This window comes from Pinus tabuliformis, chromosome 4_2 (assembly GCF_031772625.1).
Source record: "Pinus tabuliformis cultivar Carrire ecotype Pingquan chromosome 4_2, CPIR1, whole genome shotgun sequence".
In the NCBI taxonomy this organism is placed as follows: domain Eukaryota; kingdom Viridiplantae; phylum Streptophyta; class Pinopsida; order Pinales; family Pinaceae; genus Pinus; species Pinus tabuliformis.
This window is the reverse complement of record NC_142304.1, coordinates 919,084,277-919,156,365: the sequence shown is the minus strand read 5'-3', so window position 1 is coordinate 919,156,365 and position 72,089 is coordinate 919,084,277.

Here is a 72,089-nt window from a genome sequence, read left to right as displayed (position 1 = left end):
TTGTCAATCTCAGGAAAATATGATCAATAAAGCTTGAGATAACTGATGTAAAGACTAATTTTAGGCTAGATATATGCTCAGAGGAGTTTGATTGAATTTAATTTTGGTTTGTTGGCAATGTGAAAGACAGATTTGGGTTCGGGGAATGGACACAGTCTTGCAGAGGTTTCTGTGGGGTGAGGTAGGCAAATAGTTTAGTATTTTGAAATAAGTGAGATGGAGAGTCTTAGGACTGGTGAGGAGTTGGAGAGGGCATGAAAGTCTCAGGGATCCTCTTCAAACTGCTGAAAACATAGAAAATGAAACAAACCCTAGGTAGAGCACTGCAACATCAATGAATTCTACCTTTAACCTTGATTCATTTAGTTAAGCTGAACATAAAGAGATGATGGCATACATAAACACATGTGAACTTGCATTATAAAAGGAAAAAAAAATACCAAATCAAGTTGCCACAAGAATTGCACAAAATGCTGCAAACCCTAGTCTATTCCTTTGCCAAACTGCAAAGATGAATATACAATAATGCTCAAAGCATTCACAAGAGTCCAACCTTTACAAATGAATAAAAAACTAATAGATATAGGCAACAAACAACTCATGCTAGGATTTAGGGGTCGAATTTATGAGTTTAGGAGTTGTTTCAACAAGATCTAAACTAAGAATTGAAAAGTAGGCAGTGGAACAGCTTGCCTCTAAAACCTAGGAAACTGATTCATTCAGTTCAAAACTACCTTTTCATGATGTATCTACCTCCATGAGTGAATTTTTTACATTTTTACATCAAATTCCATCCATTTACATCAAATTACAACAAGATTTTGACCATGAGAGAGAGAAAAGTCAAATTGAGAAAACTAAGCGAAAAACAGATTTTTTTGGCAAAAATGACAATTTTCCATCCTATGCACCGCACCACTATCCCTGTGCGTAGTGCATTTTTGCAACGGATTTTGGAGGCCTTCCCATGCACAAAATTTGCTCCAAGTGGGCTTGTTGGAAAATCTTGTCTGTCTACTTTCCAGAACAAGTGGAATTTCTGAATTTGGTGTCCATTTTCCCCTCCAAAAGTGAGTTCTCCCAACACTGCTTCCTGTGTGGCCAAAAAGGGGCGGAAAGGGCATTTTTGAGGTGTTTTTGACGCTTTTGGAAGCTCAAAACTTGACAAAACTTTTTGGCCATTTTTGGGCATTCATAATTTGCATGAGGAATCTAAAAATGTTGATTTTTCCTCCAGAGGAGGTCCCTAGCAAAAGCGAGCGCCAGGTGGTGCTACGCACCAGGCAGAAAACTCTATGTTTTGCTCCAAAAATTCAAAATTGACAAAAAGTGTGCCAATTTTTTTGAAATTTGGGCTGAGTAACCTGCATCAAGTGCTATGTTGGGCTAAGGAAGCCTCAGCCAAAATCTTGAGCTTGTCTTTCTCTTTCCTCTTCCTCAAAGCTTTCCTCAACTTGGCCTTCAAAGTCATAATTCTTGCTTTGCAAACTTTCTTTCTTGCCAAATAGTGATAGGCCATGTGCCTCAACATATTTTTCTCTTTTTTGGCCTTCTCCAACATCTTCTCCAAATGCATGTTTGACCTTTCAAGCCAAGATTCACAATCATCTTCAATCTCTTGCTCTAGTGGTGTCAACTTGATTTTCTTCCTCTTGGTTGCTTGCCAATTTTCTCTTATGTTTTGGAGCTCCATGATAGTTTGTTGGTCCTCTAACTGTTTGTTCCTTTGCTCAAGATAGTTTATTACCCACTTGGCTCTTTCCAGGTTGAGAGACAAGTCATGAATGTCAACTTGCTGTTCTTGGATGATCTCCTTGAGCTTTGAGCTTTGGGTGCCCAAATTAGTGTCATCATCGTGAATGAGAATGAAATCTCTCTCTTGACCTTCTGAAGGCCCCTCATCATGCAATGGCTGCTTACCTTTGTCCTGTACCTGCTTTTCTGTTGAAGGAAACGAGACCCCTTCCACCCTGGGTGGAGATAGTACTCGTTTTTCTGCTGCAAACAACCTCCTTGTGCCCTTTTGGTAAGTGACAAACACTGGCACACTGGTGGTTTGAGTTTCATGCACCTCTTGCTGATGTGAAGGCTCTCCTGCCTCATGAAAAACTGATGGGGGCACTTGAGGGCTTGTGAAGACCTCATGTGAAATGAAATCATCCCATGAAACATTCAGTAAACTAAGTTGATGCAAAACCACAATCTTGATCAATGCAAAGTGATAGATGTTGTTATACTGCTGATGAGGAGGTTTCCTTTGCACCAATGTGGTCATTTTCTCAATATTCTGGCATATGAAATAGGGGATGTTCATCATCCTCACTCTAGTAAAATGCATCAATAATCTGACATGATAGGTGTATAGGCGAGAAAATCTGCCTTCACAGCTGAAATATTTGATTATGAGTTTCATAAGGGGAGCATATGTGTCCTGTAGGTATCTGAAAGGGAAGACCCTACTGATATGCCTCTGAAAGCCAGCCTTGATATAAGGCTCATAATGCTCTTTTTCCACCAGCTGTCCCTTGTTCCACTGTTCACCCACATTCGGAATACCTGTTGCTTCAACTATAGTCTCAAGTGTCAAAGTGAATGTCACACCTGCCAAATTGACCTGGCCATTGTGAAGATGGAGCACAAAAAGTCTGGCAAGCTCATGGTGGTATTTGACTCTTTCCACCATCTCACAAAACTGGTAGCAAGACTGATGTTTGAAACATGCTACAGCAAGAGGACAAGCCAATAGCTCAGTAAGTGTAGTGGGCTCCTCTCGGATGTGTTTTCCTCCCTTGTGAGGTTTCCTTGGTGCATGAATTTCTTGGGAGGAATCACTTACTGTTTCCTCATTTTTGTCATAAGATGAATCTGTCTCCATGTTTGCCATTGTTTGATGTTCTTTGATGAGTATGAAGATATTTTATAGGAAAAATAGGTTTTTGTTGTTCAATGAAAGGGATTGATGGTGGGGGATAGTGAATGTGGGAGTTTGTTGCTGACTATAGGGTTTTTTGGGAGTGGTAGGTTTTGGGGAATGAGGATTAGGGTTTAGAGATGCCAATTAGGGTTTGGGAGTAGTGGGATTAGAGATTAGGGTTTTTAGTTTTGAGGATAAGGGAATGGATGAGTGTGAATGAGAGAGGGGAGGGAAAATGAAATGAGGGGAGTGTAGTGAAGGGGGTGTGAAAATGGAAAAAGGGGACTAAGACAGCAAAAAAAATGCAACTTTGTAAATCCTAGGTAGATTTTCAATATGACTATGCAAGGAACTAGGGTTTTGTTTTTTTACCTATTGAAACACCATGAAAATGGGCTAAAACCCTTGCAATGGCAATATGAGATGCTTGACTTACTTGGAAGGAGGAAGTTTACAAGTTTGGAGCTTGGAGGAGGCGATTTGAGTGAAGTTTGGGCTCAGAAGACCGGTGCGCCGTGCCCACTAACAGGTGCGCTACGCCTCTCTAGTGCGTCGCACCCGTTACAATTCCAGTGTTAAACCTGCACTACATGCGCCGCGCCTCGACCCAGGTGCGCCGCACCTCAAGAATTTTCACAGTTTGCTGCAAATTCACTCCTTCGGCTCAAAAACGACTTGGCTCTTGTTCTCTTTCACTCTTTGGACACAAATGAACTTCTTCAACATGAAAAAGACTTTATATACAAAGGATTTTAATTTTTCACTTATAAAAACCCACTTTCTAATGTTTGCCTTTCACTTGTCTTTTAAAACTTTGTTTTGGCAATTTGACTTGTTTTTTGCCTTTGATGGACTAAATGCTTTGAATTTTTGACTCTTTTGTAGGAGTTGGAGTGCAGGAGCTTGGCAAGGTGACCAGGGCTGCATCTCGGAATTATTACATATAGGAAAAATGAAATTACATGAAATTTTGTACATAAAATATAGAAAACTCTGTTTTTCCTCAAAACAGGGTTTTGAGGAAAAATCAATCACTGAGCATGTGATTATTGAAATTTTTGTTGTTGAGACTTTATTTGACCTCCTCATGTGCCTGCTGACCATTATTAAGCTTTTACAAGACTTTATTGAAAAAACCTAGACCTAATGAGACCTAAAACCCTAAAATGACTTTTGCAAATGTAAAGACAAAAAATGACTGTAAATGACCTGAATGTATGAAAATGGGCTAGCAGGTAAAGACCATGAGGGAAAATTGATAATATTCCACTACTATCAGATGATCCATGATCCTAATGGAATGCAACTGATCGGATGAGATACCTAAAATTTAATGCAACAAGAGAATTTTGGTCACTGATGGAGGGATGAAGATACCGACACTAACATTGGTTCCAATGGGGATGGTAGATCCTTGGAGGTGCCAAGAACTAAAGATCTCTAGAATGCAGATAGTGCCTTCTTCCATTGGGCTATGGATTCAATAACTTCGACAAACCAAAACCAATCTCTTGACTCATGACTGACTCAATTTCAGGACTGAAATCTGACTCAAAACTGACTCAATTTCAAGACTGAAATTGACTGAAAACTGACTCAAACAATCCACACCAAAACTGAAATCAAACCTTCAATTTTATAGCCTTCACTTTGGGCCCCAAACTGAATGAATGATAACAGTACACACTTGCAATGAAGGAAATAAAACGGTATGTACAGTGATACATATGACAACAGAAAACATTTCAAAGATGGTACCATTTCAGCAGCCAACCATTGACCGGCCCACCTGGAAAATCTTCTCCATCCATTTCTTTTAGCAGGAAAGCATTTTGACCCCGATATGTAGCAATCTTGAATGGTCCTTTCCACAGATTCTCGAACTTGCCATGCTTGCCTTTGTCTTCGTTTCGAGCATCCCATTTCAGCACTATGTCTTCAATCTGAAACTTGTCCGCCTTTGCCTTTCGATCATATATTTTCTTGATTCTCTCTTGTAGCTTGAAGGTATTCTGAAAAACCTCCTCTCTCGTCTACTGTAAATGGATCATTTGGTTGATTCTTCGTTGTAAATGATCTTCCTCGCTGCCAGCTTCCTGCAGAAGTTTAACAACCGGGACTGCGAGAGATGTAGGGAACACCGTGTCAACACCATACACGATCTCGAAAGGGGACATGCCTATTGATTTTTTCTGACTTACTCTATCTGCCCATAGTGCATTGACCAATTTCTTGTGCCAGCTCTTCTTGTTTGTTTCCAGCAGCTTTTTGATAATGTTGACCAATGATTTATTTGAGGATTCCGCCAATCCATTACCTTGTGGATAGTATGCAGTTGAGTGCCCCAAGGTAATTTGATATTTATTACAAAAATCAATCATCTTTTTAGATTTAAAAGCTGCTGCATTATCTGTAATCAGCTTGTTAGGACAGCCAAAACGTGACAAAATGTTGTTTTCAAGAAACTGAATTATTACCGAATCAGTGGCCTACCGAGTGGGAATCGCCTCAATCCATTTAGTGAAATAGTTTGTCGCTATGAGGATCCACTTGTGCTGTGCTAAAGAAGTAGGATGGATCTCGCCAATGAGATATAAACCCCACTGTTGAATCGAAGCACTTACTTCCACTGGCTTGAGTGGAAAAGGCTGTAATTTTCTCTTACCTTGAAAATTTTGGCATTCGTGGCAGCTTGTAAAAGTTTTGTACACATCAGCAAAGAGGGTTGGCCAATAATATCCCGCTCTCAAAATTTTATTGGTTTTTGTCTTCCAAAATAGGTGACCTCCACAATCTCCCTTGTGAAAATCATCCATGACCTATTTTGCCTCTTCCTCAACCAAACAATTCAGCAAGACACCGACAGGATCTTTCCAATAGAGTGCATTATTCATTATACAAAACTTGGCAGCCTTTAATTTCATAGTCCTACTTTTGTTACTAGCCATTCCAGGTGGTAGTGAAAGATTTTGGAGCACATAGACAATATCTGAATACCAAGGAGAAAGAAGAAACACTTCAGATACCTGAACAAGAAAACTTTCTTCATCTTCTTTGGACATAGTAGTAATCAGATTTATGTCCAAGGCATATAAATTAGACTCCGCCATCAGTTTTGCCAGCCCCTGACCCTTGATGAGCTTTGTTGGTTTGATCTCCACATAATATTCTAACAAAGCTACGATCCATTTGCCTTGTCTCCCTTCCGATCTGTTTGCACTAAGACATATTTAATGACAGCGTTAGGGACATAAGCAATAATATGAGAATGCAGAATATAGACTCGAAAATCTTTCGATGCTTTTACCAAGGCGATAACTTGCTTTTCAATAATATTGTACTTTAAGGCTACATCTCTTATTGTTCTGCTGAAAAAAGCAATTGGCTTCTCAAGCTGGTTTCTTTTCTGCATTAAGATCACTGCCATAGTATGATCAGAAGCAAATGAAAACAAAATAAAATCTTGGGAATAATCCGGGATGATCAAAATTGGAGCTGACGAAAGGGCCAACTTTACCAAATTGAAATACTTGATTGCTTCCTCGGTCCACTTCACTACACTATCTTTCTTTAACATGTTTGTGATTTCCCTCAAATGTTTTGCTATATTTGGCACAAAATGACGTAAGAAATTCATCTTACCGTTGAATACTTGGATCTCCTTTTTACTTCGTGGAAAATCAATTTTCTGAATGGATTCCACTCGATCTGGATCGATGTGGATGCCTTCCTTGGATATGATATGACTGAGAAGCTTGCCTTCATCCATGGAAAACAAGCTTTTCTTTGGATTGAGAGATATGCCATACTTTCTACACCGCTGAAAAACAATCTTCAAATGATCAAGGTGCTCTTCATCTGAATTAGAAAAAACTGTTAGATAATCAATATAAACAACTAAAAATACATCTTTCTCATTTGCAAATGCGATATCCATAGCCCGCTGAAAGCTCGCACCAACATTCTTCAATCCGAATGGCATCTTGGCATAGTGGAAAGTTCCCCACAGAGTGGTGAATGTTGTTTTGTCCCTGTCATCCTCATGGACCAGAATTTGGTTATAACCGAAATACCCATCGAGTAGCGATATACGAGATGCTCCAACTACTCTTTGAATTATGTGATCCATCTTGGGCAATGGATAGTTATCTTTCAAAGACACCTTATTCAGATTTCTGAAATCAATACATAATCGAATCTCACCTGTTTTCTTGCGCACGGGCACCAAATTAGAAATCCAATCTGAAAATCTTATGGGAACGATTATACCAGCTTTGTACAATCGATTCACTTCCTTCTCTATTGAGGGCAGCAGCTTTTAATTTATCCTTCTTAGCTTCTATTGGAATGGCTTTTGATTTGGCTTGATCGGAATGATGTGCTGAATTATACTCTTATCATATGCCTTCAAATCTGAATGGTGCCATGCAAATACATTAGTAAATGAAGATAATAAACTAATGTATTTTGCCTTTACCTGTGAAGGCAACGCCTTTGAGAACTTTACCATTTTAGGATTTTCTGCTGATCCAATGTTTATATCCTCAACTCCTTTCTCAGTTGGCACCAAGCTCAGTTTCTGGGCTACATCATCTTGATTAAACAACTCCTCTAAAGGTATTAGACCTTTAGGAATGACATTTTCCTTCAGTTGCAAAACTTCCATCTAATTTACCTCCATGTCCGCTTCACCATCATCATTCTCTCCATCAATAGAAGTATCTTTGTACTTGCCTTCATTTTGCAGAAATTCTTTGATCTCTTTATCATCTTGAAACACCTACCAATATCTTTGATTATCAGGGATAGTAGGGCAATGTTTCACATGAATTTCAAACTTATTATTTGAATTCATCGGAATTTTCAAATTACTTGTAGCTATTGCAAGGGAATCTGCAATAGCATTTTGTACATGAGGGACACATGTCAAAGTGTAATCTGGAAACAATCTCAAAATATCTAATACCGCATTACGGTAAGCCCGCATTCGAGGATTCTTAGCTTGGTATTCGCCTTTCACTTACTTGATAACTAACTCAGAGTCGCCATATACTGAAATTATTTTAGCATTTAACTTCTTAAGGATTTTCAAACCAACAATTAAAGCCTCATATTCAGCTTCATTATTTGAACAATCAAAAGCCGATTTATATGAACAAACCCGTACATTACTTGGAACTTTGTTTGGAAGAAATGCAGGGCTGCGTATCCAAATTCCAATTCCAGCACCTTCCTTACCTATTGTGCCATCAAAATCCATGCTCCACAAACTGGCTTCGTCCTCCAAATGCTGAAATTATGTTTGCTCTTCTACTTTTGCTTGCTGTCCATCAATTTTCTGTTGTTGTCAGAAGGTTGATTATTCAGTAGTACTATCAAGCTTTTGTCTTTCTTGATCTAGTACAGCTCTGAAATTTTCAGTGATCTCTGGAATATCTTCTACTTCAACTACTTGACTATTTACATCATTAAAACTATTAGAATATAGAACAAATGATTCTAAATCAGTATGTACATAATTGATTGGATGATTTAGAGGTTTCTCCTTGCTAGTGATCATGTACTTCATCTTTGTCTTCCAGTATAATTTCCTCAACTGACCAAACACAGGAATAGTAGCATAGGAGAAATCAAGCTGCAATGTCCCTTTGAGTTTTTCTCCCCAAGATCTGGAAATAAGCACGCCAAATCTAGGAGGAATATCAGCCACAACTACATCCATCAAAAGATTTTTCGCCGGAATCTGATCTAAAGTGACAACCGAATATTTAATAAGCCCAATGCATCTGACCCTACCAGAATCAAAGGAATATAGATCATGGTACTTGCGAGTGATATCTAAACCCAACTTTTCCATGATTGCTTTTGGCATGAGATTATGAGAGGCTCTTGAATCAAACATGGCGTTGTGCAATACATAATCATGCAATCTAAGGCTGATGTAAAAAGGAGCTACATCACTATCCTCAGATTGACCTTCTAATGTTGGACCAAAGATAATTTCGAGCTGGTCATCCTCCACATTTACCATATCAAATAACGGATCCAAATTCAAAATCTTAGACACATGACCTTTATAGCTGCTATTCTTCATTAATTCAGTCAAAGGAATTGACACTTTTAACTTAGAAATTTCATTTTCTAAGCTAAAGGCTGATTTTTTTTCTACCTCTTTGACTGGAGCATCCTTCTTTTCAATCTTCTCCTTTGATACAATTGGCTGATTTGATATTTCATTTTCTGATTGTGTTTTGCTATTGGTAGGATCAGCTGCTTCCTTTCCCTTTTTCTGCACTATTGGAGGATCGTTCTTTGGCAATGTCACTTCCTTCCTCTTCTGAATTGGATTGATGGGTACCTCTCTACTCCTGAGTGAATATTGTCGCTGCTGGGCTGTCAAAGCATTCATGTATCCCCTCTGATATTCATCAGACTCTTCTTCAAGAATTGTTTCGTTTGCCAAGATGAAATCTTCATCCTTTTGTACAGCTGGGCTTTCTGAATACTCTTCATCTTCCGTGATATAAATAGGCAAATCATCAGGTGTAAAGAAATGATTCTCCTCACCTATTATGTTCTCATCATCATCTGATTCCAGACCATGTACAAAATTCTGTTGTAAGGGTGTCTTTACTTGCTGCTGTGCTGCTTGGTCTTGCGCTCTTTGTTCTCGTTGCTTGATTCTGAATTGTGGTTGCTGCTGACCACGGAAGTTTGGATTTCTGACTTGTGTTTCAGGCTTATCAGCAATTGTGAGTCTATCAAACATCTTCTCGATCTTGCGAAGCAAATGATCTGAGGAAGAAGCTTCCTCCTTTATGGTCACCTTCTTTTCGGCCTTTGCTCTAGCTCTCTTGGCAAGCAGATTTGCCTCAACGCTGACTGCAATTTTTTGCATGTCCTCCAATGTGGCCAGATCTCTTTCTCTCAATTGATATGCCATATCAAGATCAAAGCCATTAGGAAATTTAAACAAATCCAGCCCCATAGGTTGCTTTATATCAGCAGGAATTGCATTGTAAATAGTATTGAATCTAACATAATAATCTTGGACACTCTCACCAACATTCCTCTTGATGTTTTCATATTCAGAAAGAATTTGAAGAGGATTTTTCTTTACCTCCCAGCAATCCAAGAATTGTCTCTGAAGAACAGCCAATGTAGTGATACTTGCAGCCGGCAAAGCTCTAAACCACTTCCGCACTTCACCTCCAAAAGTTTGCACAAATAGTCTCATAGTCACATTTTCTTCATCAATCTCATGAAGGTCAAAGAAATCAGTCATCTTATCCACATGCTACTAAGCTGTGATACTTTGGGGGGTGCCATCAAACAATGGAATTTTTCTTTGGTAATCAGCGGGCATGGCATCCAAGTTTTGAGGCAACACAAGAGGTGCATATCGAGCAACCATTGCTCTAGGTGGATTTGAAACTGGCCTTGGGGATGTAGGAGGAGTCGGAACAACGATAGCAGCTGATGATGTAATTGGTGTATGAGGTGTCGAAGGAGGGGAGGAAATATGAGATGTTTGAGGTGTTGAAGGAGTTGATGGGGGAGAAGAGATAGGAGGTCTCTGATCAGATATGGTGGGCTGCACGGGAATGGTGGGAATGAAAGGAGGTTCGGTAGGAATTTCTAAACCAGATGCAATAGCGGATGAACCAAGGGTTGTAGAGGCGGATTCTAAGAACTCGGGAACGTTTGTAGCCACAATGGAAGTTTGAAGATTCAAGATGTAATCGTCAATTGATCTATTGGCCTTTTCAGTTTCAAGATCTTTGACAAACTTCAGATTTAGGACAGTAGAACCAACAAAACTTTCAGATTTAGTCTCAAACAATGACAGATCAAAATGTTCATCAAACTCAAGATCTTCAAGATATTCAAAAACAACTGGGCATGAATGAGATCTGAACACAGGAATCATAGAACTTTCTTGTCAGAGAATTCTTGGGATGAGATTTGGGTTTTCATACACGGGAGGAGGATCAGGATCAGGATTGGCCCTGGTGTATCGTCTAGAAGCTAGTGTGTTGAATTATTCCCAAAAATCAAATGGACATTATCAACTTATTCAGCCTATCAAATTCTAAACTCATCATCCAAAGTCTAGAATTGCTTTATGATATTGGGGTAATCGTTTAGATCAAATGTTCAGTTTATAAACTAGACCAGAGATTGACTAAAGCAGCATTCATCTACTTTTGCTAATGCAAAGCAAGAGCATTTCGAAGGCTACTTGGCTAACTTCAGGCTCCGTTTGTAGTCTACAAAGCAAAACAATGATAATAAACTTTTCTTCCCCAGTACGGTCACCAATATGTTATGGCCTAAATCTACCTCAGGCTGAGAAAGGCAGGATCTAGGGTAACATCAAACCATGCTTAACCTGGTAGCTAGCCCTACCAGGTCGGGAGAGGGCTCTCTCCTTGTCAATCTCAGGAAAATATGATCAATAAAGCTTGAGATGACTGATGTAAAGACTAATTTTAGGCTAGGTATATGCTCAGAGGAGTTTGATTGAATTTAATTTTGGTTTGCTGGCTCAAATGTGAAAGGTAGATTTGGGTCCGGGGAATGGACACAGTCTTGCAGAGGTTTTTGTGGGGCGAGGTAGGAAAATGGTTTAGTACTTTGAAATAAGTGAGATGGAGAGTCTTAAGACTGGTGAGGAGTTGGAGAGCGCATGAAAGTCTCAGGGATCCTCTTCAAACTGCTAAAAACATAGAAAACTAAACAAACCCTAGGTAGAGCACTGCAACATCAATGAATTCTACCTTTATCCTTGATTCATTTAGTTAAGTTGAACATAAAGAGATGATGGCATACATAAACACATGTGAACTTGCATTACAGAAGGAAAAACAATACCAAATCAAGTTGTCACAAGAATCCCACAAAATGCTGCAAACCCTTGTCTATTCCTTTGCCAAACTGCAGAGATGAATATACAATAATGCTCAAAGCATTCACAAGAGTCCAACCTTTACAAATGACTGAAAAAATACTAGATATAGGCAACAAAAAACTCATGCTAGGTTCTAGGGGTCGAATTCATGAGTTTAGGAGCTGTTTCAACAAGATCTAAACTAAGAATTGAAAAGTAGGCAATGGAACAACTTGCCTCTAAAACCTAGGAAACTGATTCATTCAGTTCAAAACTACCTTTTCATGATGTATCTGCATCCATGACTAAATTTTTAACATTTTTACATGAAATTCCATCCATTTACATCAAATTACAACAAGATTTTGACCATGAGAGAGAGAAAATTCAAACTGAGAAAAAACTAGGTGAAAAACAGAGTTTTTTGGCAAAAATGACAATTTTCCATCCTGTGCGCCGTGCCACTGTCCCTGTGCATAGCGCCTTTTTGCAGCTGATTTTGGAGGCCTTCCCATGCACAAAATTTGCTCCAAGTGGGCTTGTTGGAAAGGTCTATCTGTATACTTTCCAGAACAGGTAGAATTTCTGAATTTGGTGTCCATTTTCCCCTCCAAAAGTGAGTTCTCCCAACACTGCTTCCTGTGTGGCCAAAAAGGGGCAGAAAGGGCATTTTTGAGGTGTTTTTAACCCTTTTGGAAGCTCAAAACTTGACAAAACTTTTTGGCCATTTCTGGGCATTCATAATTTTGCATGAGGAATCCAAAAATGTTGAGTTTTCCTCCAGAGGAGGTCCCTAGCAAAAGCGAGCACCAGGTGGCACTACACACCAAGTAGAAAAATATGTGTTTTGCTCCAAAAATCCAAAATTGACAAAAAGTGTGCCAAATTTCTTGAAATTTGGGCTGAGTAACCTGCATCAAGTGCTATTTTGGGCTAAGGAAGCCTCAGCCAAAATATTGAGCTTGTCTTGCTCTTTCCTCTTCCTCAAAGCTTTCCTCAACTTAGCCTTCAAAGTCCTAATTCTTGCTTTGCAAACTTTATTTCTTGCCAAATAGTGATAGGCCGTGTGCCTCAAAATCTTTTGATCTTTGTTTTCCTTCTCCAGCATCTTCTCCAAATGCATGTTTGACCTTTCAATCCAAGATTCACGATCAACTTCAATCTCTTGCTCTAGTGGTGTCAACTTGATTTTCTTCCTCTTGGCTGCTTGCTGGTTTTCTTTTATGTTTTGGAGCTCCATGATAGTCTTCTGGTCCTCTAACTGTTCGTTTCTTTGCTCAAGATAGTTTATTACCCACTTGGCTCTTTCCAGGTTGAGAGATAGGTCATGAATGTCAGCTTGCTGTTCTTGGATGATCTCCTTGATCTTTGAGCTTTGGGAGCCCAAATCAATGTCATTATCCTGAATGAGAATGAAATCTCTCTCTTGACCTTCTGAAGGCCCCTCATCATGCAATGGCTGCTTACCTTTGTCCTGTACCTACTTTGTTGTTGAAGGAAACGAGATCCCTTCCACCTTGGGTGGAGATAGTACTCGTTTTGCTGCTGCAAACAACCTCCTTGTGCCCTTTTGGTAAGTGACAAACACTAGCACACTGGTGGTTTGAGTTTCATGCACCTCTTGCTGATGTGAAGGCTCTCCTGCCTCATGAAAAACTGATGGGGGCACTTGAGGGCTTGTGAAGACCTCATGTGAAATGAAATCATCCCATGAAACATTCAGTAAACTAAGCTGATGCAAAACCACAATCTTGATCAATGCAAAGTGATAGATGTTGTTATACTGTTGATGAGGAGGTTTCCTTTGCACCAATGTGGTCATTTTCTCAATATTCCGGCATATGAAATAGGGGATGTTCATCATCCTCACTCTAGTAAAATGCATCAATAATCTGACATGATAGGTGTATAGGCGAGAAAATCTACCTTCACAGCTGAAATATTTGATTATGAGTTTCATAAGGGGAGCATATGTGTCCTGTAGGTATCTGAAAGGGAAGACCCTACTGATATGCCTCTAAAAGCCAGCCTTGATATAAGGCTCATAATGATCTCTATCCACCAGTTGTCCCTTGTTCCATTGTTCACCCACATTCAGAATACCTGTTGCTTCAGTTATAGTCTCAGGTGTCAAAGTGAATGTCACACCTGCCAAATTGACCTGGCCATTGTGAAGATGGAGCACAAAAAGCCTGGCAAGCTCATGGTGGTATTTGACTCTTTCCACCATCTCACAAAAATGGTAGCAAGAAATATGTTTGAAACATGCTACAGCAAGAGGACAAGCCAATAGCTCAGTAAGTGTAGTGGGCTCTTCCCAGATGTGTTTTCCTCCCTTGTGAGGTTTCCTTGGTGCATGAATTTCTTGGGAGGAATCACTTACTGTTTCCTCATTTCTGTCATAAGATGAATCTGTCTTCATGTTTGCCATTGTTTGATGTTCTTTAATGAGTATGAAGAGATTTTATAGGAACAATAGGTGTTTTCTGTTCAATGAAAGGGATTGATGGTGGGGGACAGTGAATGTAGGAGTCTGCTGCTGACTGTAGGGTTTTTTGGGAGTGGTAGGTTTTGGGGAATGAGGATTAGGGTTTAGAGATGCCAATTAGGGTTTGGGAGTAGTGGGATTAGGGATTAGGGTTTTTAGTTTTGGGGATAAGGGAATGGATGAGTGTGAATGAGAGAGGGGAGGGAAAATGAAATGAGGGGAGTGTAGTGAAGGGGGTGTGAAAATGGAAAAAGGGGACTAAGACAGCAAAAAAAATGCAACTTTGCAAACCCTAGGTAGATTTTCAATATGACTGTGCAAGGAACTAGGGTTTTGTTTTTTTACCTATTGAAATACCATGAAAACTGGCTAAAACCCTTGCAATGGTAATATGAGATGCTTGACTTAATTGGAAGGAGGAAGTTTACAAGTTTGGAGCTTGGAGGAGGCGATTTTAGTGAAGTTTGGGCTCAGAAGACCGGTGCGCCGCGCCTCTCTGGTGTGTCGCGCTCGTTACAATTCCAGTGTTAAACCTGCGTTGTGTGTGCCGCGCTGACCAGGTGCGCTGCGCCTTGACCCAGGTGCGCCGCGCCTCAAGAACTTTCAAAATTTTCTGCAAATTCACTCCTTCGGCTTAAAAATGACTTGGCTCTTGTTCTCTTTCACTCTTTGGACACAAATGTACTTTTTCAACATGAAAAAGACTTTATATACAAAGGATTTTAACTTTCCACTTATAAAAACTCACTTTCTAATGTTTGCCTTTCACTTGTGATTATTGAAATTTTTGTTGTTGAGACTTTATTTGACCTCCTCATGTGCCGGTTGACCATTATTAAGCTTTTACAAGACTTTATTGACAAAACCCTAGACCTAATGAAACCTAAAACCCTAAAAATGACTTTTGCAAATGTAAAGACAAAAAATGACTTTAAATGACTTGAATGTATGAAAATGGGCTAGCAGGTAAAGACCATGAGGGAAAATTGATAATATGCCGCTACCATCAGATGATCCATGATCCTAATGGAATGCAGCTAAATGGATGAGGCACCTAAAATGCAATGCAACAAGAGAATTTTGATCATTGATGGAGGGATGAAGATACCAATACTAACACACATCACTAATCTGTGGCGAGGGAGATACCACTTACATATAAGGACCATTTAGGGAAACTGGTTGATTAGGAGTCAAATTAGGACCGAATAAAAGTTGGTCAATGGTCAAAACTCTTCCTTCATGTGGGAAACACATCACAAAAGAGTGTGAAGAGACAAGAGCTCCCATGTTGTAAACATAGTCACACCCAAGGAGTAAATTAAAATCCAAAGGGTCTTGGACTACCATCACATCTTTATAGACAACATTTCCTCGCAAAATAATAGGAAACTGAGGAAGGATCCCTAACGGTTGACTGGTTCCTCTGTTAAAAGCCAATAAATTATGGGTAAGGGGCACAAGTTGTAGAGAACCTAAATCTTGCCAAGAAGTTAAGGACATAATAGTAACATATGTGCCTTCGTCTATGACTGTGAAAGGTATGGGCACATTATAAGCCTACACTGTGATTTGGAAAGACATGTAAGGAGGAAGACGATATCCTGTTAGTCAACTCCAATCATAGGAAGTGACCATACTACTTAGAGGGGGTGTCGTGGGAACGGGAGAATCCCCCCCTTGTGTTATTGGAACGGGAGAACTACTCTCCAGTGTTGTGGGAACAAAAGGATTTCACCCCTATTATGTGGGAATGGGAGAACTATCCTCGAGTTCATTGGAACTCGAAGAAACAAGAAGAACTTGAGCGGTATGAATTTCACTCTATACGGGAAAGGTATGATCAACTGAAGGTGGAATCGATTCAACCATTTTCTTAACCAAAGGTTGGTTGGGAACAAACTCATGGGATTCACTTTTATAGAGAGTGGGATTGAATGAATATGGATTTTGATCAATCACTTCATCAACTAGTGGAGGATTGGGAGAAAGCTTTCGATAACCCGCTGAAAGATGAGGCTAAGAATATGTAAAGTTTTCCAACACTTTTAAGGCTTCATCCATACAAGGAAAAAGGTGAATAGGATGATTCCTTTCAAATAAACTACAGGGAAACTTAACTTTCCCCTTCTTCCCATGGGCTTTACTATCACTAGTTGATGGTTTTTCACTGGCATGATCTCCAGAGGCTGATGACCAGGGATACTGTGAGCTTGTGGACCACACTTCCAATACCTTGGGAATACCAGGATAATCTCTAAGATGGTGGTCGCCCTTACAAAGCTTGCAAGGGAATTTAAGTTTGAAGGGTTGATTGGAAGGTTCCTCCATACTAGTTGCATCTGTAGCAATGGCTTTTATTGGTTCCCCCTACTTATTTTTCTTCTTCTTCTTCTTAGCTTCCTAGTTACTAGAATCAAGACTTTCACCAGGCGAGGAGGAAGAAAGGGATGAAGAAAAAACAGGTGAAGAAGGAAAAGGGTTAACTTTAGGATCAAATTGAGGTTGATACTGTTCAGGTGGAGGAGAACTTGGTTGAGGAGTAGTTTGGACATTCAGAACCATAGGGGTCAAAAACAACCAAACTGGAAAACCAATGGTAAATTTGGGAAGGGACAATGTTGCCATATAAGGAGTACCAATATTTCCAAAAAAAAAAGGACTAGGATTTTTGTCAGAGGAATTTCCTTGATTGGTAGAATCAAGAACTGCTTCCATTAGTCTTAACTTAAGATATACTAAGGAGTTGTTCCGGAGGGAGGATGTTATTCTTCGATCAATTAATTGATTTTAGAAATTAAAAACACAAAATAAAACAAAGGGGTAAACTGGGAAATAGGGTTTACCAAGCAACTGTGAACTGCAATATAAAACCTTAAAGAACCAAGGATTTACGTACGAGCACACAATCTGCCTGAATGTTGTGTTTGGTGTATCACAATGTATAAGGCGACCGATTCTGTTACCTATGGTGAGGATAACCGCCTATGGTGGAATTCCAAAATATATTCAACGACACGTGGAAGCACAGTCTGTAGTAGTGTTGTCTAATGTGTAACTGTTTGATGAGAGTGTTCCCATATACTTATCATGCATGGAGTGTCATCCAATATACCCAAAGGTACGTGAAGTACAGTCTGATACACTTACATACATGGAACGAAATATCACCCCCAGGATACAACGTTGGAAAACAATGACATATCCTACATTTAACGACGTTGAAGCACGTCTCTAGCCTAGACCTCTAAATGTTTGTTTTAATGTTACCAATTCTCCTTAGGTTGATTCAGTAAGTTTTAATGTTTGTATTCAATTAAGTTTCAGTATTGGGGCTCACCACGAGTTTCACCTGAATTCCCAAAAATGCAGGCTAGCATGAAGAAATAAAATCTTTCACTTTCAATGAAAAGTCATCTAAAGGAGGGAAGAGACAAAGGGTATGCAACATACAAAATGCAACAAACAATACGCTAAGTATAATTCCCTTTTTAATGCAATTGTTCGAATATTGATGCACACACAAAACTCTATATTCCAACACAAAGATATTTTTATTTTCAATTCCACTTAATTTTCAAATATGATGAAAACTAATATGCACATCTAATCACTGATAAAAGAAAATTTTTCAGAACGATGACTAAAACACCAATTCATTCAAGCATTCAATGATAAAGAAAAATTAATTTTCAAACGACCTAATGATAAGAAAAAATAAAATCTAAACAAATCCTCATCAAAGGTACTCAAAACCAAAAGAAAGCCAAATGGAGGCTTCTTAGAGACCACAAGATACTCAGGGAATTAAGGAAGAGCAGCTGGAACAAAGTTGAATAGAGAGAAAATTAGACAAGGGAAAAGGACAACGAAACCACCAAGGGAATGCACCAATCCCTAGTGGTGTTTCCAATTTGTTATACAGAATCTATGACTGCAGACATAAATGTCTTCGCTAGGTGTGGTGGATTGACCTAGAACAACAAAAAGCAAGTACTATAATGTCTTCCTTAAAGTAAATGGAAAATGGGATGAAGCCTACCTAGAATTCGTTGCAAGCTTCATTTCTCTCTTAGTTTGTATGTTGCAATCCTAGATTTGATCGCTATAATTAGAACCTGCACAATCAGACAACACAAGCGAAAGATCTATGACATTTATGTAGCATAATCTAATCACTTCATTCATTATATCAACATGGTATTGAAATCATAGCATGACATATTGGAAAACAATGTACTCCTTGTATTAATGGAAATGGAGAGAGTTACAACCAAATATAGAGTTGATCTTGTAGAAGAGCTCCTCCAAGTTTATTTTTCCTTCCTTGTCACAAAGTGTTTCTCTATGTCACCCTAATGCATAGAATAATGACTCTCACAACAGCAACATGAGGGTAGTATCTATGTCCAAAATCTAACCCCTAGGTCGTGGATAGCAGTAAATATGTAGAAGAGGATGGTAGGTTAGGAATTATTATCCATTTACCAATCTATGCTTGAGATCCACTCTTGATGGGAGGATAAGTTTAAGGGATAAGGTGTGAAATCTCTAAGGTATGATAGGATAGGATTCAAGAATTTCATCTAAGGTAAATGGTTATAAAAACTCTTGGAAGCTTCTGGAAGAGGAAGCTTCGGGATTCTTTTTATTTTTCCTGAATTTCTAGAATCAACACACCCCCAGCAAGGGGCAACCTATTGGTGATCAATGCAAGTCCAGAGAATTTCAACTTGCTGGAAAATGCAGTCTCCTAAAGGGCTAGGGTGTGTTTGACCTTAAAATCACTAAAATGAAGTAGTTAAAGGCAAAAAATTTGGTATTAGGGAGATTCATGCTTAGGGATTTGTTCAATGATGATGACAATAGGTAAAATGATGTTGATTGATCTAGTTAACATTCTTATTAACCATATGTGACAAAATGGCCTATAACACTTGTCTTATAATCTCTTGGAACATGGTGGTCTTCAAATCTCCTCAGGTTAATGCTACAAATTTGGGTTCGCAGGGATTTTGCAGTCTACTACAAGACTATCTATTTTCATGTAGCAACCACATAAGCTCCTCAAGGTCATTATGTCCTTTAGTTGTGGCCTTCAAAAATTCTGATAATTCAAGAGGAGTCTTCTTGTGGTGGGGGAGAGGCATTCTTTGTTGGTGATAAGTGAAAAATAGGTGGAAGGGTGGATTGTTATTGGTGGTTAGTGGAACAATGATGGGGAAATTGAAGGATGATAGAATGTGGAGGTGCTAGGGGCTTCTATAAACTTCCTTCCTTTCCCATAGATGGAAATCTTGTTAGAAACCTTGAACACTACTGAGAGGAGGAGGGGGTGAATAAATAATGTACTGAATACCAATTATTTAAACTTTTTTCCCCTTTTTAAATAGTTACTGAATATATATCATTTAACCATCAACTCAATGCACATTTTCAGATCATAACACAAGGATATAAAACATGTGAGAAACATGCACAACTAATAAGTAGCATATAACCATTAAAATATCACCACAAAAAGGATCAACATATGAGACACAAGATATAAGGTGGAGACCCAAAGGGTAAAGACCATTGCCAGAAATAGTCTTTAGCTTCGTATTTTTATTAATATCAAATCTTATTTTACATCTGAATCACTAGACACCATTAGTGTACAAGCCTCTACTCGCAAATAAATGTGAGTCACCACTCACTTGGAAGACACCACTCCCATAAACCATGTAGGCCACCACCTTCACTAGTTTTTCATCCACCACTGGAAGGAAGCCTCTACTCCTTAAGAAAGTTTTCCAACCTCTATTGGAAGGAAGCAATTATTCCCTTAGCAAGCCACAACTCACCTACAAGCCTCTACCTACAACACTGAAGGCCCCAACCTTCAAATCCTTATGGAGCCCATTACATATATTTTCAAACAATGGCCCATATTCTCTACATACAATAAACATGGACATATTTTCATGAATTTCCAAATTGGACTCACAAATCCAATATGCACATATAACACTTTATCTGCCCCAACTAATCATCTCATAATACAACTAGAATCATACATAAAAATCCTGCAATACCATGACAAATATGATATACAAAGTACTACACATCAAATCTCCTGCATACACACTCTCAATACAACTCCATCAGTAGGATAACAAATATGAATACAATAACTCATCCATGTCTCAATAATAGCAACTAAAAAAGAGGAAATTGCAAAGCTACATCCATATAAAAGTTCCACAGTACAACCATGATCTCCTTCATACACAATGTTAGCAACACAACAATTCCATAGAAATCATGCTAACATATAATTTCCAAGATAGAAGTAATCTCCTTGATCCAAATTGGATCCATAGACGATAGTGACAGAACCATGACTATATTGGGATGAAACAAATCCTTGAAGAATCCAAAACAACAATCGAAAACAGCCTGAACCAGTGGCCATGGCAGCCGGTGCGGAACGATGAGGACCTCGGTCAAAGAGCGCTGACCGAGGCCCATGGAGACTGCGCAGGAGGTCAAAATAGCCCCTGGGAGCCCCGGATCGGGAAAAGGAGCTGATTTTCGATGCACGTTAGTGCTTAGCACTAACGCGCATCGCTGGGCAAACAGGGCCGAAAAGGAGGAGCCTTAAGCACTCGGTCACATTGGGAGCCAGAGGACCATGGGTGGAGAAACGAAAAGCGCCATCGTACAAAGGTGGGACCCACAACCTGGAAATCGGTGGTTTGATTGGGGCGCCCTTGAACGGTAAGAGGTTTTGGAGAAAACAGAGTGAGCACCCTCAGCGATCGACGCGTGGCAGCGGAGGTGAGAGAAAAACTGCCGTGATCACGCGTTATCAGTCGAGCAAGTTAACTGCGCTCGGCGTGTGAATGACATTGGATCTGGAGGAGCCCAGATCGGACGACTGAGATTGCGTCCGATAGACAGAGCGGAATTGACAAGGGATTAAGCCACGATTTAAGAGGATTTGGAATCTGTTGACTGCCATGGTGGAGAAAGAAACGAGTCGATGAACAAGTTGGCGCTATTCCAGTGAGGAAACGTGTCTACTTCTCGAGCGTTCGTGCTGACGCCGAACAGGGAATTCCAAGCACATAGGCGATAGGTGAATCGACGCAGGTGGGAGAGGAACCGAACAGGCGTGGAGGTCAAATGGATAGAGCCATGAACAGAGATAGTGAACAGAGATTCAGAGGAAGAGAGATTCTCAACAAAGAGTCCAAGCGACCAAGAGAGACAGTGAACAGTGAACCCTGAGAGGAGGACTGAGCACAGAGAGCAGTAAATCCAAGCAGAGGAGACAGAGGGTCGAGCTGACCATAGGCAGCATCGAGTACCAGAGAGCTTGAAGAATAAAGCCTTCCCATAGAGGAATCTGTCTGGATTGAGCATCACAGTTGACTCTTTCCACTGTAGACCGAGGGTCACAGAGCTGGTAGGAAGAACAAGAGTCTGTGTACTCCAAGTGGCTTGGGGAATCCAAGAACCACCCTGCCAAGCAAAATCTGCTTCAGGAGAACTCATATTGAGTCCCTGCATTGTAATTTCTCTGCTGAAAGACACAATAAAACAAGGCCACCACTGAAGCTGGACCAGAGACGTAGCCCTGGAGAATAGGGTGAACTCCTTATTAAAAATTGCTTGTGTCTTTGTGTTGCTTACTATATTTCTCTGTTGTCTTTCCATTTACTTTCTGTGTATTGGAATTCTGATCAATCCATTGTTTCAATAACACAGAACACACATCCACACCAGCACATGGGTATGTAATACCTTTTGTTTAATAAATCTTCACTGAGGTCACTCATAGGGTGATTATCAGATCAAGTGGTATCAAAGCTCTAGGCTGTAAGGTTAGACAAGCTTGTGTTGGTTTAGCTGTGAATGATCACTAGATCAAAGATCAAATTAGGAGAAGGAGAATTGGTGGAAACTAATCCTGAAATTGGGAGAGTCTATTCTCGAAAGACAATGGCAGAAGAAGGTTCTGTAGGGCCAGACTCACAATTCATAGAAAGTTTCCTAGCTATAAAGTCAATGGTGGAAGAAATGTATAGGGACTTTAGAAAGAATAAGGGTGAAGATTCATCAGGCTCTAAGCAAGATAAAGAAGAAGATGAATCTCATTCCGATGACCACTCCAAAGGAAAGGAGAAAGAAGAAAGCTTCCCTACACCTCCTAGTAGCCCTGTGCATAATAAGAAAGCATCTTTGATTAAGTTAGATGTTAAATTTGATTTTGCCTATATATGATGGAGAGCTAAATGCTGAAAAGTTGGACAATTGGATAAGACAGATTGATGTGTATTGCAGAGTACAAAATATAGACTCAGAAAAGAGCAAGATTCAGCTGGCAAGCCTTCACCTAGGGGGCACTACCTTGGTTTGGTGAGAAGGTGGAACCCAAGTTGATATGAGGAAGCATGGTAAGACCATCTCTGTCTGGAGTGACTTTGTTTCTGCCATCAAGAAGTAGTTCAATCCATTGGCCTACATGCAACAAGCCATGATGAGTTGGCAAACTCTTCGGCAGTTGAAAGGGAAAAGTGTACAAGGGTATACTCAAGAATTCAGAAAGAGAGCATTGATGTTGGGTATTTCATTAGACTCACCAGAAACTCTTTTGAAGCACATTGGTGGTCTACACAACTACATGAGGCATACCATCCTCATGTTTAATCCCACTAGGATAGATGAGGTATCTGTAGAAGCTACTCATCTAGAAGCTAGAGGAAAGAATTGAAATCTAGAAGTTGGGGGACCATCCCAACCCACTGTGAGCAAGAGCAAGGAGAAAAGAAAGCAGAAGTGGAAAGCAAGGAAGGCTAACACTGCACAAAAAGGCAAAGCCTCATGCACCCACTGTAAAAAGGAGGGGTCTGATGATGAGCATTGTTGGATTCTGTATCCAGAGATGAGACATAAGAAGTCTGAGGGCAAGAAGAATAAGACTGTTGCAGCTATTCAGAAGGATTTGGGGTTAGACTCGAGAGATGAAACAATGATTGGAGCGACAGGTATAAAAGGTAAGAATTCTGAAGCATCTACTAGTAATTCTGCTCAATCTGTTATTGATGAAGAACATGAGAGAAAAAGGCGTGAGCTTTTCCATATTAGAGTTGTTTCCAAATATCAAAATATTGATACTTTTTTTGATAGTGGCTCACAAGTAAATTTGATTTCTAAAGCAATTGTAAAGAAATTGGGATTAGCAACTACACCTCATAAGAAACCATACCCATTAGGATGGTTGAATGATAAAGCACAACTACAAGTGACTAGACAATGCAAACTCAAGTTTTCTTTTGGGTTAGCATTTGTAGATGAGGTTGAGTTAGATGTAATTCCTTTGGATATATGTGGAATTGTTTTAGGAAGTCCTTACTTGTATGATAGAAAAGCTATTTTCTATAGAGCTAAGAACAAGTATCTACTTGTTAAAGATAGAATCGAATACTTTGTAAGAGCTCATAAGCTCAAGAATAATTATACTCTCATAAACTCAGGACAGATGAAAAGAATGATAAATTCATGCAAACAGTTCTTACTAATGGTTGTAAAGGAAAAGAAAACTGATAAAACCAATGTATTTGAGGGTTGTAATTCTGATCAGCAAGCTGATATAGAAAAGGTTTTTTCAGAGTATGATGTCTTTTTTCAAGAACCTCAAGGTTTGCCACCCAAAAAGGGAATAGTACATGATATTATTTTGCAGCAAGATGTTCCTTTGCCTAACATTGGGATGTACAGGTTATCTGCTTTAGAGAATGCTGAAATCAAGAAGCAGGTGCAGGAGTTGCTCGAGAAAGGGTTCATCAGGCCTAGCACATCACCATGTGGGTCACTAATCGTTTTGGTGAGAAAGAAAGATGGCTCGTGGAGAATGTGCATTGATTATCAAGCACTGAATAAAATAACGATCAAAAATCGTTATCCCCTTCCTCGCATATATGATCTTTTAGATCAATTGAAGGAAGCTGTTTATTTCACCAAGTTGGATTTGCACAATGGATACCATCAGGTCAGAGTTGCAGAGCAGGATGCATGGAAGACTGCTTTCAAAACAAAGCAGGGATTGTATGAATGGCTGGTTATGCCTTTTGGCTTGACCAATGCCCCTGCTACTTTCATGAGATTAATGAATGATGTACTCAGACCTTTTCTTGATGACTTTGTTATTGTGTATCTGGATGACATTCTGATTTTTAGTAAAACGTGGGAAGAACATTTAAAGCATGTTAAGCAGACATTAGATGTTTTGAAAAGAGAAAAACTTTATGTTAAACTCTCCAAATGTGAATTTGGAAAAACCTCTCTAAATTATTTGGGTCATATAGTAGGGGGAGGTGAATTGAAAATTGATCCCTCTAAAGTGGCAGTCGTTGTAAACTGGCCTAAACCCAAGTCTGCTACAGAAGTGAGAAGCTTCTTAGGAGCAACAAAATATTGGAGGAAGTTCATTTCAAACTTTTCCTCAATTGTAGCTCCCTTACATGCTTTGACAGGATTGAACAAGGTGTTTCAGTGGGGAGGCAAACTGCAGAAAGCCTTCGACACCTTGAAAGAAAAAATTAGTATAGCACCTATACTAGCACTGCCAGATCTACAAAGACCCTTTGAGATCCAAACTGATGCCAGTGACTATGCCATGGGAGCAGTGTTGACACAGCACGGTAAACCCATATGTTATCATTCTGAGACTTTTAATCTTGCAGTAGTTAACTATCCTACCTATGATAAGGAATTGTATGCATTAGTTTAGAGTGTGAAAAAGTGGAAACATTATTTAATGGGCAAAGAAACAGTAATACATACTGATCATCAGCCACTTCAATATCTACACTCCCAAACTAAGTTGCAACAATCAAGACATTACAGATGGATGGGTTTTCTACTACAATTTCATTTAGTCATCAGATATAAAAAGGGCATACATAACAAGGTTGCAAACATGTTATCTAGACCCATTATAAATGCATATGCCATACTTAAGCATAATTCTGTGCTACATGAAAGCTGCATAGAACAGTATGCTCAGGATATGGACTTTGAAGGTGTATATGCAACTTTGAGTCAAGGCAAAAGAGTAGAAGAATTGGACTATCATGTGAAGGACCGACTCTTATATCATTGTGGGAAACTCTGCATTCCACAAACCGAGAGAGCAAAGATAATTAGGGAAGCACACAATTCTTTGATATCAGGTCACTTTGGGGTACTAAGTAAAATAGTTGCACAGCTGCAAAGGTTCTGTTATTGGCCAAGAATGAGTGAGACAATTTCTAGATATGTAAAGGGGTGTGCTATGTGTGCTAAAAGCAAGCCCAGCAACAGAAAACTAGGCTTGTACACTCCATTGCGAGTTCCTTCTCATCCTTGGGAGAGCATTTCCATGGATTTTGTTGGAGGACTGCCTAAATCTAGGAAAGGTCATGATAATGTATATGTTGTTGTGGATAGGTTCAGCAAAATGTGTATTTTGATACCCTGTAGTAAACAAATTACAGCTGAACAAACTGCAAAATTATTCTTTGAACATGTATGGGTTCATTTTGGATTACCCACTTCTATTATATCTGATCGAGACACCCGATTTGTGGAAAGTTTTGGTCCAGTCTATGGGAACTAATGGACACCAAATTAAAGAAAAGAACAGCTTTTCATCCACAAACAGATGGCCAGATAGAAGTAGTTAACAGGACAGTGATCCAATTACTGAGAGGATATTGTAGCAAACACCCTAAGCTTTGGGATGAACACTTGTGTTATGTGCAACATCCTTACAATAGATCCAAACACTCTTCTACCCAGAGATCTCCTTTTGAGACCTGCTTTGGTTTCATACCAAGGTCTCCCTTGGATTTTGTCTTTGGTAAAGATACCATGGTTGATGGACACAGTGATGTGGACAAAGCAAATAGGTTCATTGAACAGATCCAGGAGATCCACCAGGTAGTACAAGAACTGCTGGAAAAGAGCCAGGCCAAGTAGAAGGCTAGGCATGATAAGCATCGGATGGAGCATAGTTTTCAAGTTGGAGACCAAGTCTGGTTGTATATCAGTAAGGAAAGGATGCAAGGTGAAGGTAAGAAGCTAAAACCTATCAGGTATGGACCCTTCAAGATACTTGAGAAGATTGGTGAAAATGCTTTTCACCTTGATCTGCCAGCTTACATGCACATCTACTTAGTCGTGAACCCAGATTGCTTGAGGTTGTTTGAACCTTCAATGATTGAGGACCCTGAAGAGTAGAGTCAATTACCTTCTGTTGATGACCTACTACCTGAATATCTTAATGAGTTGCAGGAAGATATAGTGTTGGACAGGAAGGTAAGGACGATGCGCAGTGGACAGGTGGAATACCTCAGAATTGGGCTTAAAGGTTTGAAGCCGAGCAGTGCAAAGTGGATTGAGATTGGACAAGTGAGACAACAGTTTCCTCACTTAGTCGATGCTTTGAAGAAAACCAACTTTTGGTGGTCCAAAAGCTTTTCAGTTGGGAGGCCGTGATCCAAATTGGATCCATAGACGACAGTCACAGAACCATGACTATATCAAGATGAAACAAATCCTTGAAGAATCCAAAACAGTAATCGAAAACACCCTGAACCAGTGGCCATGGCAGCCGGTGTGGAATTACGAGGACCTCGGTCAAAGCACGTTGACCGAGGCCCATGGAGACTGCGCAGGAGGTCAAAATAGCCCCTAGGAGCCCTGGATCGGGAAAAGGAGCTGATTTTCGATGCGCGTTACAGGGCCGAAAAGGAGGAGCCTTAAGCACTTGGTCATGTTGGGAGCCAGAGGACCGTGGGCGGAGAAACGAAAAGCGCCATCGTACGAAGGTGGGACCCACAACCTGGAAACCAATAGTTTGATCGGGGCGCCCTTCAACGGTAAGTGGTTTTGGAGAAAACGAAGCGAGCACCCTCAATGATCGACGCGTGGCAGCAGAGGTGAGAGAAAAACCATCGTGATCGCGCGTTATCGGTCGAGCAAGTCAACCGCGCTCGGCGTGCGAATGACGTTGGATCTGGAGGAGCCCAGATCGGACAGCTGAGATTGCGTCCGATAGACAGAGCGCAATTGACAGGGGATTAAGCCGTGATTTAAGAGGATTTGGAATCCGTTGACCACCACGGTTGAGAAAGAAACGAATCGACGAACAGGCTGGCACTATTCTAGTGAGGACACATGGCTACTTCTTGAGCGTTCATGCTGACGCCGAACAGGGAATTCCAAGCAGATAGGTGATAGGCAAATCGACGTAGGTGGGAGAGGAACTGAAAAGGCGTGGAGGTCGAATGGCTAAAGCCATGAACAGAGACAGTGAACATAGATTCAGAGGAAGAGATATTCTGAACAAAGAGTCCAAGCGACTAAGAGAGACAGTGAACAGTGAACCCTGAGAGGAGGACTGAGCACAGAGAGCAGTAAAGCCAAGCAGAGGAGACAGAGGGTCGAGCTGACCATAGGCAGCATCGAGCACCAGAGAGATTGAAGAATCAAGCCTTCCTATAGAGGAATCTATTTGGATTGAGCATCACAGTTGGCTCTTTCCACTGTAGACCGAGGGTCACAGAGCTGGTAGGAAGAACAAGAGTCTATGTACTCCAAGTGGCTTGGGGAATCCAAGAACCACCCTGCCACGCAAAATCTGCTTCAGGAGAACTCATATTGAGTCCCTGCATTGTTATTTCTCTGCTGAAAGACACAATAAAACAAGGCCACCACTAAAGCTGGACCGAAGACACAGCCCTGGAGAATAGGGTGAACTCCTTATTAAAAATTGCTTGTGTCTTTGTGTTGCTTACTGTATTTCTCTGTTGTCTTTCCATTTACTTTCTGTGTATTGGCAATCTAATTGATCCGTTGTTTCAATAACACAAAACACACACCCACACTAGCACATGGGTCTGTAATACCTTTTGTTTAATAAATCTTCACTGAGGTCACTCATAGGGTGATTATCAGATCCCATCATATGTCTTCACAACCTGGATAAAACTTTTGTTGAAGAATACATATAAAACTTTGCAATTGAACCGATCTTCTTTAGCAATCTGCTACTCCTATGTCTCTCTTTTCATCACTAGTTCTCCATGCTCTCCAACACTTCACTCTCACAAATGAACCAACCATTCCAATATGAAGTTTCCTCCTATAAATAAAACCTCTGAAATGATCAAACAATAATGATTTAGAGATATGAAGAGACAAACACTCTTGTTCATACTCTGATATCTTGCACCTTGACTCAATCCTCTCATCTACATTCAATAAGAGACTTATTTTCAACTTTAACTATCTTCTAGATGAAGGCCAACTCTAATTGGCTTTAATCATCAAATACCATGTGCAAATACCATGGATAATTTCCTTGAAACTGACTTGAGTGCACACACAATGCGAGATAATACACCTACAGACTATAACACTCCCTTTTCTTTTAAGAATTGCATTATAACACCCTACAGAAGCAAAACCTCAGTTATAATGCACCCTACATAACTAATTACATGTATTGCCTTGACTTAGCCTTTATTCTTTTAACCTTCTTCAACCAAACTTCCAGTGTAGCTTTAGAACTTAACAAGCAACCATGAGACATTGTGACACTCATAGAAAACCACACATTGGATAATACAAGGTATGGAAATAATCATTACAAGGCTAAACACTGGTTGACATCAATGTCAACATTACACTTCCAACAAAACCTTAGTTCTGCACCCTCTTTCTATGCTTGGAATTTTCCCGTAGAAACACAGGAACTTCCATGTAGCATTTCAATATAGTGGTTAAAATATATAGAATGGATTTGGAAATGATGGAAGATGCTTAGAAAAAGTGTGAGAATGAATGAGATGGATACAAAGAATTTGGTTGAAGGCCTTGAATGTGAGTGCCTGGACTGCAGGATGATCTTCTTGATTGCTGCTAGAATTCCATTATGCTTGCATCATGATGGAGTTGCTTGATGGTACTTTGGGGTTGAATAATGTTTGTGGGTGTTGTTAGAAGCATACTTCTTTCATTTATGACTACATGGATATTTTCTTCTAATTTCTAGCTACATGTTGGTCTAGTTCTTTCATTGTTTTAAATACTTTCCCTTCTCATGTTGGGGGTCCTTTCATGGTCAATTTGGTAATTTCAAGGCCCTCCTAGCCTCTATTCTTCAATTTATGCTCATGAATGGTGGCATTGTTGGGCCCATGAAGGTTTCCATAGAAGACAAAGTTTCCTGTAGTAGTCACAAAGGCTCCATAAAAACACCAATTCTTAGAGTTGCGGCTAATGTGGATAATACATGGTGATCAAGTAAGAGTGTTTTGCAGGTAGACATGGTGGAAAATGGAAAATGGTAAGGTCAAGTTGCAGCTGTGGCAAGGATGTAAGAAGCTAGCCCATACAAAATGCCAAATTTTGAAAGTGTTGGGATTTTGTTTATGCTTGAATGGATTAATGAGGATGATAATCAGAGACATGGTGTGGCTTCATTTTCCTCAAAATGTGAAAAAAAAGTCAAACAGAGTTTTTTGTGAAATAGGTTTAAATGTATGAAATTTGTTGTGGTTTTTTTGGCCATTTTTGAAAGTGCTATGATCCTAGTTTTGACTTGGGGGATTGATGAGGGATCAAATTACAATCCCAATGGCACATTCCCCTAGCAAAAAAAAAAAAATCACAAACAAAAACAAAAACAAAAACAAAAACAAACAAAACAAAACAAAACAAAACAAAAAAACAAAACAAAAACAAAAAACAAAACAAAACAAAACAAAAAACAACAAAAACAAAAAAAACAAAAAACAAAACAAAAAAAAAAACTTATTATTGTACCTTTTTCCTCAAATGGTACTATAAATAAGATCACAACAAACTTGTAGAGGCAATGCAAAGTGATGAAAAAAAAAAAACTTATTATTGTACCTTTTTCCTAAAATGGTACTATAAATAAGATCACAACAAACTTGTAGAGGAAATGCAAAGTGATGGGACCCACTTTTTGACAGTTGGAGGTGGTGCATGATTTTTTTTTTAACCTATGGTTATCTTCCTTCCCTGGAAAACTAGGAAAAAGTGTGGTTATAGCTTTTTACCAAGATAGACAGTTTCCTATAGCATTTCGAGAGTTTCCTAGTATCATTTTAGGGAAAGGCTCCAAATGTGTTGAAAATGAATGGGATGAGTGGGAAAAGGTGTGGAAGCATATAATGAGGATGAAAAGAGATGGATTGTCTTGGTCTTGGCCCTACTGGAACATCTTGGCACAAGAGGTTAAATATTCAAGTTTGATTTCCTTGACTAGATGCCTGCTTTTTTTATCATCTTCTTCTTCTGGTGCTAACTTCTTGTTGTTTCCTGCATAGGTTGGAGATAACTTGCATACATTAAAGATATATACTTGGAGAAAATGATATTTTTTTATTTTTTTCTTTTCTTTTCTCTTTTTTTCCCTTGGCCTACTGGCTGCCTCAATGAGGTTTTCAACTAGTAGGTCTGCCTAGGAACCTCAGAGAAGGTTTTCAACTAGGATCTTATTTCCCCCTTTTTTTTTCTTTTCTTTTTTCTCTCTTTTTTCCAACCCATTGACCACCTCATGGAGGTTTTCAATCAATGAGCCAATATTGGGTGCCTCAAAGGAGGTTTTCACTTGATATTTTATTTTTTTCTCTTCTTTTCTCTTTTTCTCTTTTTCCCCTTTTTATTTCTTTTTTATATCCTACTCTACTTGAAAAATATATATATATATATCTTTCAAGTATAGGAATACTTCCAATGGAGCCATGTACATACCAAGATGGAAAATAAACTCATATGCATGTTTGAAAGATATGCTCTGATATATACCAGAATATGAGAGATCAATTGCTTTGATTGAGATGATATCAATAACTGCTAAAGAGGAGTGTGGTTCCTCAGCTTAATGAGTGTTTGGAACGAATGTTCAATATAGTTTTGATTCCCTTGGTTCAATTGATCATCTAGATCACTCTCTATGTCCTCTTCTTGCATGAAATTCAGATCTTCTATTTTTTGTTGATTAGTCTCTTAAACACATACAAGATCTGATGATAAGCATAGTAGAAATTCTTCAATATCAGGGTCTAATGGCTTTCTCCGTCAAATGTGGTCCATGATTCTTTAGTCTCCTCTAGATATTCTTCTTCTAGATTTTGTTCTTAAATGATAGCAAGAGAATCGATTTTTTGCAATAATCTTCTTGATCTAAGATGAATACCATTTAGATCAAGAGTTATTTGGAAATTTTGTACCTCAACTTTGTAAGTCGATTGAGTTACTTTATTATTTGGGTTCAGAAATGGTTGTTATGGGAGTTGAGTGGGAGTGCATCTTTGATAAGGATGTGTTTGAGGTTTTGGTTGTAGTGGAGGTAGATGGTATTGATAGCATTGAGTTTGGTATGGAGGATATTGTGCATTTCTTCCACAAGGTCCTTGCCAACCTTGTTGCCAATATTGGTTTTGGGGTTGAGATGGCCAATGTTGCCAATGGAAATGTGTGTTCCAATTACTTTTAGATTGTTGTGCATAACTTTGAAATTGTGAATTAGGATCTTGCATCATACTAGGTTGACTAGGCTACCATGGTATTTCTGGAACTACATAACAAATCTTCTTTGGTGTTTGCTCCATTTTCCTCTTGGTAAACTTCCTTCAACCCTAGTAATGATGGATAATATTTAGTAGCATGTGATTATGCATAGATAAAAAAAAAAAAATTCAACATTCTCTTTTTTCATTCTTAACACATATATTTGTTCACATAGATTGCTAAGAATTTTTGTTAAAGTTATCTAGCAAATTACCAAGTTCAACTTGACTTACCTACTTTCACCCTTCCTCTTGATATGTGCTTATAATTCAGAAAAATTCTTTAAATTATAATTGAGATACATCACCTTTACCCATTATATTAAGGAGATCAATCCACTCATCTCTGATTATTTTAAGTAGGAGGGTTTTTAGCATGTCAAATCCTAAATTATGCAATTTTTCCCTCTTAACAATATGCATAAATATCTATATCAAATCCTTAAGGCTCTCATCTTATTTTTGAATCCCTATAATTATTTCCTCTTTAAGATCATGATATATATAATAGTCTTTATAATTTTTCGAGATATATCCTTTCAAATATCATCCTGTGAGCCTATTGAATTATTCCCTAAACTCATGAACCATTTAAGAGCTTTATCCTTCAATTCGAGAAACAATCTCAATTTTTGAGTGTTTAATAAGAAAGCATAATATTTTCACAGTATTTCAAATTCAAAAAGAAAGGTTTATGGGTCTTCTCACTTCATACCATGGAAGTTGAGAAGAAAAGATGGAGGGATGTTCTTCATATGAACATTGATATTAGTATCCTATATGGGAAATCCAAGAGGATATTCCTCATTGTCATCATCTCCATCCATTTCTTATACCTTATTTGCCACCTCTTCTTCTTCTACCTGCAAAAGTATGTGTTTCTTACTGCACCACATGATCAAGTGGAGATTGTGGTATTGCAGAAATATTTTTTTGTATGTTTCTAAAAAATAGAAAGAAATTACTAATGTTGTTTTGTTTTTTTGTTGTTTTTATGAAGAAAATATGAATGCAGAAAAGAAAGTAGGAATCAGTTAAAGAACAAGAGAGTGTTTTCTTTGGCACCCTCCTGTTGAAGCCCCGAAAATCGGGTTGACAACAAGGGGGATACCCACCCGGTCCGGACCTTGATTGGCAGCTCCTTATCCGTTTGGTATAGCGGGTCCGACTGGGGATAATGGGACCAGTTTCCCAATCTAAGGGGTGTGTGTGTGTGTAGAGTTGGATGATGCTGATCTAGGAGTATTTAAAGCTAATTTAATTCAAACTTCTAAACTAACTCTATGCTATTGTAATCTAATGAGAAACAACACATCTAACCTATGCTAACCCGGGGTGTATTTCTTCTATTATGCAATCTAAAGAGATTTCGAACAATAACTAGTAATAAAGATCATTCAGCTATCATAAGAATAGAAATCAATTAACATAAACCACTCTGCATAAAAAGTTAAGCAAAACAGTTGTGAACAGCATATCGCATAATAAGTTATTCATATATCAAACACAAATAAATGACTCCACCGTACAGAAGTGCCAAATGGTAACCCACACATTCATGCATTAACATATAAACAACTGAAAACTGCATATCACTTTAAGAATATAAGCAGAAATTGGTCAAGAGATAAAAGTACCATTTATGACTGGTTCCACTCATAAGCTTCAAGCAACAACGATTTATCTCTACTTGTTCTAACATCTACTAAGAGTACAAAAGTGCAACATCAGTAGCAGACATCAAATGCAAACATTGATAAATCTTGATCCATCCATTCATCAAAAACCCCCTCCGAGGGTGCAAAAGTGCATGTTCTGAGGACAAGTTTTCTGACAAATTTCCGGACCCTTCTCCAAATTCCTGAGAAGGGTTTAAATACTGCTAACTAACTAATCTTAATTACATAAATTTAGGACACGGTTTCAAATGACCGCCCTTCTACTAAAGCAAATTTATTTCTAAAAATTGAATCTAATTTCTAACTGTTTCTGTATTTGCTCCCCAATGTTGTAAGCAATGCAACATTCACCTGGGAAGAGTCGGCTAGTTGTCTTCTCCTTTCGTTTGAGCTATGAAAATAGAAATAACAAGAGCTGGCACCGCTTTCTGACAAACTAGAAGATATTTTCGAAAATATTCCTCTGGCTTGGTGTATTCACTGTGTGTATACTTGGTAATAACGCAAATTTCTCTCAAACTGATTGTGCTTTTGCTATTTCGGTTTCCGGCCTTGCAAATGACTGAATGAGTTAGGGACTTTGCTCTCTGAACAATTTTCTGTATTGAAAACTGCCTCCGTGCTTTGTTCCAGGTTTTTCTGGTGCATTTTCCTTCTTTAGCGTCTTTTTCTTTTTGCTTTACCAAGTCTAAGCTTCAGGATCTTTTGTAAACATGCTGCTTTTGTCCGCCTTTGACTCTGAGTTTTGGATAGTCTATTGACATCAGTATCTGTTGAGTGATACTTTGGAATCTGTGGTCCTATTGCATGTGGCATCCGTTCGTGAAGGCATCTCTTCTCTGTTCTCCGAGCATTGACGCTTTCCCCTTTTCCTTAGATGTTTCCTGCACATTGCTTTATGTTATTTGTTGTCTTACATTTTACGCAAAAGAAAAGAGTAATGATTAAAAGATTGACATGAAAGCTTTAAGCTCTAATGAATGCATAATCATGACACCCATAATGAACTGACTCTTCGAAAAACACAACACAATCCTTCTTGGATACTTTGGCGTACAATCATTAATTTCTTTTAAGGCGCACGCCCAATTTTGATCTACAGACAGCTTTCCTTGAATACTGTGTCGAGGAAATTTTGCGATGGGTGATTTCTGTGACTCGCATCGCAGTATCGAGGATTGCGTCATCAAGATGTGTCATCGCAGGAATTGATGATCGCATTCATCGCAACATCGCAGATCGCAATATCGCAGATCGCGAATCGCAAATCGCGCTTAGTCATTCAATCATTATGTGCTGCTTATGCGAAGTTGCGATATGCGACGTCACATATCGTCCGTCGGCGATTCCTTAAGTTTTTCATTTAAGAGCGCTTCACAATATATGCGATGCGATGAATTTCGCGTCGCTTCTTCGCAGCTTATTATGTGCATAGGAAAATGTTTCACTCTCTTCTCGCGATGTGATACAACTTTAGGGAGTTAAAATACAAAAATTTTGATAAAATGTTTTTTTGGATTTTTTATTAAGGGTCCCCATTTGCTTGGTGTTATTGCTAATACCAAACAAAGAGGGGGGTTGTTGGTGACCACAACAATGGCGATTCACTGTGAAGAACCAGTTATCTCTGCTTTTCTATTGAATTTTAACTTCCGAAGCAGAAAAATTTTCATATGTCTAAATTTTGTTATGGACGGATAGAGTATATTACGCCTTATCCTATCAATGATATTTTGTCTCAACCTTTTCATATTCCAATTGTTTGTTTCCTTAGGCTTAGTCCTTGTATTCACACCAGACATTACTTGGTCTTTTTAAAGATAAAATAAGGTCTTCTCTGCGTGCTGGCTTTTAAAATATGCTCATTTTTCGTAGGTAGAGCCTCTGCTGCCCGCAAGCGTCCATAGCCTCGACAGGGTTACCTGTTACCCAGCAATGATCCTTTATCCTGCTTAAGGCTATTTACAACGTTTCAGAGAAAAACCCTTTTTGACACTTTTTCCTTTTTTATTCTCTAAAGAGCAATGTCTTGGTTTGGTGGCCAAATTATGACACAGTCATTCACTTGATTTACACTTTTGCTGAACAAGCTGGCTCGTGATGAGACCCCTTGTCTTTTGATTGCAACAATCTTGAGTCGTTGCCCTGTTTTGGTGGACAGTATTGGCAAAGTCAGCAAGTTATAATATCTGTGATCATGATAAGCCGACTCGTGATGAGACCTCTTATTCTTTGAGATATAGTGTTTTCTCGGATTGTTCCTCTGAATGCTGCGATTTCCTTTAGCAGGGAGGAAGTCATTGTCTTTCCTTAAGAAAGCTCTGGACGACAATATTAGAGTTTGAAAACAGCGGTTTTACAGAGAATATTTATTTTATTATTGATACCTTTCATTGTGCTGATATAAAACAATTTTTTACCAAAGGTTGCTTTCATCAAATTTTTTGAAGTTGAAACTAGTATCATGTCTAGGCTAAAGTTAACTCTACCTGTCAATAATAAAGATCAGATTTTTCGAAAAATTTTGCTACTTGTACAAGCGAAAAGCTCAAAATCTGATGGAGAATTGGTGTCCTTTCATGAACCCCTTTAGTAACCATCTACAACTGGTCTTATTTATAAGAAAGAGAAAAACAAAATAAAAACTAAAACTATCCTACAAAATAGAAGAGTGATCTTCTATGGAAAATATATTTTAAGGATCTGTCCGTTAACAGGCAAAGAATCCCTTCTACCTGCTAAATCCTGCAACACAAACGTTGATGGGCCTATGACTTCTACAATCTGAAAAGGACCAAGCCACATTTTCTGAAATTTTGTATGTTTGCCCTTTTCTTCATGAGCCTTATCCCATTTCAAAACTAAATCTCCCATCTGAAAATTCTTTCTGGTCATTATGCTTGAGTCAAAAGAGGATTTTATCAGCGCTTGGTGATGAGCATGGGTTTTCTTAGCTTGTTCTCGTCGTTCTTCTAATTTAATTATTTCCATTTGTCTTAGTTGTATGGAGGAAGTAGATACCTCATCGATGTGTTGTACTAAAGACAAAGAGGGGATGACTAAGTGAGTTGGAAGAACCACTTCTTTCCCATAAACTAAATTAAAGGGAGAAGTGCCGATTGAAGCTTTCTTTGTTATTCTATCTGCCCATAAAGCATTTACCAACGCTTTGTGCCAATTCTTTTGGTTCTGGTCAACTGTTCTTTTAATAATCCTGATCAGGTTTTTATTTGTCGATTCAGCCAATCCATTACCTTGCGGATAGTAGTTGGCCGAATATTTCAGTTTGAACCCTCTTTTAAGTGCAAACTCAGTCATTGTATTTCCAGAAAAATATGAGGCATTATCAAACATTAAGGCCGTTGGCAATCCAAACCTAGTGATTATAAATTGATCTATGAATTCAATGATGTTTTCAGAATTAGCTGTCTTGAGAGGAACTGCTTCTACCCATTTAGTAAAATAATCTGTTGCTGTGAGGATGTACCTATGCTGCTTAGAAGAGTGAGGAACGATCTCACCTATTATGTCCAAGCCCCACTGACTGAATGGTTGCTCGATGTTTACCGGCTGTAGTGGCATGGACGGTTTCTTTTGTTTCCCTGCAGCAGTCTGGCAGACTTGGAATTTCCTCACGTAACTGTGTGAGTCTTTGAACAGCGTGGGCCAATAATATCCTGCACGTAATATTTTATGTGCAGTAGCATCTCCAGCATAGTGTCCGCCCGCTGGTCCATCGTGGAGTTCCTGCAAAACCTTTTCGACTTCAGTTTTCTCAAGACACCTAAGAAGCACAGAATCGTAATTCCTTTTAAACAGAACATCATTTATGAGCTGGTATTGTTTAGCTTTCAATCTCAGAGCTCTTTTCTTGGTGTGATCCAGGTGTGATGGAGCATACCCGTTCTTAAGATAATAAATGGTGTCAGCATATAATGATTCTGCATCGTTTAGGCTTACCTCATACGTATGTACCTCTTCAGATGAATTCTCAGGAATTTGCGATGCTCCAGCCAACATTTTGCAGAAGCCTTGACCTCTTACAATGTTTGTTGGTTTGATCTCAAGATCGTATTCTTGTAAAGCGGTGATCCAATTTTCTCTTTTTTCGCCCACATCCTTTTGTATTAGAAGGTTTCTTACCGATGGAAACGGTACTATGACCTTAGTATGGGCTTTAAGTAAGAAAGGTCTGAAATATTTGATCGCTTTGAAAACAGCATATGCCTGTTTCTCCACGTCTGAATAGTTGAGTTCAGCACCTTGTAAATTTGAGCTAAAAAATGCGATTGGAGCTTCCGCTTTCTCTTGATTTGCTTGAGTTAGAATCGCGGCATATGATTTCTCTGAGGCAAATGTGTATAAGATAAAAGATTCTGAAAAATTTGGGGTTGCTAAAGATGGAGCGTTAATGATAGCTTGTTTGATCAGGTTGAATGCTTCATGCTCATCTTGACACCATTTAAAATTTGAATTCTTTTTAATCATATTTTGCAAAGGAGAAACAATACGTGAAAAATCTGGGACAAATCTCTTCACAAAATTGATTTGACCAAGGAAAGATTGCATGGCTTTTTTGTTATGAGGCATGGATATTTCAAAAATTTCTTTGATTCTGTCAGGTTCAATGTGAATACTAGATTTTGACACTATGAATCCTAGAAGTTTTCTTTCACTTAATGCGAAAAAAGATTTCTTTGGGTTAAGTGAAATCCCATACCTTAAACATCGTTGAAAGATTTGTTTCAAGTCTTTGAGATGGTCGCTTCGCTTCTTGGAGTACACTATTATATCATCCAGGTAAATCACTACAGATTTATTGACTAAACCTTTGAATGCGATGTCCATGGCTCTCTGAAATGTAGCGCCGGCATTGATCAAACCAAATGGCATCTTCCGATATGCATATGTGCCCCATTTAGTTCGGAATGTGGTTTTTAACTGATCATCGGGATGTACCAGCACTTGATTGTATCCTGAAAATCCATCCAAAAAAGATATTAATTCTGAGCCTGCTACTGCCTGTAATATCTACTCCATAGGTGGGAGGGGAAAATTGTCCTTTTGACAGGCTTTGTTGAGATTCCGAAAATCGATACAGATTCTAATATCTCCGTTTTTCTTTCTAACGGGTACCATATTGGAGACCCATTTGGAATGTCTGACAGGGAAAATTATTCTGGCCCTCAACAACTTATTTAGCTCAGTTTTTATCTGATTTTCTAAATTGGGGTTGATTTTTCTGAGTTTCTGTTGGATAGGTTTTTCATTGTCAATCATAGGGATAGTATGTTGAATGATAGAAGTGTCATATGTCTTCAGCTCATCGTAATTCCAGGCAAAAACATTTTTGTATTGTCTCAAAAGACGGATATACGCTAATTTTTCTTCAGGGGCTAGGCCGTGGCCTAGATTAACGTTTTGTGGTTTATCATCGGTGCCTAGGTTTACTAATTCGTAGTTCGGAGTCGAACTGTAGAGCTTAGAATTGTTAGACCTTTTAAACCGACTTTTCAAATCATATAAGTCTTCTAACTTAACCACCGATTTAGGTATAGAATTATCAGTGCTATTTTGTTGTATTTGGTGATCATGATGGTTTTCGTCAATTATTTGATTTGAGTAGGATCCTTCAGAAGTGAGGAAATTTACAATGTCGGGATCGTCATTGAACACTCTCCAGTTTGTGATGTTGTCAGGGATGGACGGTCTAAAGATTAATTCTATTGAGAATCTATCTGGACTAAAATCTTCGGAGGGAATTAGTCTAGAGGCTGCATTAGCTAACAGGTCTGCGCTCGCATTTTGGAGTCTTGGGATTGACGAAATATTGAATGCTATGAAATGTGCAGTCAGATCTTGTACTAAAGATTGATAGTGCTTCAAATGACCTGATAGGCAATGTATGGTGTTACGTACCTGTTTGACGACAATCTCAGAGTCTCCGAAGACTTGAAGGTACTTAACGTTCAACCTGATTGCTTTGTATAGGCCTTGCACCAAGGCCTCGTATTCCACTGTATTGTTTGTGCAATCAAATTCAAGTCTGCACGTAAGCATGGTCTTATTTCCGTCTGGGTTAATCAGAACGCATCCTGCTCCTGCTCCCTCGTTAGATTTAGAGCCATCAAAATATAATTTCCAAAACAAAGATGTATTTACAGGTTTATCTAAAAAATTAACACACTTTGAATCATCAGTTTGGGAAAAAATTTCGACTTGGGACAAAACTGAATTTTCTAAGTAAGGTGAGGTATGAGCATTGAAATTGCCGAGGAAAGAATCTACCGAGTAATTGCCTATGATACTACTTTTGTATGTTATTGCTTCATTTTCTCCCTCCAATTCCATTACTATGTACTTCTGGTGTAACTCTCGTTCAACCTTTATTTGATTCGGTTTACCATTGTAGGGTAACCACATGTGCGACCAGTCGGTTGAGAAGTATCCATGGAGCTTTTCGGACCAATCCCTGCTAAGAATTAAGCCATAGAATTTTGGGATATCAGCTACTAGAATGTCAATAACCTGACATACCTTCGGGTTAGACGACAATCTTATGGTCACTTGATTAAGTTCACCGATCACTTCGACTTGAGATCGATCAAGCTGAACTATGCGCACTGTGGATTTTTGTGGTTGAACATTCAACTTGGCACATATTGATCTGGGTAAAATATTCGTTGAAGCACCAGAATCTACCAAACAATTGTGCACGTTTTTATTGAAAATTTCATAAGTGAGAAGAAAAGGGGGAGTGTGAGACCTTGATCTTCCTCCAATCAAGACGATGTCATTTGGGTCAACCTTATTGATCGTGTTGGTTGGAGGTCTTCCCATGTTGTGGGAAGCTACAGCTGTAGGCAAAGATGTAGTAGGCACGGCATGTAATTCTTTCATCATTATCTTCTGTTGATGTTTCAATTTGCTCAACTCATAAAGAGTGATATTAGCCCTAGTCTTTTTCATGTCATCAATAATATTGTACTCCATTTCATCCGACACAATCAGTGTTCTTGATGGAGGTGTTTGATCTGATTGGACTGGGCTAGATTGAGTCACTTTAGCGGTCGTTTTCTTTGTTGCGACTTTATCTTTTGCTACAGGGCTTGCGCCTTTCTGCTTAGGGGTAGTTTGGGGAGGATCAAGTTGATTTTTGCTTCGTGTGCTAACCGGAAATGCGGGAGGATGAAATCCCACATTCCTTGTAGTTCCACAACTTCTTCGTCATCGGTCTGCCCTTCAGTGGTATTCTCTTCTTCTTCTTCTTCTTTGGATTCGACGTTAGAGATAGCATTGGGTGGTTTCACATCCATTGAAGGACTTCTTTTAAAAGCTCTGTAGGGCTTTTTCGAAGAAGTTTCTGCTACTTGTTTTTTTATGTCAATCATCTCATTGGACATGGTTTTTAACACTTTTTGTAATCCTTCCAAATTGAAAGGGTCTTTCGTTTGTTTCTTCTTGGGGTCTTCCTTGAAGGAGACTTTCTTAGATTTGCGTTCCTCTATCGCAGATCTTTTTTCCAGGGCTACTACGCGTTTCTCTACTGCTATCGCCTCTGTCAAGTTTTCAACTAAGGTTGTCTTATTTGCCCTATCCACGAAGATTGCCAGGTTTGATGGTAAGGCCGTAATATACCATTCACATCTTACTTCTTCGCTGGGTTGGGAAGCAACGGGAATTTTGTTGAGGATTTTATTGAACCGTAAATTGAAATCTTTGATGGGTTCTCTAGCCTCGGCTTTAAGATTGGATAGGTCATTGATCAGCGTCGCCGTTGATCTGTCATCACCAAACTTGGTAAGGAATTGACTTTGAAAAATGTCCCAACTTGTGATAGACCCGGAAGGTAATGAAAAGTACCATGACCCGGCTGTTTCGTGCATTGTATAGGGAAAGAGCCGGATGACAACATCCTCGTTGGTAACTCCGTTGAGATTGACAGAAAGCATGAAATTATTAATATGCTCTTCAGCTAGCATGCCTGCTTCTGGATTGAATTTGGGTAGCCATTTCTCAGGATGGGTCGGTATTTGGCTCAGGGGTGGAGGCATTAAAACTGCCCCAGGATTGTTCCATGGAGGCTGGGCCATCGTTGAGCTGCTAGTAAATGAAAGTTCAGAGGATGATCCCTGATGCTGGGAAGATGAAGATATTATGATCTTTGATGATTGAAGAGGAGGGGTTGTGGAAGATGGATGAGTGGTTTGGAATGAAGATGTGGGTGGCTGACTTCACGGTGAGGGAGTTGAAATGGACGACGTAGATGAAAGAGTCTCACTGTCAGACTCTGGTGGTGTTTTCCTTGCTCTTTTCCTGGTGGGGAGAGGGAATTCAGTTGGCTGGATGCCAAACTTTTCACTCTTTAATCTGGTCAGGGGATGAGCAGAATTGTACTGCGAAGTCACGCTGCTTTGAGATTTATTAGACCTCTGTGTAAAGATAGAAAATCCCTGGAGTTTGCGAATCAGAGTTTGAACTTCAGGGGGTTCAATGGTAAATTGGTCTGAAATATTAGGGTATGTAGCAGCAGTTGATACTCGAGCGACTTCTAACTCTGGATTTAAACGTACTGGGGAAGTCGGGGGAGTTGATGAGGGAAATTTACTCTCAGAATGGTATTTAGATTTTGATTTAGGTGCCATTCATAGTTCGGGCCCTCCTTCTAGCGCCAAATATGTTGAAGCCCCGAAAATCGGGTCGAAAACAAGGGAGATACCCACCCGGTCCGGACCTTGGTTGGCAGCTCCTTATCCGTTTGGTATAGTAGGTCCGACTGGGGATAATGGGACCAGTTTCCCAATCTAAGGGGTGTGTGCGTGTGTAGAGTTGGATGATGCTGATCTAGGAGTATTTAAAGCTAATTTAATTCAAACTTCTAAACTAACTCTATGCTATTGTAATCTAATGAGAAACAACACATCTAATCTATGCTAACCCGGGGTGTATTTCTTCTATTATGCGATCTAAAGAGATTTCAAACAATAACTGGTAATAAAGATCATTCAGCTATCATAAGAATAGAAATCAATTAAGATAAACCACTCTGCATAAAAAGTTAAGGAAAACAGTTGTGAATAGCATATCGCATAATAAGTTATTCATATATCAAACACAAATAAATGACTCCACCGTACAGAAGTGCCAAATGGTAACCCACACATTCATGCATTAACATATAAACAACTGAAAACTGCATATCACTTTAAGAATATAAGCAGAAATTGGTCAAGAGATAAAAGTACCATTTATGACTGGTTCCACTCATAAGCTTCAAGCAACAACGATTTATCTCTACTTGTTCTAACATCTACTAAGAGTACAAAAGTGCAACATCAGTAGCAGACATCAAATGCAAACATTGATAAATCTTGATCCATCCATTCATCAAAAACCCCCTCCGAGGGTGCAAAAGTGCATGTTCTGAGGACAAGTGTTTTGACAAATTTCCGGACCCTTCTCCAAATGCCTGAGAAGGGTTTAAATACTGCTAACTAACTAATCTTAATTACATAAATTTGGGACACGGTTTCAAATGACCGCCCTTCTACTAAAGCAAATTTATTTCTAAAAATTGAATCTAATTTCTAACCGTTTCTGTATTTGCTCCTCAGTGCTGTAAGCAATGCAACATTCGCCTGGGAAGAGTCGGCTAGTCGTCTTCTCCTTTCGTTTGAGCTATGAAAATAGAAATAACAAGAGCTAGCACCGCTTTCTGACAAACTAGAAGATATTTTCGAAAATCTTCCTCTGGCTTGGTGTATTCACTGTGTGTATACTTGGTAATAACCCAAATTTCTCTCAAACTGATTGTGCTTTTGCTATTTCGGTTTCCAGCCTTGCAAATGACTGAATGAGTTAGGGACTTTGCTCTCTGAACAATTTTCTGTATTGAAAACTGCCTCCGTTCTTTGTTCCAGGCTTTTCTGGTGCGTTTTCCTTCTTTAGCGCCTTTTTCTTTTTGCTTTACCCAGTCTAAACTTCAGGATCTTTTGTAAACATGCTGCTTTTGTGTGCCTTTGACTCTAAGTTTTGGATAGTCTATTGACATCAGTATCTGTTGAGTGATACTCTAGAATCTATGGTCCTATTGCATGCGACATCCGTTCGTGAAGGCATCTCTTCTCTGTTCTCCGAGCATTGACGCTTTCCCCTTTTCCTTAGATGTTTCCTGCACATTTCTTTATGTTATTTTCTGTCTTACAGTTTACGCAAAAGAAAAGAGTAATGATTAAAAGATTGACATGAAAGCTTTAAGCTCTAATGAATGCATAATCATGACACCCATAATGAACTGACTCTTCGAAAAACACAACACAATCCTTCTTGGATACTTTGGCGTACAATCATTAATTTCTTTTAAGGCGCGCGCCCAATTTTGATCTACAGACAACTTTCCTTGAATACTGTGTCGAGGAAATTTTGCGATGGGTGATTTCTGCGACTCGCATCGTAGTATCGAGGATTGCATCGTCAAGATGTGTCATCGCAGGAATTGATGATCGCATTCATCGCAGATCGCAACATCGCAGATTGCAATATCGCAGATCGCGAATCACAAATCGCGCTTAGTCATCCAATCATTGTGTGTTGCTTATGCGACGTTGCGATATGCGACGTCGCATATCGGCCGTCGGCGATTCCTTAAGTTTTTCATTTAAGAGCGCTTCACAATATATGCGATGCGATGAATTTCGCGTCGCTTCTTCGCAGCTTATTATGCGCATAGGAAAACGTTTCACTCTCTTCTCGCGATGCGATACAGCTTTAGGGAGTTAAAATACAAAAATTTTGATAAAATGTTTTTTTGGATTTTTAATTAAGGGTCCCCATTTGCTTGGTGTTATTGCTAATACCAAAAAAATAGGGGGGTTGTTGGTGACCACAACACCTCCTTGGAAACAAAGCCAAAAATGTGATGACTCTCTGTATTGCAACAAGTTTTTTTGCAACCCCAAGAGCCTCCTTTAATTGTTATTAAGTTGAATGTTTTTTGCCCCACTAGTGATTATCAGAGAAAGTAACTTCTGCCTATCATTTCAATTGTTATGTTTTTATGTGTGAACACTTTTGGAGGTTAATTAAAATCTTTTCTTTGATCAATACTAATTGAAATTCTAGGAGGAAGTTAGTGATTATCAGAGAAATGATTGACAAAATTTATCCCACAATATTTTCACTTAATTAGCTTAGGCATTTGGTTACTTAGATTAGCTTACTAATTCACTTTTCTGAAATTTTTGGTTTTAATATTGTTTGTTGTAATACTAAGGTTTTATCTCTTAGTATCATAATAAGAATGTTACAACACCTGAGGGCTCAACTTTAATTATCAACTCGGGTTTTGTACAAACTTAAGAGGGGTTGACACTGTATGTGTAGTAGACACCTTCCTCTTCTTAGTTTGACTCCCTTAGATGTAGGTGAAATAAGGCAATGTAAAAACTTAAAAAGAGAAAATATATAGGTAAGCCACTAGTCCTAAGTTACAAAATATAAATAGAAATAAGAAAAGTTATTCTACTTTTGTTGGAAAGTAAATGATAAAAAGGAAATATATTCTACTTGCAAAAATGTAAAGCACACATAAGAAAATGACAAAAAATAAAATTTAATCTATCTTACTGCAAAGGAAATGACAATAAATAAAATATATTCTACTTTACAGGGAAGGGAAGTCCTAGATCACCCTTGCATGAAAGAAATCACACTTTGTTTAAAGTAAATTGCAGGAAAGGAAATCTAAATTAAATGCATAAATCAACTTTCAAGAAGCACACAATACAAAAGCTAAATGGCGATATAACCAAGCCTCAACTCAACCAGAGTGGTCTCAGAGAATTCATAGGATATTATAATACATCAATATACTTATACCATGAATTTGGAGTGAATTTGGGCAAGGGAGAAGCTTGAAAACAAACTGCTACAGGAAACATTGTTCCGCTACAAGAAACTTCTAGCAAGCCTGTTTATCGAGTTAGCTTGTTAAATGCTAGCTAATCAAGTGCAAGTGATTCAGATCTTAGGGAAGGCTCTCAAGATCTAAAAATTTGAAATGCCGAAAAAATAGGATAACGCACAACAAACAAAACTACAAAGAAATATTTTTTTATTAAAACATAGAAGAACTATAAAAACTAGATTGTGGTGGACCATATATCTTTTACAAAACGAGGCTTGTTACGTATAGCCTTATTGAGTTACAATACCATGGGTAAATTCCAAGGGTGGATAAATACCATGGGCGGATGAATACCATGGGTAGATGTCACTTTCCATTCAAATTATTCCTTCCCCATTAAGAAGAAATGCTCCGCATTGCGTGAAATTCCCTCCTGAGAAGCCTTTATTGAATATGAAGAGCCACTAAAGAGAAGGATTTTGTGTTGTTTACCAATAACCGTGATGAATGAATATTCGAGGATAGAGATACCTTGTAATGCGTGTGACCTATTAGCTCTGCTACATGTTTGAGCATTTTTGAGGGTCAAGGACAGCTTGGCCATGGTGTTTTCTGCAAGGAGGGTGCTTGCAACAGTTGTTCTCCTCCTTGTCTTTCGGGTTTCTTCATACCGCATAGCCCTATGTTCTCTCTTTCTCTTTCCCCGAAGCCTCTTTGTTCCCTGTGTTCTCCTCATACTCTCTTAGCTCCTGCCTCATCCCTTAAAACCCTGTATTCCCTTTCACCCCGCTCATATTTCCTTACCCCCGCGCGGTCTTTATTTATCCTAAAGACCTCACATAAACCTGTTTGCTTCAAATCTCGGGCGCTTAACTCATGTAATCGTGCCCATATAACCTTTCTTCCTTTGCTAAATCCCCACCGTTGATTGCCGCGATCCAACGGTCTTCGTGCCTTTTCTCGTGCGTTATACATCGATCAGTTTCCATGTCATTTGACCGTCCATCGTTCATCGGACAGTGGACACTTCCCCCCATCGCGCGACGTGCACGCACATTAACCCGCGGGGGGGGTGGTTTTCATATGCCACGCAGTGCAAATTTGTTGGATCGCATGCACTGTTACGGAAACCGCCATCGTGCCGAAAGTGGTGCGGGGAAACCGCCCGCCCGCGAAACTACCGATCCCCCGCTCGTTAACCGTTGCGCATCTTCCTCGTGCGATGGTCGTCCAATCATCCCTGCCCAAGATCCATGGCCCTTGTTAACCCCGATCGTCCATCTCCCGATAGACACCATAAATTAATCCAGGCCGTCCGTTTATGTGATCTGACGGTTTCTAATTGCTCCGCCTGCCCGCGATTTCTCCTGATAGCCTTCATAATCCATCTCCACCGTTGATTTTTGGATCTAATGGCTAATGTTTGTTCTCCTCCCGTGCCCGCTTCCGCCATTCTGTCCATACCTTTAACTTGTTTTTTGATCCCGAAGGGGGAAGAAGGCAGCTGATGAGCTCCAGTATTGCAGCAATAATGCTGCAACTCCTGGGACTCCCTTCTTTACTTTTATCAACCCGGTAGTTCGTAACAAACTTGGAAGCGACAGTGCTGTATGCACAAGTACTAGCTCTTGTCGCAGCTGTCACTTGGTCAGCTGGCACAAGTCTGCTAGGAGCTTAAGCCAACTTCTATGAGCTCTGAGAAGAAGCTTTTTAACTGATGGATGAAAGCTAACTCAAAGAAGGTTGATCTGCTTGCAGAAAGAAACAGGAAGGCTGAAAGAAAACATAAACCCTAGCAAACCCTAATTTTACCAGCTATCCCTATTGATGCAAGAAAGAGGATGCAAGCTACTAAAAGAGATGCCATTGACTTCTAGGAAGGTAAATACATGTATCTAAGCTACTTCTACAGTAACATCTGAAAAAAAAACATCTTTTTGTATTTTTGAATAAGTTGCTAGAGTTATCATGCATGCGATTTCACTGTTTTTGGCTGTGCAGAGGTGGATTGGCGAGAGGAAATGCTTGGAGGAGGTCGGGAAGGTTCAGAGAGGGCCTAAGGGGTCCCTAACACCCTTCCAGGGAGTTTCACAGAGTTTGGCTATCAAGAAACCTCATTCGTGAGCCTCTACAGGAAGTCTGCAGGGGTTCTATAGGATGTTTGTGATTTTCTACAGGACGTCTGTAACTTTCTATAGGTTGTTCAGAAATGGTATCTTGGAGGATGGATGGAGAGAGAGAGGTGAAGGAGTGAGAATGGAGGTAGGATAAGGGTTGGAGGTGGTCCAGGACTTGGTGGATGGAGTTGAGGAAAGATGTAGATGGTTGGATTTGTTCAAGGAGGACTGAAGCAATGTTGCACAAAAATTAGGGTTATGTGAGCAAATGGCAAACGTGAGGCAAGAATCTGTGTCAGGGGATGGAGCAGATGGGATTGGTGGAGTATGGGTAGATAGAGAAGTGGTACAGGTGCTCTGCAAGTTGTTTGTCCAACTGAACCAACGACGACTTGTAAAATCAGATACCTAGTTATGTTGACCTAATCTGATCTAGCTGACAGTAAAGAGAATTAACAGAAGTTTTAACTGCAATGAAACCATGTATATTTACTATGCAATGAAGCATTCAAGAATCTGAACATGTAACCAACTTCTGCAAATGAAAATCAAACACTAATGATTGCATGGTAAAGCAAAGTCAGTGTTTTTATGCGCAGCAAGGTCACCTTGATCCTAGCTCCTGATCCCACTGAGGGAGAGGTGAAATCAGAGGTGTTTGATGGCCCTTTTTTTGAAGCTTTTCTTGTTAACAATCTATCAACTCAATCTGAACATCAAAAGTCTTTCTAATCATCAACAGTGACCTAGTTAATCAGCAAGATTTAATCTACTTAACAGAAATGTTTTTGCAAATACATAAAGAGCAAATAACAATACATAAAGGAGCCCTTAGCACTCGGGTTAGGCCCAACCCCAAGAGCTGTAGGCTCCTATAAAGGACTTAGATCTGATGCCAAGTAAAGTTTCTTCTCATTACTCAAAAATAATCATCACAAGAAAGTTATATAGCAGTAGCTACAAGAAAACAAGCTGAGAAAAGGACAACACTCTAGTGCAAATACCAACAGTTCCAAAAGTAAACTACGAAGGTTGAGGCCTTCCTATTTGTACACTACAAGGGGCCTAGCAGCCCTCCTAAATTCAAGGGACTTGGCTGTTCCAACTGCTAGTAAACAGTCACTCTTCCCAAAGCTGCTCGGCTGCCTTTAGAATTCGATTTGGTGGCCTGTTGAGCTTGGAGTTGAGGGTGGAGATTTCGAGGAAGGGTCATTTAATGCAAGAGACAACCCCCCTACGAATCCTCACCTCAAGCTTGGTTGTCACCTGTTCCATAATTGCTTGGTTTTGCTCCAAAATTTGTCCAAAAAACCTGAAATAACCACGTATTAGCCTCCTTGGTAGAGTGACCACCCTTATTCATTCAAATAACATAAACATACTAAAGACACATGCATAATCTATGAAAAATCGAGGATTGAACAAGGACAATTAGGCAAAATGAGCCCAATAAGTTACCCAATTTAGGGCTCATCATCACTCCCCTGTTAAATGGGTTGCTCATCCTCTAAGCAACTAGTCCAGCTCATCATCATTTATGGCTTTGATCTCCTCCCTCACGTCCCAGGCCTCTGCGGTGATATCCTCTTCCCGGTCGTGGAATCCTGCCTTCCTTTCCACTTCCTCCCATTGTCTACCTTCCTCCTCTTCCTTCACTCCTTCTAGCAATCCCAAAAGAAAAGGAGGACTGAATTTCAGGCCAATCCAATTGGCCTGCAGATTCTGCACCAACTATTTGTAGAGAGGTACCCTTGCCAAGGCTTCCCTCATCCTGGTGGGAGAGTGGTATTCCTTTATCTTCAAGCTGTGAGGAAGTGTGTTCCACCGCCTTGTGCAGGCATGCAGGCAGTTTTCTCCCAATAGTCTCTCCATGTCCTCAAAGTGGGCAATAGCTTGAGCCTGTTGCTCAATGTATTCTGGTAGATCTTGAGGACTGTTGGCCAAGTGCTGGTGGGCACTTATCACTACCGAGGGGTCATCCGGCTCTGCTCTGATCATTAGTGGCTCACTGAGTTCTCTGCCTATGATGCTACGGACCTCTGCTGCTCTCTTCTCCTCATGACTCATCCAAGAGGCCATGGCCATAAGTTGGACATCTCCTATCACAATGTTGGGATCCCATGCATTCATGTCTAGAAGGGCGAAGTTGTGCACGTAGAAATCTGATAATTTGGCCCTATCCTCTGATGAACTACTGACACATAGAGCTGCAAACTGATGATAATTTTGGAATGGGGTGATGCCCCTTTGGGCCAAGGTATTGATCTGAAATTGTAACCACTGATCCTTGAGGTATAGGGCATAGGATTTGGCAGGCTACCTACACTGCAGAGCTTCCATTGCCCAGCTGGCCATGCAGGCCAGTTGGGCCTCCTTTTCTTGTACCTGTTGTTTCAGAGACTGTATCTCCAGGCCTGCTTGCAATTATTTTTCCTGTAGCTGCCGATTAAGTGTCTCAATTTCAGCCTGCATCCCTTACTTTCTCTGTTGTTCATCAGTGGTATCTTTGGCTATTGTGGGCTCCTCCTGTTGTTGTTGTTCTTCCAAGATGTGGGGCCTGTCTTCCTTCCTTTGTCCCTGTAACTGTAGTTGCTGTCTAAGCAGCTCATTTTCTTCCTGTAGCTTGACCCGCTGGCTGCTCTCCACATGTCGTACCATAGCCAATTCCCTTCTTGCCTCTTTGAGTTGTTCCTCCAGAGGACCTATATCTGCCACACCCTTGGACTTACTCTCTCTCTCCAAGTGTGGGTCCTCACTCTCTCTTCTTCTAGTGCAAGGAAAAGTGGCACTGTGAATTTCTGAGGAATGATCTTTCCGGCCTCTAAGAAGTTATAGTAGGAGCCCAAGCTGGGCTGGGGGCTAGGTTCCACAATGTTCTCCACCTTTTCTTCCTCCTGTGGTGATTTAGCTCCTTCACCTTCCATTTCTTCTATCTCCTCCAGCCTAGCCAATGTTTCCTGTAGAATAGTCTCAGCATCCTATAGAGAGGCCTTTGTGTCCAACATTTTCATTCTTTCTTTCTTGGTGGATGTCTTCAGGCTTCCCCGTTCATAAGTGATGGATGCCTTGGAGGGATACCTCTCCTTTTGTGTGGTAGGGGTGTCTACAATTGTGATTGGTTCTTTTGACAGTGGTTGGGGTCTGCCAGTCTTAATCTTCACGCTCCTTCTTGCCTTAAAATACATGGAAGGCTCCCTCTTTCACTTCCCCTTTTGCTTTGGGGATGCGCTTAGGGTGGCCAGCACAGCTGCTGCCTCCCTAGCTAAAATCTCAGGCGATTTTTCCTTCTGTTGCCCTTTTTCTAGACTTCCTATAGAAAGTCTTGTGCTGATTGTTTTCTGTCTTCCTGTAGAAACAGTTTTTTGGCTTCTTGTAGAAACAGTTTTCACTGTTTTGGCCTGCTTGGCTGGGGGTGCCTTCTCTTTTAATTTTTCTGTGGTTGCCTTGGGTGTGCCCTCACCTGCTTGGACTTTTTCAGTCCTCTCTGCCCTGATTTGCAACCGTTTCTCCCTTGGCGTTTGTGCCTTTACTCCACCCACAGTTTTGGGCTCAGCAGCTTGGCTTTTCTCTTGTTTCTCTTCTTTCTTTTTCTGTGGTGGTCTGTCCTGGGTTTCCTTCCCCTTGGCTTTCTCTTCTGCCTCAATATGCTCCCTTTCCTCACTGTTGGATGAAGTGAGTTCCTCGGCCAAAATTCGGATATCATCATCCTTGGACATATTGTGGAAAATCTCCTAGGAGAGAGGGACAGTATAGGTATGGAGGGCATCTTCTACTAGAAGCTTGATAAGCCCATGATGGGCCAACTGGTCCGGTGCCCGTTCCTTCAATTTTGTGCCACACTCCATTAATGATTGTAGGAGGAAATATGGGATGCTTAACTTTTGTTCTGTGGGTAAATCCATCTTATGCCTGAGTTCAGTTAGCAACCGGAAGTGATAACCATATACAATACTGAACCGCCCCTCACAGGTAATATATTTCATGATCTGAAGGCTGACCTCACTCCAAAATGGATGTAGGCTAGCTCTCCGGACCCCATTTTTATCCTTTGAAAACTGTTCCTCTGGTAAGAAGAATTCCCTTTTGGCTTTTTGGCCTAATGCCCTCTCCTCTTTGCTCAAGGGTATCCCCAATGGCAGATCAGTGACTCGACTAATGAGTTGTGGGGTAAGTTTTAAGGTCAACCCTCTGAAATTTACAGTGGCCAGTATCTTGGATTTAGGCTGCAGGGACATTAAGAACTCTTCTGTTACCTCATCATCATGACCTTGGATTCTGTCACAGAAGGTCATCCAATTGGCACGGGTAAATAGGTCTACCACCTCGGGAGTTTCTTGCAATTTCCTAGAATCCGAGGGTTCCTTTCTGATAAACCCTCCTGGCATGGTGAGAATGCTCTGTTTTGGCTTGTGCTCTAATCAGAAGGGGAATACTGTGTATAGTTTCCTCCTTTGATTCTCAGGACAGGGTTTCTCAGATGTTTGTATCTCACTTTGCACCAATTCCCTGGTTATAATGTTGTTGCTGCCCAAAATTCGACTGTCAACAAGGAATTAGGCTCTCATAGACAGAGTGTAGAGCTTAATTTTCACACCAACCACATACAAGTCACATTATTCATGCACAGGTTAGCCCTTATAGTGGTTTATTGTTTCTACAGGAGGAATTTGTTAACAGGAACCGTGGAGGAGAATGTGACGCAGAACCAACTAAAAAAAAATTACGTGTATCACACAGGCAAACTACCATTCTTGACCCACAGGCAGACTTGTTTTTAATTCTCTTACTCTGGACAGTTTAATTCACCACCTTTCGAAATATCAGTTTTCGAGCCTACCTCTCTTCGAAACTCCAACTTCGATGCAGAAAGTCCAGGTTTTCCTGCTCCGGGAGGTTGTGTCGCATTTCCTGTAGAAATCCTTCCTGTAGAGAGCTTTTCCGGCTTCTAGGGGACGTCCCGGCACTTCTGAACAAGCCTGGATGCGGGAGGATTTTGAAATGGGCCGAGAAGCTCAGGTTAACAAACTGCAGAGGAGGAGGACGCGTACTCTGCTGAAAAATGGTTTCAAGTGTAAATGACAGTGGTTAAGGTGAGTTCTCTGGCTGAACAATTTTGAATTACGGCGCAATTCATGGTGAGGGGGTGAGGTGTCCAGGCCGATCCATTAGCCAACGTCATAGCCATCATTCTTCGGCGTGTCTCTGACCGCCATTTCCTTTCTCTGCCATTAACCGCCACCATTACTACCAATCTGCCGATTCTCCCCGACTGGACACTTCCCACGTGTCAGATCTTCGTCCCTTTGGCGGATTCGAGCATAACCAAGCTCGTTCAGATCCCACGAGGCCATGCGACTGACTGTGGGTGGCCAGTTGACTGGCCACCAAATTCGTTCAATCCGCACCATTCAGAGACATGCAGTTTTCAGAGTATAGTCTATGCAATTTGACGAATAAGGTTAGAAACTTACCTGTGTGGCCGTGGACGTGAACTGTAGGTTTTGGGACATGGAACGATGGCTTTTCTCACTGCTGCTTCGTGCACAGGCACTGGAACTCCTTCTTTCATTGGCTGATGCTATATGCAAGGCTTCGGGACCCGATCCTCTGGTTGTGAACACTGCATGCACGGCTCTGTATTTTCTTAGCTGTCGAGGAGGTGTTCACGTCCAAGCAGAGCTTGTTACATGTCCCCTGTGTCAATTTCAGCTGTTATTGTCTCCATAGTATGTGCTCCAGATGGATCAGCTGCTACAGGATTCCTATAGGACATCCTGTAGCTGCTTCTCCTCCTGGGATGCATGCTGAAATGAACAAGGTTGTATTCGCAGATGAAGGGTCATGATGGATCTTTGACAGGTAAAGTGTGAAAGCCTCTGTGTACTTGATTTGTCACTTGGAAAAAAATTTCAATCTGAGGAAAACACGACTCTTTGCATCACTGTGCAGGAATACATAACCAGATTGTTGCCATGGCGGTGGAAAGAGATGAAACTGGTGATGGATGGAAGAGAGGGGTGGCTGCAGGCCTCATCAATAAACTTCAAACTTTAAATCCCTTTCCAGAATCAATTTTTTCCTGCCCGAAGGCTCTATAGGATGTTTCCTGTAGAAATGCAGAACTTCCTGTAGAAAGCCCCAAAACTTCCTGTAGAAAGCGCAGAACTTCCTATAGGAGGTTGAATCTCGGCCTGAATGTGTTCACATCCTGGAAAAAGTGAGTGGCCATGGAGGGGGTGTCTGTGAGGATGTCTGGTAGCTTGGTACGGACCCCTGTCCTCGTTTTGCGTGACCTTCTTTATCTGCACTATATTCCCTGCAACCTGCAATAATTCCAGAGATTAGACCTATTTCTTTTTCTTCTTCTCTTTTTTTTTTTTATTTTTTTTATTTTTTTTCTTTTTGAGAGACAGCAAGGGTGCCTCCATGAGGTTTTCACCCCCACTATCTGCCCTGGGTGCCTCAGAGAGGTTTTCACCCAAGGATCTTTTTTATTCCATTTCTTTATTTTCTGAGAGACAGCTGGGGCGCCTCCATGAGGTTTTCACCCTCACTGTCTGCCCTGGGCGCCTCAGAGAGGTTTTCACCCAGGGATCTTTTTATTCCTTTTTTTTTTTTTTGATGATCAAGGTGTGGCTGGAGTAGAGGTAGAACTCTGCTCTACTACCAGCGCTGATTTTTCCACAGTTTCAATGAACTCCTGCCTCGAAAGGGGTTTCTTGTAGATTTTCAATCGATTCCCATTGACAAGCATGGGGATGGCTTCTTCATCAATGGTCCTGATAAGGACTGAACCATTGTCATTGCATTTCTCCACTGTATCTGGTCCTAACCATCTTGTCCTCAGCTTTCCTTTGAAATCCTTGTATCTCGAGTCATACAGCAGCGCCCAATCTCCCGGCTGGAATTGCTTTTCAGGTGTCGGTCATGCCATATCTTCCTCTAGAGTTGAACCACTTCTTAGTGGAGGAGGGCCTACATTCTGTGTTCATCTAATCCATTCAGCTATAATAATCTTTCACGTTGAGCATGGCTGAGATCTAGGTCCAGCTGAGCTGCCACCCTCAATGTATTGTACTCGAACTCTATGGACAGCAAAGCTTTCTTCCCGTAGACCAGCTCATAAGGTGTGAAACCTGTTGTAGTTTTCCAAGTGGTGTTGTAGGCCCAGGTGGCCTCAACCAGACGATCTGCCCAATCCTTTGTGCTGCTGCTCACCACCTTAGTCAAAATCCCTTCCAATGCTCTATTAGTGACTTCCACCTGCCCATTTGCTTGGGGATGATATGGGGTGGAAGTCCTGTGCTTGATCTTGTGATGAGCGAGCAAATCTTCAATCAGGTTGGAGGTGAACTGGCTTCCTTGATTGGTGACTAACTCTCTTGGGTAGCCAAACTTGTAGAAGATATTTTCCCTTAAAAACTCGGCCACCTTTTCTTCTGTTGCTGCTTTGATTGCCTTTGTTTCTGCCCACTTGGTTAGATAATCGGTGCACACAATGATGTAAGACTGTTGCTTTGAAGGAGGGTTGATAGGACCCACAAAATCCATGCCCCACTTCTCAAATGGCTCGAAGGTCACTTGAGGTTGGAGAGGAATTTCATCCCTTGGAGTCAGTTTCCCCATCCTCTGACATCGGTCACACTGGCTGATGTATCTTTTGACATCTTGATGAAGAGTAGGCCAATAGTAGCCTGCTTGTAGAATTTTGAAGGCAGTCCTTTCTGCTGCAAAGTGACCTCCACAAGGTCTGTCATGATAGGTTAGGAGGATGTCAAAGACTTCCTCCTCCCTAGCACAATGCCTCAAGATCTGATCTGGGCCAAGTTTAAACAGGTTGCCCCCGATCCAAATGAACGAGGCACTCTTCCTTACAATTCTGCTCTTCTCCTTTGAGGATAGATGCAGAGGGAACTGTGCTGAGACCAAGTAATTTTCTATATCAGCAAACCATGGAGAGAGTATTGAGATAGCAAACAGATGTTCATCTGGCATTTGGTCATCCATTGTTCCTTCTTCACCTGCAGGCAAATCCAATCTAGACAAGAAGTCAGCAACAACATTTTCCTTACCTGGCTTGTTGACAGTAGTCAAATCAAATTGCTGCAAAAAAAGTAACCATCTAATGATACTGTTGAGATTGCAACAAGATGGTGGAGCTTAGTGAAAAGAGTCGCCTTCACTAAGTGGGCCCGCAGGCAAATTATGGCGCAAGTTCTATTTTTGGATCCCAGCAGGGATGATCATAGCAGGAGTGACCACAGCAGGGATGATCACAGCAGGAGTGACCACAGCAGGAGTGATCACAGTAGGAGTGACCACAGTAGGAGTGATCACAGCAGGAGTGATCAAAGTCTATTTTTAGACTGGTTGTCCAAAATAGAAAAGTTAAATATTATTGTCTCATAATAATATTTGGACTATAAACTTGATCTTATTCTCTTGGAGCACTTTAGTTTGAGCTACAGATGTGGCCCATGCAGCTGTCAGAAGGAAGTATGATTTTCTTATGAGTCAGTTGAGTTGTTGCATGCATGACTTCAGTTAGAAATCAATCAGTTGAGTTTGGTGGAGTTGATTGTGGATTTGATGGAGTTGTGTTCAGTTTGACTTGGTTAAACTAGTTGTAGTTAGTCTAACTGCAAATAGACTAATGATGAGTTGTTAAACTAATTATTAACTCATAATGCAACTATAGAATACATCAGTTAACTCAGGTGCATGTCAGTGCATGTTCAGTTCAGCAGGGACAGGTGTTAGAGAATCAGATTGCTATCAGTTGTGACTATAGTTGTGCATCAGATCTTGCACAATCAAGGGATTGAGTATGCCAATGAGTTTGCTCATGTATTTTCCCAGTATTATAGCCTCTGCTCATGTCTTACACAGTGTGAGTGATTCTTTGGAGGTGAAATACGAGTTTGGTAAACCATTCTCATTCAATTCTTGAGCAGGTATTGAGCAGTGGAGGCAGGCAAGCAGTGGAATAGATTTGGAGATCAGATCTTAGCTGTATTGTGTGTAACAGGTGGAGCCAGTACTGGATTGCTTGTGATAAGCATTGTACTTTGTAATGTTACATGGTCTCAATCATTAATATAAAGATAGTTGGGGTTTTTAGCGAGATGCTTTCCCCGGGTTACATACTGTGTTAATGTGTGAATGCTCTTGATGTTTTATTGTTATTGATGCTGCTATATTGATTATCAACGTAGACGAGCTTATGTATTGTGTATGTATTCCGCAATAGTACATGATTAGGATAATCTCTGTTGAATATGTGTTAAATTATTCAAAATTTCTACATGGTATCAGAGTTGTTGATCATCAGATCTACTATTCAGGAAGTGTTTACATTCTATTTCTTCAGGCAGATTCTGTAATCGGGTCAGGTAGCCTCTGGATTCATCCTTCCTTTGGAAGGTGAGATATCCGGTGAATGCCCATACAGTCAATCTCTGTACAAGAAATATTGTGTTCTCACGAATCTTAGATCCGAGGCGATTGAGTTGGTTGCTGGTGGAATTCGAATTTGCAGCAGTGTTTTCTTGGTGGCAACGCAGCAATGTCTTTCAACGGATTGCGAATGTTATTCCAAAGCAAGAGCGACCTGGAGCTCAAGGATAAACTCAGAAACAATAAATGTGAGAATGGATCTTCATCAAAGGTATCTGATGAATAGAATTGCACTTTGGCTGCCAAAGCAAAGAAGAGGAAAAACAAGAAAGCTTCTCAGTCTGATGTGAAAGGCAAGAAGCAGGACATGTCCAAGGTGAAGTGTTTTCACTATCACCAGCACGGACACTAAGCCACTAATTGTCCGCAGAAGAAGAAGAACAAGCAGGCTGTTGGATCTTCAGCCGGAGAGGCTCTAGCCTCACAGTTTGAGCTTCATTTTTCATTGATCGCATGCTTGGTTTCAAGTGTGATGGGATCGGTGTGGTTCTTGGACAGTGGTGCGTCTTTTCACATGACGGGAGATAGAGATTTGTTCTCTGATCTGGAGGACAAAGATCTTGGAGTGCACATCGAGATGGGCAATGATGGTAGATACAGTGCGACTGGTATCGGTACCATTTCCTTTGAGAGGGAGTCTGGTAAACCCTTCGTATTGAAGGAAGTCATGCATGTTCCGGGATTGAAGAAGAATCTCATCTCAGTGGCAATGTTAGAAGACAAGGGGTATGATGTTGTTTTCAGCGAGGGAAAGGCCTTCCTACGCAGCAAGACAACTGGTGAGACCTGGAAGATAGGGGTTCGAGTGAGGAACCTTTATCAGTTGCATGTAGATGGATGCGCAGCAATGGCGGGCAAGGCAGAAGGATTGGTGAGCCGGGATGATGGCGAGTTGTGGCACAGGATATTAGGTCACCTTCACCATGGAGCCTTGAATATACTGCAGCAGATCACTACAGGGCTTCCTAAAGGCACACTTGCACAGTCAGATCAGTGCAAGGGGTGTACTTTGGGGAAGTTTGTGAAAGCCACCTTTCACGAGAAGTAGAGTCACGCCACGATGATCCTTGAGAGAATTCACACAGACGTGTGTGGATCTTTCTCAGTTGCTTCGACAGCAAAAGACAGGTATTATGTTATTTTTGTTGATGATTTCTCTCGTAAGTGCTAGATCTTCTTCATGCAAAAGAAGAGCGAGACATATTCAAAGTTCTGTGAATTCAAAGCACTGGTCGAGAAGGAGTCGGGGAAGAAGGTGAAGGCTCTTAGGAGCGATAATGGTGGTGAATACGTCTCGGACGAGTTCAAGGATTTCTGCAAGGCAGAAGGGATTCGTAGAGAGCTCATAGCTCCCCATAACCCACAGCAGAACGGGGTAGCTGAGCGAAAGAACAGAACGATTGTGGGTGCTGCACGGGCAATGTTGCATGATCAGGGCCTACCCCTTCATTTGTGGGCAGAAGCATGCAATACAGCAGTTTATGTGCAGAACCGTTGTCCTCATAGGATACTTGGCATGAGTACGCCCGAGGAGGCTTATTCTGGTAAGAAGCCTAATCTTTCTCATTTGAGGATTTTTGGTGCTAACGTTTACATGCATGTGACGAAGGATGCCAGGAAGAAGTTGGAGCCGACCGCAGAGGTTGGGATATTTGTGGGGTACACTAATACGCCCCACAACTATCATGTGTATTTGCCAGACAGTGGTAAAACTGTCGTGCGACGGGATATAAAATTTCAGGAGGAGAAAGCCATGAAGTGTTCGCTTGAGAGGGAGCTACACTTACATGTTGATGAGGAGCTATTAGTTCCTAAGGATGAGCTTTAGGACGTGGATCAGCCACAAGACGAGGTTCATGGAGTGGAAGAGACCACTCATGCAACGCCAACCATCAGAGGGCGAAAGCGCTTGATAGAAGCTGAGCGACTGGCTCAAGATGCAGAGAAAGTTGTAGGACCACCTACAACCCAACGCAGGCAGAGACAGTCACCTGATTGGTACACTGGATACATGGCTCTTATGAGCAAGTGTGTTGTGACTAAGCCATCCTCTTTCGAGAAAGCTGTGGAGGATCCCGCATGGGTAGACGCCATGGTGGAAGAGTATGATTCTATTGTCAGAAACAGTGCATGGGAGATTATTCCTAGACCGGAAGGGAAATCAGTGGTGGGTTCGAGATGGATCTACAAAGTTAAGCAGGCAGCTGACGGGAGTGTGGAGAAGTACAAGGCAAGATTTGTTGCCCGAGGCTTTTCACAGATAGAGGGGATTGATTATGAGGAGACCTTTGCACCTGTCGCAAGGTATTCTTCCATACGGACGATTCTTGCTCTCTCAGCGCAGATGGGATGGCACATTCATTAGATGGATGTGAAGACTGCGTTCCTCAACGGAGTCATTGAGGAGGAGGTGTACATTGAGCAACCCAAAGGCTTTGAGGTCTTCAGCAGCGAGTCGCATGTGTGCAGGCTCAAGAGAGCGTTGTATGGGTTGAATCAAGCACCACGTGCTTGGTACACACGGATAGACAGCTATTTCACAGGACTTGGATTCTCCAAGAGCGAGGCGGATCCTAACCTATACCAGATTGTGGTGGAGGGTAAGTTGCTTATCATTGTACTGTATGTTGATGATTTGATTCTAACGGGTGATGAGCTGTTGATACTGTCATGGAAGAACGATCTTGCTACAGAGTTTGAGATGAAGGATTTGGGCCTCCTTCACTATTTCCTAGGATTGGAAATATGGCAGCGTAGTGGTGGACTGTTTGTTTCTCAGGGCAAGTATGCTCAGGAGATACTAGAGAAGTTCAACATGCATTGCTGCAAGCCTGTTGATACTCCTCTTCCTGGAGGTTGGAGGAAGGAGGATGCCACTTCGGGAGAAGAAGTGGATGCCACTGTTTATCGACAATTGGTGGGGTCACTGATGTATTTGGTTAACACATGACCTGATATATGCTATGCAGTTAACCAACTTTCACAAGCTATGGTTAAGCCTACCAAGCTCTTCTGGAAGGCGGGCAAGCATGTATTGCGTTATTTGAGATGCACATCGGGATATGGTTTGTGGTACAGACAGGACGATGAGGTGAAGCTATGTGGCTTCACGGATGTAGATTGGGCAGGGAGCCCAACGGACAGAAAGAGCACATCAGGAGGGGTCTTCAGTATTGGATCGACAACAATTTCTTGGTATAGCAGGAAGCAGAGATCCATGGCACTCAGTTCAGCGGAGGCCGAGTATATGGCAGCAAGTTTGGCTGCATGCGAGGCTATATGGATGAGGAAGATCTTGGTTGGTTTGTTCGGTTCTCATTTGGATCCTACTGTGATTTACTGTGATAACCAGAGTTACATTAAACTCTCGGCTAATCCTGCATTTCATGATAGATCTAAGCATATTGACATCAAGTACCATCATATCAGAGATTGTGTGCAGCGGAGGATCATGTTGCTTTCATACATTCCAACGGAGGATCAGGATGCTGATATTCTGACGAAGGCTCTCACCAGGAGCAAATTCGAGTACCACCGAGGTAGGATAGGGGTTGCTAATAATCCATATCTTGTCGAGAGGGAGTGTTGAGATTGCAACAAGATGATGGAGCTTAGTGAAAGAGTCGCCTTCACTAAGTGGACCCGCAGGCAAATTATGGCACAAGTTCTATTTTTGGATCCCAGCAGGGATGATCACAGCAGGAGTGACTACAGCAGGGATGATCACAGCAGGAGTGACCACAGTAAGAGTGATCACAATAGGAGTGACCACAGTAGGAGTGATCACAGCAGGAGTGATCAAAGTCTATTTTTAGACTGGCTGTCCAAAATGGAAAAGTCAAGTATTATTGTCTCATAATAATATTTGGACTATAAACCTGATCTTATTCTCTTGGAGCACTTCAGTTTGAGCTACAGATGTGGCCCATGCAGCTGTCAGAAGGAAGTATGCTTTTCTTATGAGTCAGTTGAGTTTTTGCATGCATGACTTCAGTTAGAACTCAATCAGTTGAGTTTGGTGGAGTTGATTGTGGAGTTGATGGAGTTGTGTTCAGTTTGACTTGGTTAAACTAGTTGTAGTTAGTCTAACTGCAAATATACTAATGATGAGTTGTTAAACTAATTATTAACTCATAATGCAACTATAGAATACATCAGTTAACTCAGTTTCATGTCAGTGCATGTTCAGTTCAGCAGGGACAAGTGTTAGAGAATCAGATTGCTATCAGTTGTGACTATAGTTGTGCATCAGATCTTGCACAATCAAGGGATTGAGTATGCCAATGAGTTTGATCATGTATTTTCCCAGTATTATAGCCTCTGCTCACGTCTTACATAGTGTGAGTGATTCTTTGGAGGTGAAATACGAGTTTGGTAAACCATTCTCATTCAATTCTTGAGTAGGTATTGAGCAGTGGATGCAGGAAAGCAGTGGAATAGATTTGGAGATCAGATATTAGCTGTATTGTGTGTAACAGGTGGAGCTGGTACTAGATTGCTTGTGATAAGCATTGTACTTTGTAATGTTACATGGTCTCAATCATTAATATACAAATAGTTGGGGTTTTTAGCAAGATGCTTTCCCCAGGTTACATACTGTGTTAATGTGTGAATGCGAGGAGCTTATGTATTGTGTATGTATTCCGCAATAGTACATGATTAGGATAATCTCTGTTCAATATGTGTTAAATTATTCAAAATTTATACAGATACGAGCATTGACATCAGGCTTATTCATTAAATATCTAATCGCAGCATGATCAGTGTGTACAAATGTTTGATAACTAGTGATGTAGTGTATGAACTTGTTTAGGGAATGGACTACAGCCAAGAACTCTTTCTCAGTTACAGTATAGTTCATTTCTGCCTTGGACAGGTTTTTGCTGACGAAGTATATGGCATATGGTAGTTTCTCCTCAACTTGTCCTAAGGCTACCCATATGGCTTTGTTCGAGGTATCAGTGTGGATGTGGAAAGGTAGGGCCCAGTTTGGACCTCTCAAGATCGGGGCAGACACCAGCTTATCTTTCAACTCATCCAGAGCCCCTTGACAGTCGTTAGTCCATTTGAACTCAAAATCTTTCCCTAATAGGCCAAACAATGGCAAGGCTAGCTTACTGAAATCTTTAATGAATCTTCGATAATATCTTGCTAAGCCTAGGAAACTTCGAACATCTCTTACCTTTTGAGGAGGTGGGACCTTTTGGATGATAGCAATATTATTAGGATCCACCTGTAATCCTTGCCGAGAAATGGTATAACCTAGCATGGTCCCTTCAGTCATCAGGGATTCACATTTTTCGGGACTGAGGGACAGGTTTATCTCAATTCACTTGGTTAGGACTTTTCCTAGATTAGTCAATGCTTCTTGGAAGTTGGACCCATAAGGAGTAAAGTCATCCATATAGATTTCTACCGAATCATGGACCAACTCAAAAAAGATGCTCAATACTACTCTCTGGAAAGTGGCAGGAGCATTGCATAGCCCAAAGGGAAGGACTCGGTAGGAAAAGGTACCCCATGGACAAGTGAAGGTGGTTTTATCTTGGTCCTTCGGGCTTATTTGGATCTGGTTATACCCGCTGAACCCATCTAGGAAAGAGAAGAACTTCTTCCCTGCCAGTCCATCCAACACTTGGTCTATGAAAGGCAAAGGGAAATGGTCTTTCTTGGTGGATTTGTTAATTTCTTGGTAATCTACACAGATTCTCCACTTCCCTTTCTTCTTGGGCACAAGCACTAGAGGTGAGACCCACTCACTTTCAGAGATAGGGTAGATGAATCTTTCATCCAACAATTTTTGCAATTCTTCTTTGACAATGTCTTTAAGGGCTAGATTCATTCTCCTCTGAGGCTGCCTGACTGGTTTACAATCTTCTTTAATGTAAATGTGATGGGTACAGACCGAAGGATGGACTCCTTTCATCTCCTTATAGCTCCAAGTGAAAGCATCTAAATGATTGTTCAGTAAGCTACACAGCTCCTTCTCCTGGGAGGGAGATAGGGAGGCGCTGATCTTTAAAGTTCTTTTGGGACCAAACTCCACGTTCTTAACTTTGGGAGAGGTCGGATCAGTCACACAGAGGTCCACTAAGGTGTTGGCTTGGGTATCTTCCACCAATTCCTCTAAGGACAGTGCACTGGGAGGTGGATTTTGAATCAAAGTCTCAATCAGATAATCCTCGGTTTGAGGGCCTCCCCTAGTGGTTTCTACTGTGCACAATGGTGCAGAGTAGACCTCATCCTCATCTCCTTCTTCCAACCAGAGTGGTAAGTCATGTTCTAGCAGAGGTTGGGCAGGAGGATATAGGACTAGCTGCTTGGACATAGGCCCATTCTTGATGGTCATGCTTCCAGCTCAGCAACTGATGTAAGCATCCGCAGTGGCTAACCAAGGCCTTCCCAAAATGAGGGGGTATCCAGTGAGCTTTGCCTTTGGCTGAAGGACCAAGAAGTCCGCAGGGTACTCCCAAGAGTCAACAGAGACCAAGACATCTTCCACAATCCCTTCGGGAGTCACGGTGGAGCGATCTACCAACTGTAGGACTGTCGAGGTCTTCCTTAAGGAACTCTAAAGGTTGAGTTTAAGCATGGTGTCCCTGGTCATCACATTAATGGCAGCCCCTAGATCAATCAAGGTATGGGGGATAATGGTGCCATTGATGTGGACATCAACTACAGGACTCCCAGGGTCCAAATACTTTGGACAGATCACTTGCCCCAACATTAGATCGGACAGTTGTCCTATGACATTGATGGTCGAGGCATCTCTCTTTCGCCTGCCTGGGTGCCTGAAACACTTCTCCTTAATCAATTTGTTGTATATCGGTACATCTTTTATGGCCTGGAGAAGTGGTATTTTCACACACAACTGTTTAAGTTCTCCCAGAAGTTCAGTCTCCTCTAGGTTTGGTTGTGTGGTTACTATTAGTCGCTTAGGAAAGGGTGGAATGGCTTTGGGTTCACTTTCCTGTTTCTCTTCCTCGTCCTCTAGGGGAGGAGGTTGGCGATCTGGAAGGGTCTTCCCGGATCACAGGTTGATCTCCTAGATCTCCACAGCATAGGTAGGGCATGTTGTCTCCCCAGTGTATACCTGCTGGGACTGTCAGTTGTTGGGGTTCGGGTTCGGTTGAGCAAGCATCTGGGGTTGTCTTGGAGGAGCAGGAGGTAATGGTTGTGGCTGAGCTGGTGTTGGAGGCAGAATGGCGGGAGGAGAGTTGTATTGGGGCCTCCACCCCAGCTGAGGTGCATTCCACTAAGGTTGCGGCTGGACATGTGAGTGAAACGAATGAGCAGTAGGTTGAGTATGGTATTGAGGTGGATAAGACCACGGAGGAGGTGCGGACCAGGAAGGATGAGCAGGGGGACCCCAAGAAGGCATGTGAGCAGATTGGTTGGGGCTATAATAAGCTTGGGATGTCCCTTGCATCCCCTGCTGGTAAGGTCTGGGCCCATGCGGCCTCCTTTGGTTGAGGAAGTAGAGAGGTTCAGTGGTTGCCTCAGTCCCTTGGTACATGGCTTTAAATCCAGGCAAGGTTGGGCATTGGTTCATGGGGTGGTTTTCCTCACAAATGAAACATACCTCTACAGAGTGTAATGGACACTCGTTCTTGGGGTGCTTCCTTGTACATCTAGGAAAAAAAATGGCCAGATGCCTCTCAGCTTCCTCTTTCTTTTGTTGGATTCGGAAGGTATCGACTTGCATGGAAATGGTCTGTCTCATCTCACTTTTGAGGTCTTCCATCTGATTAGCAAACTCATGCTTGGAGAAGGCAGTACTAGTTGAAAGTGGATTCCCCATACCTCTTTTCTGGGCTGCCCTAGAGTGGTTTCTAAACACAGTCTTGATGTCCTCATAAGGTGGTTGGTAGATGTCTCCTCCAACTAGCATGTGAAGGGTATCTAGAAGGTCTTCAGGGACTCCTCGGAGCAGAACCAGCTTTAGAGATTCAGCTTCAAGTGTGCACCTAGCCCGTTTATAGCTAAGTTGGAACCTTTCCTCGTAGTCTTCTAAAGACTCATCATTTCCGATGGTCATCTGAAAGATTTCTCCCTTTGTTTCCTTTGACCTACAGTAATCCTGGTATTTGTTGTTAAAGGCTTGCTGCATTTGAGCCCAAGTGGTGATACTGTTTCCAGGTAACCCCATGAACCAGCGTGAAGCTATATCCTTGAGGGTAGAGGGAAAGAGTTTCAACTTTTTCTCGTCTTCTGCATAGTCATAAGTTCGATAAAGGACAACAAACTCAAACAAGAAGATATCAAGGTCTTCAGTGGTCAATCCATGGAAATGAGGTAAGGCTGAGGGACTTATGTTCTTCATCTTCATGTCCCCGTTGGTCTCTCGGATGGGGAAGGTACCTTCTATTCTCTCATCATCGTCCCTACCGTTTCTGTTTTCAGCCATGGTCTCAAAAGGAATGTTTTCTTGCTCTTCTTCTATTATAGGATCTTCGTATATCTCAGGAGGTTCACCTATAGGTTCTTCTAGGTCACTGCCACCAAAGAAGAGAGAAGGGTGACTCAGTGAAGTGGTGGGGGTATTGGGTAGGAATTTTCTGGTATTATCTCTGTTCCTATGAGGCATGAAAAGATTTTTGGTTGCTTTTGTTTTTTCATTCTTGTACCTACAAAACTGAAACAGATGGAATTGCAACTAACTGAAATCTATCTTGTGGAAATGAAAATGCAGAATTGAAATGAAAGCAGGAAAGGACTAATCTATTTTGCTGAAATCAAATTGCAAGAATGAAATGCTAGATTATGCTTGCAGAATTGAAATTCTATTCTACGCTTGTAGAATTGAAAGGCTAATCTATGAAAGCACGAAATGTCTCATTTACTTTTGCAGAAATGAAATTGCAGAATGGAACTGAAATAAACTACTTAGCAGAAGGTTAGAGTAGGAAAATAGAAGAAAAGCAGCAATCACAAATACTCTGACGCTTCCCTGGCAACGGCGCCAAAAAGAGTGGTGAGCTCCAGTATTGTAGCAATAATGCTGCAACTCCTGGGACTCACTTCTTTACTTTTATCAACCCGGTAGTTCATAACAAACTTGGAAGCGACAGTGCTGTATGGACAAGTACTAGCTCTTGCCGCAGCTGTCACTTGGTCAGCTGGCACAAGTCCGCTAGGAGCTTAAGCCAACTTCTATGAGCTCTGAGAAGAAGATTTTTAACTGATGGACAAAAGCTAACTCAAAGAAGGCTGATCTACTTGCAGAAAGACACTGGAAGGCTGAAAGAAAACGTAAACCCTGACAAACCTTAATTTTACCAGCTATCCCTACTGATGCAAGAAAGAGGATGCAAGCTACTGAAAGAGATGCCATTGACTTCTAGGAAGGTAAATACATGTATCTAAGCTACTTCTACAGTAACATCTGAAAAACATCTTTTTTTATTTTTGAATAAGTTGCCAGAGTTATCATGCATGCGATTTGACTATTTTTGGTTGTGCAGAGGTGGATTGGTGAGAGGAAATTCTTGGAGGAGGTCGGGAAGGTTCAGAGAGGGCCTAAGGGGTCCCTAACACCCTTCCAGAGAGTCTCATAGAGTTTTGCTATCAAGAAACCTCATTCGTGAGCCTCTACAGGAAGTCTGCAGGGGTTCTACAGGATGTCTTTGATTTTCTACAGGATGTCTGTAACTTTCTACAGGTTGTTCAGAAATGGGATCTTGGAGGATGGATGGAGAGAGAGAGGTGAAGGAGTGAGTATGGAGGTAGGATAAGGGTTGGAGGTGGTCCAGGACTTGGTGGATGGAGTTGAGGAAAGATGTAGATGGATGGATTTGTTCAAGGAGGACTGAAGCAATGTTGCACAAAAATTAGGGTTATGTGAGAAAATGGCAAACGTGAGGCAAGAATCTGTGTCAGGGGATGAAGCAGATGAGATTGGTGGAGTATGGGTAGATAGAGAAGTGGTACAAGTGCTCTGCAAGTTGTTTTTCCAACTGAACCAACGACGACTTGTAAAATCAGAGACCTAGTTACGTTGACCTAATTTGATCTAGCTGACAGTAAAGAGAATGAACATAAGTTTTAACTGCAATGAAACCATGTATATTAACTATGAAATGAAGCATTCAAGAATCTGAACATGTAACTAACTTCTGCAAATGAAAATCAAACACTAATGATTGTATGGAAAAGCAAAGTTAGTGTTTTTGTGGGCAGCAAGGTCACCTTGATCCCAGCTCCTGATCCCACTGAGGGTGAGGTGAAATCAGAGGTGTTTGATGGCCCTTCTTTTGAAGCTTTTCCTGTCAACAACCTATAAACTCAATCTGAACATCAAAAGTCTTTCTAATCATCAACAGTGACCTAGTTAATCAGCAAGATTTAATCTACTTAACAGAAATGTTTTTGCAAATACATAAAGAGCAAATAAAAATACATAAAGGAGGCCTTAGCACTCGAGTTGGGCCCAACCCCAAGAGCTACATGCTCCTATAAAAGACTCAGATCTACTGCTAAGTAAAGTTGCTTCTCATTACTAAAAAATAATCATCACAAGAAAGTTATACAGCAGTAGCTACAAGAAAACAAGCTGAGAAAAGGACAGCACTATAGTGAAAATACCAACAGTTCCAAAAGTAAACTACGAAGGCTGAGGCCTTCCTATTTGTACACTACGAGGGGCCTAGCAGCCCTCCTAAATTCAAGGGACTCAGCTGTTCCAACTGCTAGTAAACAATCACTCTTCCCAAAGCTGCTCGGCTGCCTTTAGAATTCGATTTGGTGGCCTGTTGAGCTCGGAGTTGAGGGTGGAGATTTCGAGGAAGGGTCATTTAATGCAAGAGACAACCCCCCTACGAATCCTCACCTCAAGCTTGGTTGTCACCTGTCCCATAATTGCTTGGTTTTGCTCCAAAATTTGTCCAAAAAACCTGAAATAACCACGTATTAGCCTCCTTGGTAGAGTGACCACCCTTATTCGTTCAAATAACATAAACATACTAAAAAAACATGCATAATCTATGAAAAATGGAGGATTGAACAAGGACAATTAGGCAAAATGAGCCCAATAAGTTACCCAATTCGGGGCTCCTCAGCGGCCACTGTTGCAGTTCCCATCACAATAAATCCTTAGCAACTACATTTAAAGAAGAAGATGGCCGAAGGACAAAAAGGACTACCTTGAGCAGTGAAGAGCATTTATCAGGCATGGAATTTAATCCATAATTCACTCCAGGTACCCGAGAAGGACATCAAAATATTAGAAAAGGCCGATTTGTTCATTCAAACACTCAGATTTGCAGCAGAGGCCTATATCTGATTGTAAATGCGGTTGGTGGTCCATTAAGACACCTCCACGCATAGATTAGCAGAGAAATTTTGTAAACAACCTCTATATAAACCCAGAAACATAATGTAATAGGTTGATGAGTGTTATTTGTTGTAAGCTTCAACTTCTGGAGACTGTAACTACTGTGATACCTGCAGCGTCTAGTCTTCATTTTCAGCTAATGCAAGCTTCTTTTGTTGTTAATTGCTCCCTTTCCACTTCTTCTTCTTTGTTCCAGGCTGTGCCTGTTATGCATTTTAAATCTGCTTTGATTTTTAGCATTAGAAGGGCTGTCATCCCACCTCTGTGTTAGAATCTAGTTAGTATTATTGAATGTGTACGTAGGTTTCTGTTGTTTTAAAGCCAGAGAGCTGGAATCCTGTCTGTGCATTAAGAAATAGATTTACAGACCTTTAAACTGGTTGCAGCCAACCATCACAGGGTCCTGTGCATCTGCTGGTGTGGTCAGTGTTCTCCATCATCACATTTGACTTAAACTGTGAGTAATTGGTGGTTAAAAGCCTTGTAGTCTGGGGGTGTTCACCCATGTCTGGGGTTAAGCATATTAGGAGTGGTTATCTGGCTTGAATATGCAACATTTCTTTCATTCATCCACCATTTATCCAACTTTTTGTTGAGTTTGTAATGTTCCCGAGCATCTCTGATATACAACCTAGGAGAGTTTATTGGGGTGATAACATTAATTGGCGTCGTTTCCAGGGAGAGGAAAATTGAAGCTTGGCTTCCCTGGGAAAACGACACAATTTCAAGCTTTGATGACAGACAAGGTTTGAACACAACTTCTGGTTGTAATCATCTGTCTGGCGACTCCACTGGTGGAAGAACAATTTTTGGCGACTCCACATTGAAGTTCTGGTGCAGTTGGTGAGGCGTGCTCAAAGAAATCTTCAGAAATCACCAGCTGAACCAGTGCCTGATCCTGAGAAGATCGTTCAGCAGAAGAAAATATCGCAATAAGGAGCATCAGAATCAGGTGAGCCTTGGAATTTTTATGTATCTCTGCTAGTGTAGGAATACCTTCAGAGATTCATACAACTCCTTGTTAGTCATTTCCCTTTCGGACCTCAGTTCAAAGAAGCATCCATTCTGTCCATCATATTCCTCTGTTTCTGCCATTATTTTCATTGATTCATTCCACTCAATCCACTAGTATCCCTTTCGTATACCTCAGTCATGGCAGGCCAGCAAGCCCTCACAAAGATAGAAAAAATAATTGCTACTTGGTATGGGCCTTTAGTCTTGCCTATTCCTTTAAATCCCATGCCTGTAGGAGATTATCAAGAATTTATGCCAAATTTTACTGGTGCAGAAGGAGTAACAGCTGAAGAGAATTTAGAGGCATTTTATAGCTATGCTGATAACTTGGATATCAATGAAGAGGATGTCTGGATGAGGGTTTTTATCCAAAGCCTAGATGGGGAAGCTAGAAAATGGTTTAGAAATTTACCCCCTAGGTACATTGCAGACATTGAGGCATTAGATGATGCGTTCCTAAAGCACTAGGGAAATAAGAAAGATCTGCTCTTTTATCATGATGAATTTGGGAACTTGCAAAGAGAAGATGGTGAACTGCTGTCTAATTTCAACATCAAATTCAACCATTTGTACAACAAAATACCAGATGAAATAAAGCCTACCCCTACTTCTGCTATGATTACTTATGCCAATGCCTTCGATTCCCAATTCTGCTTGCTGTTAAGAGAAATAATATGCACTTCTTTGGCTGACATGCAATCTGCAGCCTTTGAAGTAGAAGCAAATATTATTGCGGCAGGAAGACTCGAAAGTGATGATGAAAGGAGAAGTCAGGGAGGTGAATCCTCATTATCCTTAGAGCCTGAAATAGATGAATTGGCCAGGATGATAGAGTTTTTAACCTTTGAAGTTTCCAAGTTAAGAGTTGAGTAGTATTTTGAGGAAGTAGGAGCTCCTTGTTCCTTTACTCTGCCAAAGCCCAATCCATACAGAGGAGCACAGGAGCAGTTGCAGATTTTGCAGAAAAGCAGAGATACAAACAAAGACAAAAGGGTGAAGACCCTTTTTCAGAGTATGGTCATGGAAGAAGAGTAATACGAAGAAGAGGAGGGGGTACATGGTTTGGAAGATAAGGGCAGTGCCCCTTTCCTAACCAGAGCTGCCTATGAAGAAGCATTATCCAAAGGCATTGCTCAGCAATTTGTTGTAACTGTAGAACAACAAGTTGACCAGCAGTGGCAATCAGCAGCTGGCACCTTCATCCTCGAAGAATTTGTGCCTAAAGCTAGCTCATCTTCACATGGCTATGTAGATCTGCCAATTTTCCAGCCTGCTTTGGTCCCCAGTCCAGTCATTAAAAAGGGAGAGGAAAGCTCTCCATCATCTTTTGTTTCTCTGTCTGCTCATATGACAATCCCTCAAAGTTGCCATTTAAACACTGAGGCAGAACAAAATTCAATGATCAAGACTGAAACTGATCATCTCAGTCTTGATATTCTGAAATCTTCTCAGGTGGCCTCCACACATATTGAAAGGGTAGCTTGCCAGATGACAGAGGAAGAGGATGCACAGTTTTGGGATCCCTCCTTGGATGAGGACTGTTCTATGAAAGATGCTAGAGCAGATGATGTCTCTGTGTCTCGTGCACAAGAATACAATGGTTCATCATGTATATTAGTTGTGCAGACCACAAGTGACACAGAGAAATACACAGCAACAATGATTATTCAACTGGTGTACACAGGCTCCCATGAAGAACATCCAAGGAGGAAAATACACAGAGGGGAAATGAAATTTGATCCTTATCTACCTATCAAGCTCAAATGTCCTAAACTCTTTGAGGTAGAGGATCAAATAAATCTTGTTTTGCAGCTCTATGATGAAGGGGCCGAGAGCAGGACAATCAGTTTTGGTGGCCCAGCAAATGGGCAGTTTTTGAAATTTTATGTTTTCAGGCCTTAATAATTGTAAGCAATTTCTTTTTAGGAGTAGGCTGAATTTGACTCCATGCCCAATGGATACTAGGCAATGGTTTTTAAGCTGATTTTGAATGAAGTCATTGGTCTACAGTTCTTGAGACCTCACAGGGAGGATCTCATCCCCAGAAGGAGCCAAATGTTAGCTTTGCTACATGTTTGAGCATTTTTTAGGGTCAAGGACAGCTTGGCCGTGGTGTTTTCTGCAAGGAGGGTGCTTGCAGCAGTTGTTCTCCTCCTTGTCTTTCGGGTTTCTTCATACCGCATAGCCCTGCGTTCTCTCTTTCTCTTTCCCTGAAGCCTCTTTGTTCCCCATGTTCTCCTCATACTCTCTTAGCTCCTGCCTAATCCCTTAAAACCCTGTATTCCCTTTCACCCCGCTCATATTTCCTTACCCCTGCGTTGTCTTTATTTATCCTAAAAACCTCACATAAACCTATTTGCTTCAACTCCCGGGTGCTTAACACATGTAATCACGCCCATATAACCTTTCATCGTTTGCTAAATCCCCATCGTTGATCGCCGCGATCCAACAGTCTTCGTGCCTTTTCTCGTGCGTTATACATCGATCAGTTTCCCTGTCATCTGACCGTCCATCGTTCATCGGATGGTGGACGCTTCCCCCCATCGTGCAACGTGCGCGTTAACCTGCAGGAGGGGTGGTTTTCATATGCCACGCGGTGCAAATTTGTTGGATCGCATGCCCTGTTACGGAAACCGCCATCTCGGCGAAAGCGGTGCG